We start from the raw sequence: 71,062 nt of genomic DNA on the forward strand, positions 1-71,062 counted from the left end.
ACTGTACCAGTCTTCACAATATCAAAAACGCCTTTGTAAGTGGCATATGAAATTATTGAAATTGACGTAGCTTCAAAAGAGAACCATCGCAATGTGCCTAAGAAAAACTACTTACCAGGCTACGTGTTATTCCTTTAGTTCCAAGCTTTATGTTTTCATTCGTAAAGTTATCAACACTAATACTGCAGGAAAGAACATCATTTGGTGACATGAAAATATATTCGGATATCTAGGAAGTGAAAAGGTGTCTTTCAGAAAAACAGAGTTAAGCACCATGCAAATATTGAAGTTATTATAATATGTCATACAATTCTTAGTCATGAATGAAATATAAATATTACTGAAACTAACGAAATTAAAAATTAGACAACGTGAGCACACAGACATACACACGCATGACGATTGACGGATCTACAATACAAGTTACGGGTTCGACAAAATCCAATAACTTTGGACCAAATCCTATGGTTGTGCTAAGAAATCAAAGGAAAATCGATATAAATAGCCGTTCACTAAAATAATAGCCAGCGAATGTATATCCTTTGTGATTAATGTATAATATACACAATATTATGCCTTATATATATATATATATATATATATAATGTATATTTTTTTTATAGATGTAGTTAGCGAATGTAATTATTTTTAGTTGACCGCCCAAATGTGTAACTTAATTTGCTCCAAAAATAACCTGAATCTGATATCATGTATTAAAATTCAGAACTAATAAACTTAAATTTTAAATTCGCCTCTACATACAAGCACATATATATACACATAATTTTAATTGTACGAAATTGGAATCTTTTTGGTTGTACTGATTACAATATGATAGCCATCAAACACAAGCACAAGAATTTATCTTGTCAAGTGACGCTTCCAAAACAACCTCAAAATAAGAGAGAACTTAAAATTAATTCTTAAAATTTCAAGGGAGGTCTTTGCAATTATCAAAAGCGTCAAGGATTCCTTGTGATCAAGTGATCTTTTTAATGAAAAAGCTTGGCCTCAGTGAGTTATGACCTAACCATATCCTTCCTAATTTATTGCAACACTCAAATTAATTTAAAAAAAAAAAAAAAAACTATGCATAAAGTTCACACTAAAATTGCTGAATCTTAAATAATAATTCAACATTATCGACTCAACTTTTTGCTTCTATAAATACTTATATGATTTACTCTTAACTTTCTCAGCCTAGTCCATCAAATAACAAGTCTCTTGTTTCCTCACCAAAAATGAAAAACTTTTATTCTTCAAGAAAACACTTGATCTTATTATTTATTCGTATTTGTACTATAGCTATAGTTGTAATTCCAAGATTGGTGTTGGGTCAGAAATGTGGGTGTCCAGAAGGATTATGCTGCAGTAGATGGGGTTATTGTGGCTCTGGGAATGCTTATTGTGGGCAAGGCTGTCAAGGAGGGCCTTGTTATACTAGTACTTCAACAAACAACAATAATAGTAATAAGGGAATTTCTGACATTGTTACTGAATCATTCTTCAATGGAATTGCTAATCAGGCAGCTTCATACTGTGAAGGCAAAGGGTTTTACACAAGAGCTGTGTTTCTTGAAGCTATAAATTCTTATCCTTAATTTGAAACTGCTGGTTCTTCTGATGATAATAAGCGTGAAATTGCTGCTTTCTTTGCTCATCGCTCATGAGACTGGACGTGAGTTGTCTTTTTCTTACAACCTGCCTATGGTTTACTATTGTTTGTCATTTTTACTTGGATCCTCCTTTCAACTTTTTAACCTCTAATAATTTCTCCGTTCCAATTTATGTGATGCAGTTCAACTAGGTGCTGAGTTCTAGAAAAAAATAAAGAATTCTAAAATTTATTGTGTGAAGTAAGTCATAAATATTTGTGTGACTATAACTTATTTAACTAAGAATAAAATAAGAAGTTTAAAATTGAATTGTTTTTAAAATGTAGTATAATTTTTCCTGAAACAAACCAAAAAGGAAATTACATCGTGAGAAGCAATAAAGTAAATATTTTGTGCCTGTAACACTCTTAGGGGTCGTTTGGTTTGAACACAAATTATGATGAGATTAATTATGTTGGGATAAGTTATACTGGGATTATTTATGTTGGGATTAGTTATCTTGATATTATTTCTTATTGATTGTTTGGTTTGTTGTATTAAAAGTAACATGCATTGCATAACTTTTAAGAAAAAGTTATTTGTTTACAAAAATATCCTCCACCTTATGTAGTAGAAAAGAGTTTTGAGAACCTCAGGGCTATTTTAGTCAATTTCACTGTTTTATCCTGGGATAAGTTATCCCAGGATAATTATTCCACCTTCTAATGGGTATAAGTTATCCCAGCACTATTTTTAATCCTAGGATAACTTATCACACGATTAATAACCAAACAAAGGATAAGATGGTATTAATTTTTTATCCCATCACTATTTTTGCTTAACCATCGTACTAAACCATCCTTTAGGTGTTAAAACAAGAAACTACACTTTGGAACAAACTAAAAAACGGAGCATAAGTATTTTTTACATGTTTGTGGTATGTCGTCTTGTTATGTGCCATCTTATGCTTACTCCATATCTTGATTTCATATGATGGTATATGACTGGTTAGAAAATTAATTTAAAATAAAATAAAGATGTTTGGCATATGCCAAAATACCCTTAGAATTAAGTTGTGGATCATAATATTTCTATGATTATAAAAATGGATGAAAAATTTAAATTAAAAATATTCAATTATAAAAACATGTCATTAATTAAATAGATGAAAAAGAAAAAGAGTCATTTAAAAGGACACATGTAATAGTAATACTGTATAAGAGTTTAACTAAGAACTTTTTAATCCTTCGTAAAACCAAGATTATTAACTTGGAAAATAAGAAGGGGAATGGAGAGACACACCACGTCTTAGTCAAAATGAAATGACTATTTTCAGATCCGTCACAGCTATATATACCATTATTACATATTTTCACAACTGCAGTCTACACAAATAACTTTCAACATATCACATCATATATATACTTTAAACTCACACTATCATTTCTTTTTCACTTTAATGCAGAAATGTGCTACATAAACGAGATAAATGGTGCATCTAGGGACTATTGTGATCAGACAAACTCAAAGTACCCTTGTGTCTCTGGCAAGCAATACTACGGTCGAGGGCCAATCCAAATATCATGGAACTTCAATGACGGGAAGGTATTTTTTTACCCAAATTTATAAGGGAGGATATTTTTAACCCTTTTCCCAAAATAGAGGGGTATTTTTTTTGACCCTTTTCCCTAATAATATTATGAATACTACTAAAGTCTATTAGTATATAATTTGGTTTGTCTAGGCTAGCTACACCTATACAATCATTTTCTAGACATGATAATACAGAAGTAGGTGGAAAATTATAGATCCTTAAGCTCTCAAAAACTTGCATGTTGCTTCAAGATTTTGCTAAGTCGTTCGAACCTGAATATATTTGCATTCTCTCATAACTTTTGACCGTTAAAAGCTCCATGGAGGTGATGTATTTATGTTCAGGGTAACGTTCAGTAGCTTGTACATTTCATGAATATTTTTGATTTCTAAATGTTTTAGAGGCCAATATGCTCTATGTTATATATTAAAGGCTATGAATAATTTTAATTCATGAGGCATACGTAGTTGATCATGGGATAGAAGGCTAAGCGGTCCGGTCAATGTAAATATAAGATATCGTGTACCGATCACTTCCCCTTGTAGCCCATTAAATTTGTTGGATATTTCATTTATTCACTCGAATTAAACCTTGTTCTAGTTGGACACCTCAACTCCTATTAAAGTGTTCCAATTAGACACTTTCGGTTCAAAGTTTGAATTCTTTTTTAAATTGAGGAGAGATTCTTATCCGTGAAAAAGAAAAGATACCCAAACTTGGTCATTTCACTATGATTTTAAAGCATTGCAAATCCAATAATCTTTTTATTTAGTTTTTTTTGTAAGTTAATATATCAAAGTATTACTTACTACTATATTTCCAGTTAAAGTTGTAACTTGATGAATATGATGCACAGAATTAAGTCTTTTTATGCGAAACCAAAAAAGAAATAGCTAGGCTTCATGCTATTAAAATACACAAATTCTAGACAAATTCCCAATCACTATCGATTTTTTTTTTAATAGTACAACTACTTTTTGTGTAAAATCAAAGACTCCTAATTCTGTTGTAACAATTTTCTAATAGCTCCAGTGTCCTTCTGCACCTCACGAATGCAGTGTCCAGTCCATTATAGCAAGGGGGAATGCGTGACGACATAAGCTAGAACACTCCTCAGATTTTTGCATTGTTCACCTATGAAGGATGAACCTTTCACACTCTTCAAGCCTATAATCAAATAAAAGTAAGATTTCATCGTAAACTACGATAATTTTAGTACTTGGGTAAAGATAAAACAAAAGTACCAAACTCGTATAAGACACAAAGTCACTAGACAATATATAGTATAGGCCATCGTATAAAAAAAGGGATAAGAAGAAATATGGTAAGTTGAAACGCCTCAATCCGAAACTAATTTAGATATGTTTATGAATCGTATATACATGTTTCATTTATTTATGTTCATTTAATTCCAATACTAAGGAAAACTGATAGGTTCTTTAAACCTAGAAATTATATAAACTAGTGAATTTGCTGAGGTTCGCGGTTAAGAGAACGAAAAAAATTAATTCATATATCCTATGAAAATTCTTGTTAATTTATAACTTCTACTAAATAAAAAATACAAAAAATTAACAAATATAAAAGGCAAGACATTCATATGAAAAACACAATTTATTAGATTATTCTTTGAAACTTTACGCTGGTTATATTACTTTATTTCGTAGATATTTGGTTATATGTGTATTTATTTCTTATTTTTTCTAGTATATAAATATGTAAATATGTTTTGACTACATGATTTTTTCCACTTGTTAAATTTTAGAAATATAAGAAAAAAGAAATCAATTAAAGTAGAAAAAAATGAAGAAAACAATGCCAAATTGTTATCTTCGTTGGCAGAATCATGAGAATTCACTTTTTCTCCCTGCCTACATATTTCTTCTTTTTCCTTCTCTTTCCTTAATTATCATCCTTTTACTTTGGGGAATTTTATAGCCTAATGCCATTGAGTGATTTAGTTACAATATTTGACCAAATGTATTTTATTTATATAATTACATATAATATACATAATCAGTGTATAAGTTTTGTATATTTTGGCCATATTGGTAAATAAGTTTGACTTTACTGTACATATTGGCAAGTTTTCTTTTATTTTTCATCCGCCCTTCTGTTCCCGCCCCAATCTTAACTCCGAACAATTTAGAAATTGCAATAATAAATTATTTTTTCTTTGCATAGATCTTACCACTATTTCATTATATTTTATTATTTTTCTAGAGACTAAGAAAAATGGCAAAAGATTAAGTGAGAAACGGTATAATGAATTGCTCAAATCATGCATCATCTCAAACTTTCAGTTTGTAAAATGATTAAACCACATAACATTACATACTAAATTAATTGCCAATCAAAACCACCATATATCTAACACACATTAAACACCACCACAAAAAGATAGTCATCATCAATAGCAAAAGAACTACTAACATTTTACAAACTGAAAACAAATCCAACATGGGATTATTCCATCATGCCAACTCAAGAAGAACCACATAATTTACCATACCAAGCTCAGAAGCACTTTATTACACAAAGCATTGGAGGCTTTCAAAAAAATATATTACCTAATGATATCCAAAGGGAATTGGTGAAGGAATTGAAGCCTAAGGAGCCTTGGGGTTTTGGTTTGTCCTTATCCTTTGGATACTTTCATTTTATACATAAATTCAGTGGAAGACAAAGAGGTTTGTCGTTACTTTTTCTTTTAATGGAGATTATGAGAGGACTGCTTTTAATGTTGTTTAATACTGATTGAAGCAAAATGAATGGTGTCCACTGTTATAACCGTTCGCATCATTTTGTTTTGGAATTCGAAAATAGTTATCGAAGAGGGAAATGGAAATAAAATGCAAAAAATTGAGAAAAAGATAAATAGCTTTCTTGATCATATAGAGATGCCACATCACCTTGTCAATTCCTAACATCAGTGTCTCTCTCTATATATAAATTGTTGTTCCCATGATTTTTTTCTAACCGAGCCTGTCAAACCATTTGAACCATAAGAGGTTACAATGGGTTAAATGGATTATTTGATAATTAAGAGGTTTAGTGGGCTTAAATGAAATGTAAGTTACAATTGAGTTAAGTAAGTAATGAGAGTTATTAATACTAAAAAATGGAAGAAAATGCCTCACCAATCCCTTCATTACTGCCTCAAAATGGAGACGATATGCGTTCCTTTTCCTCCATAATTAAAGAATTGAACATTGAGTATCGAATTGCAATAAGTAATCTTTTAAAGCTTGTATTGAATTAGGAATTTTCCATGATTATATTTCATTTTTAATTAGAAAAATGAGGTAAAATGTTAAAAAATTGACAAAAAAGATAAATGTCAATGGTAGTCATAGAGAGGTGTCACATCACCTTATTTATGCCTACCTTATTTTATAAATAGATGTTTATGCTTATAGCCTGTTTGGCCAAGCTTTTGAAATCAACTTATTTTGAAAAATGATTTTCCCAAAGTGTTTTTTAAAAAAGTATTTTTGTTGAGAAGCAGATTGTGTTTGACCAATTAGTCTAAAAAACACTTTTGAGCAGCAATTATTGTTTGACCCAACTTTAAAAAGTGTTTCTAAGTGTATTTTTTTCAAAAATATTTTAAAAAAAGTGCATTTGGGGAAAAACTATTTTTTTTTTTTGAAAAACAACTTCTGTTGCTCCTTATAAACACTTATTTTCTCCCAAAAACTTGACTAAACATGTTATTTAAAAAAAAAAAAAAAAAACATTTCTTGAAAAAGAAAAATAAAAACACTTTTGATCTCACCCAAACTTGACCAAACAAGCTATTATTGCCATGAGGTTATAAAGTCTTAAACTAGAATAAGTGACTTTCTAGAATTGATATTGACTAAAATCATTAACGCTAACCTGCAGTATGTTACTTTTACTAAATGAGTATTCTAAATTGTGACAAGGGCATCTCCATGGTTAATACTGAAACCTTAAAAACATTGTAGACTAATAGGACAGTCGCATCCCAACTTGATACGATCCCGATGAGCACGCATGAATCAAGGTACATTGTCTGAGGCCAAGTCAATAAACTCTGAGCCTTACAAGCCATGGTGATGCGAAGAGAGGTTGTGGAGACCTTTGAGGAGCTTCATAGGATTGCATGTGATGTGTGGATGATTGCTTGATCGCATGGAAGGAGACGATAGTGGTTAGCCATGCAAATAGGCTATTCTTTAAAGTCAAGTCATCATCCCAAAAGAAGACTACCAAACAAGGCCCTTACTTTATTAAAGGTATTTTTGTAATAGTTAGCCTAGTCTTCTTTAGCATAGTAGTATAAATACTACATTTAGTCATTTCATTACTTAGTTTTTGATGTACTGAGAATTGATATTATTAACATAGTTTGTTTGGCTTACTAGCTCTAGTTTTAGGCTTAGTTGATAGAGTGTCGTTCCATTGTTGTAAATGAACCGTTATCCTTGAAATTCATGAAGAGTTTTTCATTTGTGGATATCAATTGAATTTCTATTGCCTTGATTTGAATTAGTATTGGTTCAAATTGTTAGAGTTAGAAAGGAGGATTTTGAAACCTATTTCCAAGTTTGTCTTTCCATTCCATCTAATTTGGGTCTTGCCTTTATCTTCTCTTCTCATCCTCAATTTCTTCTATATTTAATTCCGCGTTTTCTACCTGTGTTTGTGATTCTTAGAGTTTCACTATCAGATTTCTATCATTTGGTATCAGAGCTTAGGCTAAAGGATTGTGCTTAGAATTCTTAATCTTAGGTTCATCTTATTTGAAAATCCCAAAAAAAAAAAATCTGGAAATTAAAAAAATTCAAAAAAACAAAAAAAAATGGTGTTGTTGAGTGAAATTGAGTCTAGATTTTGAGTTCCTAGAGCTCAAATCTACCTAGATCTACAATTTCAAGTTGTTCGGAGAAGTTTTGGGCAAATCACCATTGTTGACTTGAAGGTTTTTTAACAAGTTGAAGAACAAGCAAATGGGTCTAGTGATTTGAAGGTCAATTGATTTCGATTTGGAGTGGGCTTTCTTCTGTACATTGAGGGAAGCTGGACCTAAAAATTGGAAGCAATTTGAGTTGGAATGAAGGAGTTGAAAATTTGAATGTTTTTGGTGTTCTTGAGGATCTTCATAAGTTCATAAGGAAGAAGATGCAAAAAGGAATGTTTGATCCAAAAAAAAAAACAAATCCAAGTCCAAGTTGAAAAAGTGTTTGTTGGGGCAAAAATAGCAAAATGTCTGAAATAGTGGGCTCGAGGTACTCCAAGTACCAAATTAAAAAAATTGAAAAAAAAAAGGTACCCCTGAACGGAGAGTTTGTGGCAACGAAGTCAGTTTCCCTGACCGACTTGCAAATAATGATAAAGGATAAATGACCGCCTCATATATCAATGGCTAATCAAATTTATTCATCATACACTTAGTTCAAGGTAAAATACAGAGTAAAAGAAAAGATAGATGACAAGGCACATTTACTTTTCCGTAGATTAGTATCCACCCATATAATAAACATTTATTTTTTTTATCAGGAAAAATCATAGCATCCACCCATATAATAAACACCATGGCAGGACTGTATGAGCTTGATCATCTCAGAAAGAGTCCTCTTGTTGATTTAGTAAAAGAGCTTATGGGTGAATTTCATCAAGCAGTATGCTTACAGTCCTAGCATTCTCTAAAGTTCATTTCTCCTTGTTTCAAGTTACTGGCTTCAAGTGCAGACGAGTACAGACTTTACTTGATGACTAGAGCTGGCTTTAAACTACCTGGAAACCAATATCCAACTAGCTCAACCTTGTTAAAGATATTGGGAGGAAGATTGCAAGAAAATGTCAAAGGAACAACAGGACATCAAAACAGAGAATCTGAAAGGGGAGGGAGGGTGGAAGGGCTTGCTAGCGGATCAAAAAAGTGGGCGAAAAGCCCTTGCTCTCATGTTCGAGTGTTTTCTCATCGTTTAGGCCCGTGAGTGAGATTTCTGCTCATTGCAGTCACCTCCGGGATTCTTCGCACCTGGATAGTACCAGGACCCTTAGGTACTTAGTCGAGTGATGGCTCTGCAGTTGCAGGAATTGCAAGTCGGTCTCTCAGAAAAGGTTGGTTTGGGAATAATTCATTAAGCAGAAGCTACCGTTGCACTTCAACATTAACCATGCTTACTGGTTTAGCATCATGTATGATCCTTTGAAGCCTGCTTCTATTCAACTAATTCAGTTGAGATACCTCTACAGAGGCAGGCCAATATAAGCATCTTCTAGTTGGGAAGACTTTGCTTATATTTTGGCATCTTTTAACATTCATCTCCAGTGTTCTTTCATCGTATCCAGGAATTTTTAGTATTGATAGATCCAAGGTATTTCAGTCTCAATATAGCTCCATAATTTATCATAACTAACGAAATTTGCAGATATCCGAAGATTTAACCATTTACTTATGTATAGAATAAGTAAAACTCATGATATTTGACTGGTCTTATATATAGCTAGGCACACGAGGTGATTCTCAAGTTGGCATTCAAATTTTTTTGTCCTACAATTTAAGCTTACGAGGTGGATGAACCACAAGAGAGTACCTTATGAATACCAAAGTACAACTCTAGAGGTGCAAAGAAAAAGATCTTTTAACAATGCCTCAGTTCATATGTTATCAGGTAATAGCAAAAGTTGTAAACAACCAGTATTTTAAAAAGAAATAAGTGCAAAAGAACGATCAGGTCTATGGAGTTTAAGGCAAAAGAGTCTAAAGTGAAACGCATGCTTTTCTTAAGTGAAGTACCAAATTTATGGAAAACTAAAGCACTAAATATGTATGAATTTAGTACTATAATAATCAAACTGTAATTAAAATAACTAATTTCAGCATCCACTATACAGTTATGCCGATATTATCCAATTCCTCTAAAGTTGAGATTCAAAAAACTGACAAACATGTCATTATTGGAAGCAGACACTTTTCTGAAGCAATAGCCCCTCACTTCGCATCGCTTCCTTGCGTTATGTGACAAAGCACATGTCTAATAAGTTAGCTGATATCTTTCTCCACATGCTATTATTGGAATTCTTAGGCATAACTTCACATCTCCTTCTCACCCCTTGATGTGTTATATTTTCTGCAACCCTGTGCTTTTAAATGCATAACCAAAACTCTTATTTCTAGTTATATTTATGAAATAAATATTACTTGAAGACATTCAAAGCTCAAAGCATAGGATACCTAGAACTAGAGGCCTGCAATGCATTAATCGACTTTGCTTATAACACAATTGCAAGTAAAAGGAAGGCATATCCCGTATCCAACAATGTAGTGACATACAAAAAGTGTTTACTATTTACACTCATCCTAAACCAACTGATTGGAACTTCCAATACTTGCATAGACTTTCCTCGCTGATGGAAGTTAATCATTTCTTGAGAAAAACTACCATCACCCAATAGCTACTTCAAGCAGTAAAAATCACAACAACTACTACAACTCAACCTTAACTAGTAAAATGAATCCTGTACATCTATTTTGCTCCATTTGGGCCTATAACATTGTGAGGATTTCCTAGTGGCCGAAGCAGTGGGAGAGTTAACATGAGTTTGCAGGTTCGACAGAACAACAGTTTCGACTCAAACCCTCTATGTGTAGAGAGAGAATGAACAACAAATATCGATAGAGTTAGATGCGTATTTCGAAACCCGTATCTCCAACTCAAAACCTAAAACATCTAATTTTTTGAATTAGCCACTTGGTCTAAGAGTTGAAATAATAACCTTGAGAATCAAACTTAAAATCATAATATCGATGAGAGTGGTTGAATTATTGCCATTTGGGTACACATATTACCTAATCCCTATGTGACGAGAGGTGGCAGGTTCCTGAACTAGTGGATTTGCTTGCAAATTGGCACATCACCTTATAAAATAAGACCTATTGCAAGGATATCATAAGACGACTAGTCCCCGCCATAATTATCCTCTGTACTCCCCACTCAACATGAATCCTTTAGACACTAGCGAACACAAGAAGATAAGCAAGAAACCCACTCATAGGAAACATTTCCTTCATACCGAGCACACCCAAATACTAGTAAATATGGAGAAGATAGGCAGAGGAGACTAGCTATGTGCCTCTCCCACATACAAGACAAAGAATGTAACAACAAATAATTACATACCAAGGTTTTGCGGAACTCTTGTTGGGCAGCTTCTCTTTCCATAGCTTTAGTTTTCTTCTCAGCAGCTTTAGCAACTTTCCTCTCTTCATTAGCAATTCTTTGCGCTTCCTTTTTCGCTGCGTCTTTCCTCATTTTCTCAATCCTCTGCATCTCCATTTCATGTATGTACTCTTTCCTAACTTCCCTCACTTTTTTGGCGTATTCGCGCCGTAAAAACGCGAGCTTAGCTTCAGCTTCTTTAGGATCTTTAGGTTTTGTCCATGAATTAAGGTACTTGTTTGCTGGAAGGAACCCGTGGCTGTTCCTGTCATCGTTGTGATGAGATTTTACGGCGGACCCGCCCGCGGCGGTGGTGGAAATTGATCGGAAAAAGGGCTTTAGGGTTTGGCCACGGAGGAGTTGCATTTTGCTGCTTTTTTCGTTTTCGTATTCGTATGTTGTGAGGTGCTGAGATGCACTTATACACAACTAGTGTATATTGGAGTCAATTCCTCAAATAGTGATTCAACTTGTAGAAAAAAAATATGAGATAAGGCATCATTACCCCTCACCTTGTAGCTTTTTTACTACGACACACTTTATCTAATTTTTTATTCTATTACCCTCCTAAACTATTTAAAACTGTAATATTTTATCCCTAAATGCTGACGTGACAAGGAGAGTGTGTACATAAAAAACAGAAAAACTTAATTTTTTTTCTTAAAAATCTATATCTTCTTAAAATATGAATATAGTTTTCCACATTTTAAAAAAATAATTAATTTTTTCAAAATTTTATAAAAAATCAGTTTTTTTCAAATTTTGACAAGAAAAACACTTTTTCCGAATTTTATTTGAAAAATAAAAGTGTCCTAAGAAAATGAAATTATGAAAATCAAAATCTTTTAAGACATTTTTAAAATAATAATCAGGCTTTTCATATTTTTAACAAATCCATTTTTTCATTTTTTTTTTTTTTTAAAAAAGGGCTTATTTAAAGCTTTATTTTTTTCCCTTCTTGCCATTTGGGCTTGTTTTGTAATAATTCTGATCAGCTTCTAGGCCCAGTTGTCTTTTAGTTGGCCCTGGCCCACTCCCTATTAAACTATTGGACTCTTTGACTTTTGCCCTTTTATCTACTGGATAAAATAGACTGCCAGTTTTTGAATTAAAGCTGTCCAACAGACTGCCCCTTTTTGAATTAAAGTTGTCCCTTTGTACCTTCTCATATGATACAGTGTTCGAGGTACCAACTTCTTCCGACGTCTTCCTTATCTCGGGGGCAGTGCCGTTTCCGGCTAGATTAACGACGGTGTGCAGATCTTCTAAAATTGAGAGTTCGAAACCCCAATCTTCTTTGAGCGATTCTATGGTCCTCGGAATTACCTTCATGTTCTTCTCCACACAGATACGAGCCCATAGCATGTGTGTTCTATGTTTCGTGTCTTCATCTACTCCGACGTAACCTCCACACTTGTTCCCAATAAATTTGAATGTCTCTGTTGACCAGGCATGGAGTGGAATTCCGAAAACCTTTATCCATTTATGTTTTGACTTTTTTGTGGTTAGCTTTGATCCGGCCACTGGCGTCCACCATTCGAGAGTCAGCCTCCTCCCTTTCCAGAACCAAACACCTGCTTTAACCCTACTTGCCTCCAGTCTGGATGGGAGCTCAAAGAGAAATTGGTTATGGTTAATGGGTGTGACTTTAAGTCCTGCAGTGACTTGCCACCTGCCCACAAACCATTTTTGGATGATATCTGCATTTGGGCTTATATTAAATGGATCATTAAATTCTCCCACAAGACACCTCGAGATTTCATAAATATAACTAGAAATAAGAGTTTTGGTTATGCATTTAAAAGCATAGAGTTGCAGAAAATATAACACATCAAGGGATGAGAAGGAGATGTGAAGTTATGCCTAAGAATTCCAATAATAGCATATGCAGAAAGATATCAGATAACTTATTAGACATGTGCTTTGTCGCTTAAAGCAAGGAAGCGATGCGAAGTGAGGGGCTATCGCTTCAGAAAAGTGTCTGCTTCTAATAATGACATGTTTGTCAGTTTTTTGAATCTCAACTTTAGAGGAATTGGATAATATCAGCATAACTGTATAGTGGATGCTGAAATTAGTTATTTTAATTACAATTTGATTATTATAGTACTAAATTCATACATATTTGGTACTTTAGCTTTCCATAAATTTGGTGCTTCACTTAAGAAAAGCATGCGTTTCACTTCAGTTTTTTTTGCCTTAAACTCCATGGACCTGATCGTTCTTTTGCACTTATTTCTTTTTAAAATACTGGTTGTTTACAACTTTTGTTATTAGTTGTAGTCAGTTCATCTCTTCAGTTCACATGTTGGGTTTGTATAGGTTTTTTCTTGATGAGCCAGATTTTAATCTATCCAGAAGGTACTGAGTAGGTTTTCCTTGGGTAAATTTCTTGTGGCACTTCAACTCATCATAGAATATATTTGTAGCGCTGAAAGCATTTGCGAGCGTTTGCCATTTTTTCACACTGTTGTTCTGAATTTTGCTCACTTGCAAATGCAAATAATCTTTGGTTTGTTCTTGAAATTGTTATTCTTCCTCAAACGATTTTGGTCGACCGTTGTTGGTAGGACTGTTTTGAATAAATTCCAGGATGTAACTTAATTATTTTTTTTATCTTTATTTTTGGTACCACCCGCCTCCCCCTGACCCTGCTAACGCTGGATGCTTTGTGGATCGGGATGCCCTTTTACCCTTGTGGACTCTACTCTCAACTCCCGGTAACAATTGAGAAAATTATCTGTTTATTTGATTGCTAAATCTGGCAGGAATTTTACTAACACAATTGGGAGTGTGTATTTAACTCGATCTAGTCACCAAACCTAGAAAAATATCGATCTGGTGAGAATGTGTTATTAGTCCCTTTAATATATGGATCTGGTGTGTCTGCTAAGCTAGCCTTTCCATTTTTACTTCCTAAATGCCTCTCCACATCCTATAATGGAGACAAGTACACCAACTTAAGTTGTTTTTACCTCAGTTGTCTTAAATTTTCTTCATTTTATTTGTATTCCTGCTTTGCCTGTTGCTCTTTTTGATAAGGTAAATAATTTTATTAATGTTGGGAGAATCCCATATACAAGCCGTATACCAAAAAGAAGAGAATCTAAACCAAAACATTGTTCTCTACGAAAGAGAACCAATTACATCTGTAACACAAGCACCTTATGGGTGGTGCCATTTATTTGTATTCATGTTTTGCTTGTTGCTTTTGTAGTTTATATGATTATTATTTATGTTTTGATGTTTTAACTTCTTGTGGCTAATGATGCACTTGGACTAACAGGTTGGAGCAAAAGATCACCAGCGTTTCCAAGCATCTTATGCAATTTTGCTGAAGGCCCGCTTGACTGCATTGAAGAAGAGGGAGAGGAATTCGAAAAAGAAATCTGCTGCTACCAAGGCCTCTACATGAACTTTAGTCCGTAGAGTCAATTCAATGAACCCAATTCGTGCTCCACGAACTCGTTCGTGCTCCTCACGAACATGAAGAAATCCAGGCAGTAGCTACCGTCATTGATTTCTTCATGTTCGTGAGGAGCACGAACGAGTTCGTGGAGCACGAATTGGGTTCATTGAATTGACTCTACGGACTGTGAATTTAAGGTACATCTACCGTAGTCTTGGGTTCGATTTCTTTCACTTCCCTCTCTTTTCTCTGATTCTGCTATCTAATTAACAACTAATGATTAATCCTTACTTGGTTGTTAACTAGTTCTTCAGTCGGAATTTCTTTTATACTAATTTCTTTCAAGCTTTTCTCATTTTAACCTCGTTGAAACTTCTTTGGCTCCGTTCGTTTGTTTTAATCGGGTCGTCCATCTTTCAATTGACAAGAATCTATTTCTTCCACAAAGAATTAGCGACCTTGTGAATTAATTTGGATAAGCGGTTCGTTGACAACTTCGGAAGGACACTAAAGTGTGGTAATGTTTGAGTGCAAATATGAGTGATATGAGGAACTTTACTACTAATTTTGTTTGCTCATTTTGTAGGTACAAGAAGAGAAGTCATAACGAGATGAGATATAAGGAATCATGTCATCCATAGCCTCGGAATCTTGTGGTGACGACATGGAAGGCTATGCCTATGGTAATGGAGTATATGGCTATTATAGTGAAGAAGACTATGGAGACAATGGTGGTCAATATGAACATGACCAATGTGATGGCGGAGAGTACTACTCTGAAGGTGAATATGAGACTAATGGATCTCATGGGTATTATGAAGAGGATGAAGGAGTAGAGGAGCTTTATGAAGAATTCTATGGTGAAGAAGAAAGCTTTGACGGTTCTCATACTACACAGCAATGATATGGAGGCAGCTTGAGGTATATTCCTTCCTCACACCTACGTTATGAATCAATTGCTGAAAACTTGCATGAATTAGGAAGTTGTGACGAACATGACCCTTGTAGGTATGCACTTTCTGGTGAATATGTCTATGAAGATAGTTATTTTGAATATGATATTTGTGAAGAGTCTTTTAGTGGATATTCACGTACATTGCCTTGTGGTACTACTTATCCCAAGCAAGATGGTATAAGTGTGTGGGTTGGACCATTTATGTTTTGATGTTTTAACTTCTTGTGGCTAATGATGCACTTGGACTAACAGGTTGGAGCAAAAGATCACCAGCATTTCCAAGCATCTTATGCAATTTTGCTGAAGGCCCGCTTGATTGCATTGAAGAAGAGGGAGAGGAAGGATAAGAGGAAAGCTGCTGATTCTGACAAAAAGACTGAAAATTCAAAAAAGAAATCTGCAGCTACCAAGGCCTCTACACGAACTTTAGTCCGTAGAGTCAATTCAATAAACCCAATTCGTGCTCCACGAACTCGTTCGTGCTCCTCACGAACATGAAGAAATCCAGGCAGTAGCTACCGTCATTGATTTCTTCATGTTCGTGAGGAGCACGAACGAGTTCGTGGAGCACGAATTGGGTTCATTGAATTGACTCTACGGACTGTGAATTTAAGGTACATCTACCGTAGTTTGGTGGATATGTCTATGAAGATAGTTATTTTGAATATGATATTTGTGAAGAGTCTTTTAGTGGATATTCATGTACATTGCCTTGTGATACTACTTATCCCAAGCAAGGTGGTATAAGTGTGTGGGTTGGACCAAGTAGGAATCGTCCTAGGAGAAAAAAAAAGAGTATACATAGAGAGTATAAATTTCCTGCTTCAAGAAATTCAATGGATCATGCTTCTTATCCTGATACGAATGTTCCATATTCTCAATATGGTTATGATGTTGGAGGTAGGAGGGAAGTATCGATAGGTGATGGAAGTAGAGGAAATGCAAGGTTTCAAGGAAGAAATGACCCGAAGAGGCAAATCCTTGAGACAAAAGTAAGTCTCCTTGGTAGTGCGGGGTACTCCCTTGTGTTTAGTGATAGTATAGCAACTACCTTGCCCTTCAAGCGGTTAAAGAGTTGGGAATACCTTGTGTGATCAGACGAAATCCTTATGATGATCAAAGAGGTACTTGGTGGATAGGAGCGCGAAGATATTCTTTGCCCATGGCAACTACCAAGAGGAAATTCAGTGCGATGTACTTCCCCTAGATAATTGTCACTTTTGTCTGGGAGATCCTTGGTACCAAGAACATTGGGTTTCATATGAGCGAGAATAGTACAAGTATGTAGTGGACAATAAAGTGGGATTTCTCTTTGCACCCATACTCCCTAAAGAAGAAGCAAGTGCAAGTGAACCCCTTCCTATGGTGAGTGACCCAGGTCCTTCATGAGTGGAAAGGATAGCCAACGATATCAAAGTGATGGAAGAGCATCTACACCTAATAATGGAATGCTTAATCAAGGAGCAACAAATGAAGGGAAAGAAATCTAATCCTTGTGAAGCGAAAGAAGAGATTGAAGTGGATGGTTTCCCTAATCCTCCCCAAAGAATGTTTGACACTTGTCCCAACTCCTATGAAAGTGAGAGAGAAAAGATTGAGAGGAGTAAGGGAGAGAAAATTGACAACTCTAGATTGAAAAAAGGAGAGGTTGTGGGGAGTAATGTGAGAGGGTAGTCACAACCCAATTCTAACTCATGTATCTTTTTTTTTCTTTTCTAGCTGTCTTGATAATGGTGTAGGTATTATTGGAAGCAAACCGATTGATGAGCCTCAAACTTTGAAAGTTCATGGTGTAGTTGAACGCTTCCCCAAGGAGCAAATGGACTCCAAAGTTGAAAACCACGGTAAAGAAGATACTTTATATGAACTTCAAGGTAAAATAGATAATCTTAACACTCCAATTAATGTTCATATTCATGTTGTTGACTTGAGTGTGAATGATAGCTTGTCGTTATGTGAGCTTAATGAGTCTTTACCATGTGTTGAGCTTAGTTCTTTAAAGATTATTAACAATGTTGTTGATATGGGTGTTCCAATACTAGTTTATCCTATTGATGACCGAATTGATTCTTCTTGTGAGATCAATTTATGTCCACCTAGTGTTGACACTTGTGATTTGGATGTTAGTGCATTGTCATGTGAAATGATAGCTCACACACTAGATGATCCTAGCGATGACCGAATTGATTCTTCTAGCAGGATCGAGTTGCGTCCAACTAGTATGGATACTTGTGTTGATCAATTTGTTTGTTATGTTAGTCCACTAATTGAGGAACTTTGTGATATGCCTAATGAACCTCAAATTAGTGATAATGTTGATATAATTGATCATATAGATAGTCATGAAAAGGAAATTGCTTTTAAAAATGACGTTTGTCTTTATGAGAGTGAAATTACATGTTTGGAATCCTCAACTCTTATTGATTGTCCTCTCTTTAGAGATAATGTCTTATTTGATGTTGCATGACTAGTGAAAAGACTGTACCTAGTGGAATGCATGGTAATGTTGAGAATGTAGCCACATTTGGAGGCTACAATGTGTTTAGTAGCCCACTATGGGATGATGATACCCTTTCCAAATGAGAAACTTCCCTCTTTAGGGATTGTGAAGTGAAGCTTGGTCATGACAACAAGCATAGGATGGGTGAAGTTGTTGACCCCATCCCCGGAGATGAAAAGTCCTTCTTGAGAGTTTGTGACCCACTTGACGGACCAACATTGTATTTTGGAAAGGCTTTCGAAAATGAAGAGTGCTCTTTCAAGAAGGGGAGAAATGTGCAAGGAAAGGAGCCTACATTTTGGAATGTCTATACTAGATCTTCTAACCTCAAGGGTGAGGAGATGCTACTCGAAGCTTGGCATAGGTTCGATGAGTGTAAAGGTAAAACTCTCTCTCTTGATAAACTTAGTTATTTGACTAACTTATTTGTGAAGGTTCATCAAAGGAGAAGTCTTGAAAAGGAAAACCATGGGAGAAGACCTCATTGGACTACACTTTGGTATGAAGTCACATCTTGTACTTCCTTCAAGGACGGTATGTATTTGTGGCTCATGCTTATTCTTGGGCTTCTGAAACCATGGAGGTAACTTCTTTATGTGATGAGTATAGTAGTAGCACGTCTATCCAATCATGTGATTCTTGCCTAGCGTTATTACTTGACTTCATTTTAAGTTTGCATGGGGAATGTGAGCAAAATAGTGTGGGGAATACCTTCGTATTTGACCCTGGTGTTGACTTAGGAGTGATCCCTTTCTTAAAGAGGGCTAGTGTGATGATTAGACCCTTAACTTGGGTTGGGCTTGTTTGTGAAATTGCAATTAGCCATGAGGGATATTACTTGTTTCTTGACTTAAGGGGAGATATGTACTTCTTGATTGCTAGGACCAATGAGAACTTGCATGTTTGTTTTCTTAAATGCATTGGTTCCTTAATTTACCCTTTTGCCTACATGTCTTGAATAGCCAAGTGTCTGGGGCATTATTTGGATACTTACACTTTCTAGATCCTTATGATGCTTAGTTATATCATAAAAGTGAGTCATTTAGTGTGTTGGTCGTATGCTTTGCTTACTTTAGGTATATCATTTGTCTTATGATAATTACCTTGTGTGTTTTGTGAGGGTGCATGTACTCATTATCTCCTATGTTTTGCAAGGTTCAGATTCGAAGACGAATTCTTTCCAAGAAGGGGAGGATGATGCGATCCCAAGAAGCACGCATGAATCAAGATACTTCGTCCGAGGCAAAGCCAAGGAACTTCGAGCCTTACAAGCCACGGTGATGCGAAGAGAGGCTTTGGAGACCTTTGAGTAGCTTCATAAGAGAGCATATGATGTGTGGATGATTGTTTGGTCGCATGGAAGGAGATGATGGCGGTTAGTCATGCAAAGAGGCTAGTCTTTGAAGTCAAGCCATCATCATAAAGAAGACATTTTTGCAACACTTAGTATGTTTTTTCATACTTTGACCAATGATTAGTCGTGTGTGAAGACTCCGAAACGTCAATATTTTATTTAGAACCTGATATTTTTTCTGCGTATAATAATGTAGGCTCAATACATCAAGGATACGTAGACGTTCGGATCGGCATTTTAGGGGTTGAAAAGGTGTCCGAAGTAAGTTGTGTTTGACTGTAAGGATATTTTAGTCAACTTTATATGTCGAGAAAATTAGTCAGTTTTCTTTTCAAAAATTGAGACCACAGAAGTGAAATTGACATTCACAGCTACATTACCCCAGGATTTTTACGTTGAAATCTATTGCGTACCATCATCTTATAAGTAAATAAAACTGAAAATTTCACGCAATTTGGGGGAAAATTAAAATTGAATGGGATAAAAGGTGTTTTTTTAAAAATCGGCTCGATCAAACCGCCTTGCGGCTGTTTTTCCTCGTAGATCTCAAAAAAATAAGCAAGTTAAAAAAAACGCGTAAAACGGACGTTCGAGCGCAAAGTTATGACCATCTAAAGTTTGACCACTTTACAACTAGTTTTTCTCCCTATATTTTTTTAGAATTATATCTATATTCAAAATAAAGTTATGTCTTGATTAAAAAATAACACGCTTAAATCAAAATCTTAAAAAATAAAACACCCTAAAGTTTTCAAACAAAAGTTACTTCGGGTACCTTTTCAACCCCTAAAATCACTATTCGAACGTCTACGTATCCTTGATGTATTGAGCCTACATTATTGTACACAGAAAAAATATCAGGTTCTATATAAAATATTGACGTTTCGGGGTCTTGACACACGACTAATTGTTGGTCAAAGTATGAAAAAAACACTAAGTTTTTTCAAACAAAACTTACTTCGGGCACCTTTTCAATCCCTAAAATAACTATCCGAACATCTACGTATCCTTAATGTATTAGGCCCACATTATTGTACTCAGAAAAAAATATCAAGTTCTATATAAAATATTGACGTTTCGGAGTCTTGACACACAACTAATCATTGGTCAAAGTATGAAAAAAACACTAAGTTTTTTCAAACAAAACTTACTTCGGACACATTTTCAACCCCTAAAATGACGATCCGAACGTCTACATATTCTTGATGTATTGAGCCTACATTATTGTACGCAGAAAAAAAAATCAGGTTCTATATAAAATATTGACGTTTCGGAGTCTTCACACATGACTAATCATTGGTCAAAGTATGAAAAAACACACTAAGTGTTGCAAAAAAAAAAAAAAAAGTTTACCAATTTTTTTTAGTGCTCGCTATAGCGCAGTATTTTACTGCGCTATGAAAAAAAAATCTTTAGCGCAGTAAAATACTGCGCTAAAGCGTCTCCGTGAACTGCTTTAGCGCAGTATTTTACTGCGCTAAAGGTAGTTTTGTAACTTTTTTTTTTGTTAGGGTATTTTGATTCAAAATGGTTTTTTGGGGGGCATTTTGGTTCCGGACTCGAAAAGAAACTACTGTATGATCGAATTCAACTTGAGAATAAGGGACGACTGTAATACCTTTCTCTTCATGGCTTCCTTAGCCATTGCATCATTGACATATGCACCATTAGAAATCAGAATTACAGTCTGAATCCCAAGTGAAATGCAAGAATTGAGCTCTTCAATTGTTGAAACAAATACAGCCGTGAATTCTCTCAACTTCTGCTTAAGTTCTTTCGGGCTTCATTCTTTCGCGAGCACCTTTTTCTCCAAAGTTTCGATTGCATTTATCATATTCTTCAATTATACCATAATCTAAAAATATTAAGCCATGCTAAAATATATTAATTATATGAGAAAGAAAAAAACTTAAGTTATGTATTTTTACTTTCTAAATCAATTATGCAAAATCAAAAAATAGATATCCAACATTATTTTCGTTTCTAATAGTAAATTGAATTTCTTCTATTAGGATTAGTGTTGAGTTGTTTTTTGTTTGGACTTTATTTGAGTTACTAACATCCATAGAATATAAAACTTATTGACATTCAAAATTCTAAGTTCAAGCTTGAATAATATGATAATAGATAAAAAAATTACGAAAAAATTTAAGAAATATTTATAAATTACTTTACAAATAAATATTTTTATGTATAAAATATTTTAAACATTGAATACATGTAATGTTGGGTTGATTTGGTTCGATTTGACTTTTTTTAGTTAAAATCAAACCAAACCAATTATGGTCGGTGTTTTTTTTCCAACGCCAAATCAAGTCAAACCAAATCACTAGTCGGGTTTTTTTCTCGGTTTGACTCGGTTTATAGTAGGGGTAAAATATAGAAGTTCACTGCATCATACAAAGATTCTTTAAAAGAACCATTAGAGTCCTTTCCCATTTTCTCCCCTTTCCAAAGCAGGTCATTGATGGGACATGAAGTGTTTGGTTCCGACAACTTGCTAATGCACATATGCAGGATTTTTAAAATGTGAGATCAGCCAGTAATCGATCAAAAGTATCCTTCAATCCCAAATTTAACTGCCAACTCCACTCCTAGGATAAATACAGGGCCAACTCTTAAGCTGCTGTAGTATAAATAGTTGTCCGCTAACACTTTTGGCAAGAAAAAATCGAACAGAACTTGGGAGTAGGATGCCTATTGGGTTTTACCAAGTGAACTCAAGGTGAGCTCAGTTGTTATCTTCGGGCTTTTCCAGTCGAGTGTAAATATATCGCTACAGAAACAACACTGCAAAGAAGCATAAAATTGCTATTCAGTTATGTGCCTTGTCAAATTTGTGGAATTTTCCTGTAAATTAAACCTTCACACTTTTTTTTTTTTTTTTGATAAGATAAAAAGAAAAACAAATCTTCACTTACGTGGAACCAAGGAAAAAGGCAAGGGAAAGGTGAAACCCAAATAGAAATACAGAAACAACTGCAGTCAGTAGCATCGCAACTGAAGTTGAATAGACCTGCAAACAATCACAAGCTATATTAAAAATCTTGTAAGCTCTCAGTTCATAGGCTGGGCGAGACACTAAAATTCTGGTCCGTCCTTTGCGCGACTGATTATTCAAGTTTAAAAAGAAAAAAAAGACTGATTATTCTATATCTGCATATGATAAATATCCACCACTCTCGGAAGGTAAATCAGCAGACCCTGGGAGCACGCACAAGCCAAAAGGATGGCGCTATACCTCCGCAGAAGCGCGCCAACTTAAAGCAAAAGAAAAGGAAGAGCAAATCTCATTTTCAACCGCACCATAATCCTTTCCTATACTCTAAAGACGTGTGGACATGAGTGCAGCCTAGAACTTCATAAAAGGAATCTAAGAGGCTCTTTAAATGTTAGCTAGACTTCATGCCTGATCCAACCAATGTTTTAGCACTCCAAAATTAGTTGCCTAACCATTGTCCTGATTTTCTATCGATGGTCACTACCCAGTGTAATCCCACAATAGTGGGGTCTGGGGAGGGTAAGATGTACGCAGCCTTACCCCTACCTGGGTAGGGAGGCTGTTTCCGATTGACCCTCGGCAACCCTCCTCCTTTATCCGGGCTTGGGACCGGCAATGTGAGCGAGCTCACACAGGCGGAGTTTTTGGAATGTTAAATATTTTGGAATGTCTGTTTTCTTTGTAATTACATTTCAAGCAATAAGTAAGCAGCTTAGTATACATAATTTCTAGAGTGGAATCTCTAGCACAGTTATACTCTTCAATTAGAAAATCAGCATAGTCTAGGAAAAGATAAAGCGAGTCAGACATTGTGCTCACAACAGAGATATTCTAGGGTGATCTTCAAGCGTTCGATACTTGGCAACAGATTGATGAACCCATTTAACACAAAATAATGCAGATGCACAACCAGATAAAATGTTTAATGTCATCCCTACCTTCACAATATTGTCAGCATACTTCATCACCATTGATACGGCAATACCACTGCAGAGACAAGTCTTGGTCAGTAACAATAGAAAGGCCGCTGATCCATGATGCAATCAATCCAATTTAAAACAATTGAATGACAGAATGTCAAATGAAAAAACCACAGGCAAAAGAAAAAAGGGAATAATGCAGCAGATAGAAACTTACACCCAACGTTACTCTATCCAAATAACCCAGTGAAACAGCTTAAATAGGAGGGAATGTTGAATGGTTTCAGTACATAGGCAACTTATGTTGAATGGTTAACTAGGATGGCAAAGGAACATAATAAGGGGTGAATGTGCACAATATAACCAATTAAAAGGACGGCACATTGAGCAAATATGGCAAACAAACAATTTAGGGGGAAAATGCAACATGGGCAGCTTGTACCAAGTGGAACTGTCTCTTACCTAGAGTATCTTTTATGTCAATAAACTTAACCAAGACACAATAGTTCCTTTAAATTTAATGCTTATCAAGAGAACAACTTAAATGACTCAACTAAGCAGCTGCAAACACAGAATTTTCTGAATGAGTTTTATGCCTCAGGAACATGAAATAGCTAGTACAAGAAAAGCAGTACTACCGAAATATCTTGTATTATTAGACAACGTATCAGTGGCGGAGCTTGGATTTTCGCTAAGGGGTTTCAAAAATATAAAAGAGTAAGAAACGAGGAAGCCAAGGGGGTTCAACATCTACTATTTATACATAAAAAATATTTTAACCTTGTCTATAAATGGTAATTTTTTGCCAAAGGGGGTTCGAGTGAACACCCTAGCCACCACTTGGCTCCGCCCCTGCAACGTATGCATAATCTTGAAATGTATAAACTACTACTAAGAATATTTAGAGGAAATCAAACCTTAGTGCGTGGTTGAGAATCATGAGAACCGTAATCAGTGAATATCCATGGAAGAACCCACTACAGAAGATAAGGCGAAATTGTTAAACTTCACATAGATCACAAAATATGAATCCCAATCTGATGAGATACTTGTCCTTTCAAGAAGAGCTATTGTTTGTGGTCACTGAAACTGTGATGTGCTAAACCTACTATTGAAAAGGGTCTTTTTAAATCCATTTGTGAATGAAGGCATCACATAATAATGATTGGAACTGAAAATCATGATAAAATATAACTGACAGATGGAAAAAGCTCCAAAAGAAAACTTTTGAAATGGCAATAGCACTGAGGAAAAACAAGGTATTCCTGTGATGATATTCCCAGAAGTTAAACTATAAATGAACTCCAATCACAAGGTACTGGAATGATCTCTAGTCCAATGTACAATCAATTCACTAAGCTAGCTCAAAATACCTGCAGTCATAGCATATTACCGGTGTTCTATTAGAGAAAAAGAGGCATCCAATATTGGTTCTTTTAATATTTACTCCAGAAACGGTTACTGAACCACTAGATCGAGAACAATCAGTTGTTACAAGCGGCACAATATGCAAATATGGACATTGTAAAATGAAAGAAAGGAGTGATACCAACTTACTCATTCATGACTGCGTCAAAATCTTGAGTCATTATTGCAAAAGCATTGAAGATCATCCCAAAGACATACAACCAGAAGTTCTGAACATTAATATTTCTTGAAGGTCTCTTCTTAATTATAGCCTGCAAAGTTAAAAGAAAACTTATTCACAAGGTGTCTGAGTCTAGTTTACTTTAACATTAGGATGAGCATTTTTACATTGGTGACGAAGCCTGAGACGGTAATTTAAACACTTAAGTCAGCAGGCACAACTCTAATAAAGCAAAATTTAGTTAGAATCAGTTCTGAGGTCATTTAAAGTGCATATCTTTAAACTACTATTCTAATAGAATGTATCTGACAAGACGCACCTCTGTGTAAACTCCTGCAAACCCACTCAAAAGGGCCATTACCTGAAATCAGACAAAGAGGTATTTCAACCACTAGAAGAAATAGTTTTAACCTTTATGTTATATAGCCCCCGGAATCTCTGCAACTTACAATAGCCATAACCCAACCTTGTAAAGGAGTCTGAAGAACATGATCAGAACTGCACAGAAAGCATCATTTCATTAGAGAAATACATTGAAATAGTTTCATTCCTCTACTCATACAAAATCAACAGAATATAAGGCGTAAATCATGAATCTCATCTGGAACTGTTTATATTGATGGAAGCTGTTATATATTTTTTCTGTGTTTCAACCTGGATGATAAGATGAGAATCATGATTTTTTTTATGGCTAAAACACAATAATATATATAAAACAGCTATCCATCTATATAAACTGTTCCAGAGATAAGATGCGGAAATTACTATTATTAATCTCACCTAGGATTAAGCTGTGCAGTGGTGCACCCAGCACAAAGTAGAATGAAAGCAGCCCACTGAATTTCAGTTAACCTGAAAGTGAACGTTGCTTTGAGTAGGACCAAAGGTAGAAGATCAAAATAGGTAAACAAGTAGGAGCACATTCTTTTTGTTGATAAGGTAAAACACATGGGCGTTTAAGACAAGTAGGAGCACATTCTTATATTATTATCCAGAAAGATGAGCAAATAAATGTAGGAAACCTAGACTATACCAAAACCGAACTGTTTAAGCATTTGTACACAAATAACGCCTTCTTTTGTAAGTATCTGAAATATTTAGTGAAAGGACTTACTTCCTTTTAAGAATAAGTTGATACAATATGCCGGTGCTGATAATATTCAAGTTCTTCAGTATCTGATATCCAGGAGCATCTACATACGCAAAAATGTAATACTGCAAAGACCCATGTGATTTCAATCAGCAACATGTGAGATCGAAGACCTAATCAAGTCTGGGAACAAAGAAAATGATAACCAAGACAAAATCTAAACCTGCCTGAAGTAGATTCTTGACAAGGTAAAGTGCAGCGGGAATTGGGTACACACTAACTTCATCCCACGTAGTGCTCAACCTAGAAACAGCAACATGTTAATTGGACAGGAGATAGAAACCAGCCTACTTATAACTGAAACTAAACCTCATTATGCAAATTCTTATTCAACAAACAAATTTAATATAACTGTTTGACGATCTGCAGTGCTAATCCACCTAGGAAATTCCAAATTTAACTCATTCCTTCGTTCATTAATCGTTATTTGATAGACAGAGTAAAGTGATGAAAATTTGAAAAGTTAATAGTAAATGGATTAATAAAACACCAAAGTTTTGGGTCTAAACTCTCTGCCTAAGTTAACCATAAGAATTGTGCAAATACCCCTAAGATCTTACAAGGTAGGGTATCCAACTGAATTTGCTAATATGTAAAAATACATTTTCTCACCGTAGCCAAGGGTGTAGCGTTTCAGTGAAGTGGGTATAAACCTTGGAAACCAGGGTTCAAATCTCAGCAGAAACAAAAAATACAAGGTATTTCTTCTCATCAACCTAAGTCATGGTTTGCAGAGTTACTTGGTACTTCTTCTAGTGGTAGGGAGCAGGTACCTGTGAATAGTGGAGGAGTGCAAAAGCTGGACCATAAAACAACAACATCATACCCAGTGTAATCCCACAAGTGGGGTCTAGGGAGGGTAGGATGTACGCAGACCTTACCCCTAGTCCCCTACCTTTGTGGGGTAGAGAAGTTGTTTCCGATACACCACCGCTATGACAAAAATACTATGCATCGGTCCCAAACAATTAGGTCAGCTATGTAAACTGACCATTTTCTGCATTTAAGTGCATTTCAAGCAGACAATATACAAAATAAAAGTAAAAATAAATAGTACAAAAATTTCTCTAATAGGGCTAAGAAACTCCTAGAAAAAGCACAGGAGTTTATACATGCAGTGCTCACATAGGGATTCATAATACAATTAGAAAAGGCAAAGATTAGCAATTCCAGCTCCTTAACCCGAGGAAGAGGATATTTAATGATAAAAATAGTGTCAGAAACCTGTTGTCATCAGTAACGCCGTCCTTTCTCCAGATTCTTACCAATGCCGCAAGCGACAATGCGCATTTCAATGCCTCTACCTAATTACACAGAAGTTTGAAGTCAACACACAACAAAAGTAACAATTGAGCCATTGTTTATGACTATGAGCTCAAAACAACATAGAAAGGCAGCAAAAGAACCATAGTGTCATTTCACTAACCAGAAAATTTGCAGTGGTTACACTGTACTCATACTTCCCAGCTCTCTTCGACCACACAATGAGAATCGATTGTGAACTCGTAAGAACTGTCAGAATAAGTGTTACAAATGACCTATTCCAACCAGTAGAAAACCAAAACAACAAACAAAACATGAGCAATTCTTCTCATTACAACAACAACAACATACCCAGTGGGATCTGGGGAGGGTAAGATGTAGCAGACCTTACCTCTACCTTTATGGGGTAGAGAGGCTATTTCCGATAGACCCTCGTCTAGAAAGGAAAGACAGTGATGTGACAACAAATATCAAAGTAAAAAGCACGGTATCAAGAGAAATATGGCAACAAAAATAGCACGATAAAAAGCAAATGAGGTAACAGATACTATTTCACATTGAAGAAACGAAACTACACGACTACTACCTAATACTACTGGTACGGAGACCACTAGGCTACCTTCTAACCCTCTAGCCTAATCCTCGACTTCCACGCCTTTCTATCTACGGTTATGTCCTTAATAAGCTGAAGCTGATTATCTATTAGCAATTCTTCTCATTATCTCAGACATAACTGTCTACAAAGTAGACTCTAATTAGCTAATAATGCGGCGCAGATGTAGTTCATAGTGACTGTAGTCTACTAAATATACATTTTGAAAAATAAAATCATATGGACACGTGATCAAGAAAAAGCAATGGTTCAATTAAGCTCTCTAGACGATAAGGCAGTATAACCTAAATATATGGTGGCGGAACCAGTTTAACACGGACAATTCGCAAAATTTTCAGCTAAAATGAGTATGAAAGAGAGCAAAAAAACTCATAAAGACTCTAGCTTACAGAGTAGACTCTAATTAGCTAATAATGAGAGTGAATGTAGTTCATAGTGAGTGCAGTTATATATACATTTTTCAAAAAAAAAAAATCATACAAACACACGATCGAGCAAAAACAACGGTTCAATTAAGCTCTCTAGATCAATAATGGCACTATAAGCCTAAATTTCTGGTAGCGGAAACAGTTTAACACGGATAATTCACAAATTTAAGATGAAATGAGGGTAAAAGAGAATCGATTGTGAATTTGTAAGAACTGTCAAAATAAGTGTTACAGATGATCTATTCCAACCAATAGAAAACCAAAATAACAAACAAAACATGAGCAATTATTCTCCTTATCTTAGATTCTAGCTACTCAATAACTCTAATTAGCTAATAATGCAGCGCGGATGTAGTTCATGGTAAGTGCAGTCTATAATATAAACATTTTTCAAAAAAAAAAAAAATCATAAAGACATGTGATCAGGCAAAAGCAACGGTTCAATTAAGCTCTCTAGATCGATAATGGCAATATAAACCAAAATAACAAACAAAACATGAGCAATTATCTCAGAATTTAGCTACACAGTTTACTCTAAGTAGCTAATAATGCAGAGCGGATGTATAGTTCAGAGTAAGTGCAGTCATTTATATATACATTTAAAAAAAAAAAAAAAACTCATACAATTAATCTCTCTAGATCGTTAATGGCAATATAGCCTAAATTTCTACAAGTTTAACACGGATAAAAGAGAGCAAAAAAGCAAAACCTTCGGCTTTTCTGTTTGAGGCCATTAATATCCGGTATTGCTCCGATAGCCGCCATGAATTACACTTTCTAACACTTTTTCGGTCTCTAGTTTTTCATCAGGTAATGAATCACAGTTTGCTTGGAGATTTGCAGGTTCACTGATCGAAGTATGAACAAATGGAAGGGATGATGGGCTTGGACGGTTCTCTTTTTTTCTGTGGATTGGGCTTTGAAAACTCACCCGGTGTATTTCTGGCCCATCTCCAAGTTTTTTCGGGTCATTTGCACTTTCTGTTCAAAAACTAGTCCGTGCTTCCCGTGCTAAGCCCGGGCCCAAAAAATAATATAAAAATAGAAATTCTTATTAAATATGTATAATGTGACACATTTTCTATCGCATAATTAATTTAATGTATTTGCAAGTTAATGATATCTTATTGATAAGTTTTATAATTATTAAAGTTTCTTCATCACACAATTAGATGATTTTTAATGAAAATTTTATTTATGAGGAAGAAAGTTAAGTAGAAAAATTAGCAAATCTCAAAAGGACACAGTGACTCGATATCCTATGCTAACATTGATTATGATAAAGTATGATAATTACAACTTGCAAAACTCATAAATCAAAAAATATTTTTGTCTTTTTGTGAATTTGTGAGCGTGTGATTTTATTCATAGATAAAAATCGATTTGCTTTGACATTTATTAAATTTTCATTCATTATCTTGCATCAAGGGTTTATGCTAGTTAAATGTGATTTTTCACCTTAGTTTTAGATGAAATTCAAGAAATAACCTATATTTATTAAATTGAACCTCAAGATTCAATAAAATTTAATTCTTCATGTATTCCCTATACTCAAAAAAAAAAAATTTAGTTAACCAAGCAAGGGATTTTAAAGATAACCCGATCTCAATGGATGACATTGTCTTCATTTTCAACACTATATGACATCATTTAAAAAAATATATTTTTTGTATTTATAATAAATCATAGATATGTCAAAGGCGACATATAAAATTGTCCATAATTTTTTTATTAGGCTAAAATTACATTCTTGAAAAAATTATCTTGTAAAATAAAAAAGGACCAAAAGTAATTAATTGAAAAGTTTAACATTAATTTGGAAACTTTTGTGAGGACTACAAAAGTCCTTTGATTCTCCCTTATATATAGTGGTAAATTGTGCGGATCGTACTTCATATGGACTTGTCTTTAATTTTATCCCTCAAATTGGTGGTCTTCAATTTTTATCTCTATTTCTCATATAATGAAAATTTGTAAGTCAAAGTAACCTTATTCGTTAGTCTATGAAACCAGAGATTCAAGTTCGAACCCAGCAATAATAATTTCGCAAGGCAGAATTTCGTAGAAAATTATGCTTATTCGGGCAAAAGTTATGCATTAAGGCATAACTTCAGTAGAATCCTGTGAAACTACGCCAGACAAGAGGTAAAGTTATGCTTTGAGGCATAACTTTTATATAGAAACTATGTCTTAAGGCACGACATTATATGATAATTTAATTTCTACTGAACTATGCTTTAAGCCATAACTTTATCCTGAATAGGCATAGTTTGCTATGAAACCTTGTCTTACGATATATTTTTTTTACTGTACTGGTTTCTACATAAGTGAGACCTAACTTTTGCCCAAATAGGCATAATTTTCTATGAAATTTTGTCTTGCAATCTTTTTTTTTTATATTATGTTGGGGTTCAAACCCAGAATCTCAAGAATTTTCGGCCACTTAAAATGTCGAAGGGCAAAAATTAAAGACCACCCCCGAAATAGGGCATTTGTGTGAATGTGGGCTGGTCTTTAATATTTTTCATTCAAAATTGAACTTATGCCTACAGGCATATGCTACGCATCAATATCCACAACTTATGCCAGCTCCCCTGAAGAACTTAATGCCCCGCTGAGCATAAGTTCGATTTTAACGGAAAAAAAATAAAGACCAGTCCATTTGAAGTTAAAGGACAAACCATTGAAGAGGTGACTACAAATTAGAGCCGTCAAAATGGGCTTGGCCCTTGAGGCCAGACCAGCCCAGCCCTCTATAAGGGTAGGTTGGGCTAAGATTATTTAAGCCCATTTAAACTGAGGTTTCCCATTTAAACTGAGGCTTATAAGCCCAGCCCAAGTTAGCCCGCTGGCCCTTGAGGTTTGACCGAGGTTGGGCCGAGGCCGGCCCGTGGGCCAAATATCTATTTAGATTAAATTAAAAATTTAAGAGAATATTGTGAAAAAAGAAGCAAAAAATAGGAAAAGTAATTACAAATAAGTTTTAATATTTACACAATACTTTACTCACTGGCGTTAAATCCTAATCACCAAGCATAAAAGTTGTATTCATGATTGCAAATTTAATTTTAACTTAAAATTTAAAAGAAAATCAAAAAAGAAGTAAAAAGTAGGAATAGCGATTATCGAATTAGTCTTAGTATAGTACAATACTTTTCTTAGTTAGCGTTAAATCCCTATTACTAAATTCTTAATCACCAAATGTACCCTAATACTAAAATTTCTAATCACCACGTATAAAAATTGCATCCATCATGAACTTGTCAAATTTGTTACTCAAATTAGTAGCCGAGCTTTATCAAATTCAAAGTGGTAATATTATTAAGCGAATTTAAATAATACTGATTAGTTTCTGAAACGTGGTTATTTGATAATTATAAACTAATTAAATTTGCATATGGCTGTAGATGAAGATGGAGATGTTAATTAAGACAATTTTATCACAAATGGATTCAAATGTGCTTGACAATGTATAGGTGTTGAATATGTTGTAAGTTGTCGTAGAATTATGTACTTCCACATAATCATATATTTGAAATGTTAACAAATTGGTGTATACTTAAATGTTAGAATTTAAATTGAAAAAAAAAACTTATAAAAAATATTGAAAAAAATGAAGTATTGGCCCGCCCCAGCCCGCAGCCCTTATAAGGCTGGGTTGGGCTAGCCATTTTAAGGCCCATTCGAATGAAGGGCCGGCCCGCCCCAGCCCATCAAATTCCTTGGCCCATGTGGGTTGGGCTGGGCTGACCCTTTTTGACAGCTCTGCTACAAATTGGGGTAAGTAAAGATGGTTGACACGAATATCCCGACCTCAATGACCATTCTATCAAGAAGCATGGCGTTGACTGCTTGGTGCATGAATCTATATCTATACTTCTATACTATATTAAAAACATGAAGCCCCTAACTTAAAAGTTAAATTACGCAAATATCCTTTTTATTTAAAAACTTAATTAAGTGCTTGTTATAAAAGAAAAAACAGACCCGCGCAGAAACACCCCAACAAACACTTCGTACGAACCGACTTCCTCCTTCAGTGAGAGTCACGCCTACTCATTCACAAACAATTTATTAATAGGAACATCATTTCCAATTTCCGTTCAATCCTCATTCTAAATTGTCATGGAATCCTCCTAAAGTTTTTACTCCATTTTTGTCATCTTTTTGCCAACTATTATTATATGTATAAACTGGAGTTTGTTTCTACATGGTCAATTAAAATGATCAGCGGGCCCATGAGTCACGCCTTATAATTACACACCTTTTCAGGTTTCACGACATTTTTGTAAAATAATTTTTGATGTATTATTTATTATTCATTAATTAAGATAATGTGTTTAATGACTGAAATTCTCATGGAATCGAAACTTTTGCATCACTTTTATTATCGATTGTTTTTTTTTCATATTCTGACTTTAATTTAGTTATTTAACCCCATAGTTAAAAATTTGAATTACTTAAATGCTCCTCTAAAAAATTAAATTAATATGCATGGTCAATTAGAATGATCATCAGGCTCATGAGTTACGTCTTGTTATTACACATCTTTCCAGGTTTCACGACATTTTTGTAAAACCATTTTTGATGTATCATTTATTACTAATTGATTAGGATAATGTGCTTAATGAAATTCTCACGGAATTGAAACTTTTGCATCATTTTTATATCGATTGTTTTTTTCATATTCTGACTTTAATTTATCTATTCAACCCCATAACTAAACAGTTGAATTACTTAAACGCCCTTCTAAATAATTTAATATAATAGTTTTTATATAATCAAAAAAATCTAATATGATTTGTTGTGTCTTTTCTTAAAAGGTTGTGTCCTTCTGTAAATGAGTAATGTTCTCCTTCAATTAGTTGCAACCGCTGGCATTGAGAAAATCATCATCTCTCGCTGTAACCAAGTGAGTTCCAACTTCCAAGCCACAGGTCATTTGCATAAAAATCGCCATATTTGTTTTGTCTAGCTACCTACTTTCATAGTTATTCTATAGTGGGTTATGGGCATCTCCAAAATTTCTCCTCTTACACTTTGCTATGGAAGAAATTTTGACGTGGCTAATTAGGTTTGCTCGAGTATTGTCTGGTCATTTCCTTTATTTTTATTGTTGAACTCTTTAAATTCTTTGTAGTGCAATTTTTTAAATAGTCATCGCTCATCAGGCTTCTAAAGTTTAAACATATGACACTTTTATGTTCATGCTATATTAATTAATAATTATTTATGGCTAAGAAAATAATTCAGCATACATATCTCTTCTATATAGCTAGCTATAACATGGTTGTAGATTCTATATTATATTAAAAGCAGGATCTCCTAAATTCAAAAGTTAAATAATCTAAATATCTTTTTTATTAATTTAAATAATTTATTTATACAAAAAATTTAACTAAAACACCAAATTTATTTGAAATGATGTAATCTTTCAGATTAGTTTTTACTAGATACCAACTGTTCGTGTTTCTTCTAATCTTTACTGCCCTTTCAGCATGTCTTACTGTTGCCTGCCTTATGCCTCTTTGTTTTTCATTTTTGATGGGGTTATTTCAAAAGGCCTTCTTATTAATGCGCCAATAAAAGGAGATAAAGAGAAATGTATCTTTCAAATGTGAAACCATTTGATGGACTACAAAGTCGAGATATTTTCATTCTTCATATCGAAAGAGGTATGAATTAATCAAAATCATATTTAACATATTTTCTTTTCCGATTAATTTTGGTATGCTTTTGGATTAGACTAAAATTAAAATATTGACCCAAGAAAATAAAAGAAATATATTTTAGAGGATGTGATCTAGCCATATGATTTTTGGCAAAACATTGATTAATTACACTAAACAACCCTATAAAATGACTTAGTTTCGGACACACTTCTTGTATTTTAAGATCAACTTGCTCCCTCATACTATGAAAAACCTACACTTACACCTCCCCTATGAGGTATATCCGTAACTAAATATATAAAAAATTATTGAAATGCACATTAAAATTATGAGAATAATTTTTTTCTGAAAAGTGTATCTTTTGAAAGTCTCAAATAGAAACTGAACGCAAATTATACTACATGACTTGACATACACGCGCAACGCACGTGTGGAGAAACTAGTGTGATAAAAAATACTTCACGCACACAAATTTGTTTTATGCGATTGCTTGACTTTTATATACATTCAGACCTCTCTATAATGCCATACTCATATAACAACACTTTTTTTTTTTATAACAATCAAGTTTTTTCGGAACCGATATATTATTTTATATCTTACCTTTCTATAACAATTTTTTACCTATAAAAAACAACAACTATGTTTATAACTATAAGCTATTTATAAAATTACCCTAGTTTAACAATTGTTTTTTTGGTAATATAATGATTAATCATCTTAGAATCTCTAAAATTATCAATAATAGGTCTAGAGATTTTGATCAAATGTTTTAATACTTTAATACGCTATTTATGACAAAGAATTTTATATGAATATATATTTTCATTATTAAGAGATTTTTTTCGTTTATACAAAGTGTGATTAAGTTTAGAATTTGACAATTAAAAATGAAAAATTCGATTTAATAAAACTTTTTTTGCTTGTAATAAAGAAATATATTTTAAATGTCAATGTTGTTATAGGTGTATAATAGAAAAAAAAATTAGAACTCAATAATATTATTATAGAGATGTTTGACTGCAAATACAGTATTCACTTCTAGAAATTGGATTTCCTTTATACGAGACATAGTGTTGATATTAGAAGTACACATTGTGTACTATTAGGGTCTAGTATTATTACATTGTGCTTATAGTAAGTTACTCTAATTTTAAAGGGAAAAAAAGAGGAGTGAGTACATACAATCAAACCTTTCTATAGCATCACCGTTGGGTTTGAAACTTTTTGGCCATTATAGTGAATTGTTGTTATACACCTATAACAACATTGATATTTGATACGCTCAAATTACACCTATTAATGGTGTAAAGCGGATGTTGTCAAATATAGTAACCCAAACAAGGTTAGGGTCGAATCCCACAGGGAATATGGAGAGAAAAGGATACTAATTGTATGTGATACTAGTCTTTAAAGGCTTTAATCTTATTCCGAATATTTTGAAAAGAGATTTGGTTTGTATTTGCTATTTTGAAATGTTTGGAATTTGTTTGGATTTGGAGAACCAAAGTTGTGTCCCCGCGATGATTAGATGTTATGCTATGGGTGTCAATATGATATATTTCTAATGGGTCGAGGTTATGTATGCACTTAATCTCTAATACACTTTCTAATATTTTCCAATAGTTATAAAGTATTTCTTTTCATGATTTTCCCAAATGCAGAAAAATTATAAATAAGGTTGATTAAATATGCCAAGTAGAACTCATCTTATCCATAAGCGAGTTCATTAAACGAGGGTTAGCGCCCCGAGTCCTTGTTATATTATTTCAAATCACACCCTAGTTCATCTTTCCAAATAAACTAGGGTTTGTGCATGAACAAGTGTTTGCAACCACTTAAAGAACAATGAATACGAGAATAATAAAACACATCACAATCCATTATATATATATGCAATGTTAGACACCCATTACATAGCACCCATCATTTGGGTCCACAACTTTGATTAAAGAAACTACTCACACATTATGGTCTCAAAAGTAGTAAGCAATAAATGAGACATAAAAGCTTACAAAGTATAATAAAGATGATGAAAAATGGAATCTTGGTGTCTTCACTAAGCTCCAAAACGGGAGTATTCAATGCTCACCGACCAATGGAACTTTTCACGTGGTTACAATAAAATCTGCTGCAAAAAAAAACCTAAAATGTTCTTTAAATAGGCTCCAAAAACGCACAACAGCAACTGACAAAATTGCCCCCGATAGCAAGATCGACGGACCGTCGATCATTCGACGATCCGTTGATCTCTCCGTCCTTTGTACCTTCAGCCATGTGTTCCATTTGACGGTGTCGTCGACCAGTTCGACGCTCCGTCGAGGATTCCGTCTTTCTCTCCTCTTGTTGAGAGATCCTGCTTGACGACACAAACTACGAATTGTCGATCAGTTCGACACTTCGTCGATGCCTCCGTCCTTTGTCGTCTTCAACTTTGTCATCACTGGAAAATCGAGCTTATCGACGCTTCAAAGGACGGTTCGTCGGCTGATTGACAGAACGTCGATTCTTCATTTCTGGCCAATTTTTCTTTTGTTCTTTGCTTTTTGCTTTTGGGCCATTGTTTTCATAAAACACAACAAAACATATCAACGAGAACCAGACTTACTTGAAAACAACCAAAATTCACAGTAAAAAGGCGTCGAATGTGCCACAAATCCGCGGCACATCAATATTTAAATAATTTTTGTTGTTATAGGCAAAAAAGATGTATACAATCTAATTCTTCATTTTTAATTGTCATATCCTAAGCTTAATTATACTTTTATAACAAAGGGAAATCTTTTAATGATGGAAATATATAGTCATATAATATTTTTTGTCATAAATAGTGTATTAAAGTTCCAAAATATTTGGTCAAAATCTCTACATCTGTAATTGTTAATCATACATATTCTATTTTTATAAATATAATTAATTATTATATTACAAAAAAAAAGATAGCTGTTATATGGGGGGTAATTTTATAAAGAGTGTACAGTTATAAAATTGATTGTTGCTTTTATAGGTAAAATATTGTTATACAGAAGTAAAATATAACATAAAAATACGATTTCGAAAAGGGTTAGCTGTTATATATAAGTATTGTTATATGCGAATGCTATTACATAGAGATCTGACTGTACCTTCTTTTTAAAAATTTAAGTATATGAAGGTGGAATAAATTTTGAACTAGACAGAGAAGAAAGGTATATTCAATGAATTTGAGATTTGGCGAGAACAATGTGCATGTGCCACTAACAAGGACAATTGCCTTTCATCAATTAGCGTAGACATTTTCTTTTGCCAAATCATTAATTTTCCTTAGCCCATACCACGACCCAAAGGGAAAAAAAAAAAGTATATTTTTGATGTAACGTCAACCTAAGGGAAAAGAAAGGTTTCTTATTCTCTTTTTGGAAGTTTTAATAATATACAATTCAGTATAAAAAATTACATTTACATAATCATATTTTTTATTTACATTCGCATTGTCACATTTTTACGGTATACAATTTTATACATCTACTGTAGATAATGTATTAACTTTATATAAAAGTGTATAACAATGTATAAGAGGTGTTATACACACACTTTTATACTAGTATACAACATTATACAAACTTCTATTTTAGTTTTAGTCCCTGAAGCATGACTCTACCAGCACGTATCCACCGCTCCAACACCGGCCCAGGAGCGGACCCACGTGTATTCGAGGGGTGTCACCCGACAAAGCTTGATCTGATTTTTTTTTAAATTTATATATGTATAATGCTATTTAGATAAAAATATTTAAATAAATACAAAAGAGATGCTATTGCTTAGCACTACAGTGTTGGATTGTTGGTGGCTCACTGGGAGGTCGTGCGTTCAATCCCTGAGTAGCATATTTTAAATGTTTTTTTAGGCTTATTCTTTTCTAATTCCAAATACAAAAACAAAGAAGCCACAGAGATTTTATTCAACTGGGCAAACATCATTTATTGCCAATATGACATTTATCCATTAACTTTAATGTTTTACCTAAGCAGTACTCCCTCCTACTAAAAAAAGAGTGTCCATTTAGCCATTTACACTTTAAGAAAAAATTAATTCCAATGCAAAAAGAAATGATTTAACTAAATTATTCCTAATTAAATAGGTATAGGATTTGGTCACTTAAAACTTGATAATGACAAATCTTAAAAAATAAGATTAATCATTTCTTAATTTGGTAAGTAAATGTCACGACCCAACCCCGTAGGCCGTGACTAGTGTCCGTACTGGACACCCAAACGTACCCAATAACCCAAACGAGCATATTTGCAGAATATATCAATATAAAAGTTAATTGGCGTTACTAGATATCGCAGATGAACGGATATAGCACGTGGAAGCCGATAAGGCCATCACAGATCATAACAACCCAGAACGTACACGGAACCCACACAAGTATGTCTACAGACCTCTACAGAACATAACAGAATCATAAGACGGGACAGGGCCCCGTCGTACCCCTGAATAGCGTACATATATACAATAGCAGAAGACTGTACCAAAATATAGACTCCGGATAAATGAGCGCCCCAAAATAGCAGAGTAAGGTCCTAAGCGGGCGGATCAGCAAACCTGTCGTCAGTACCTGCGCGGCATGAAAACGCAGCCCCCGAAGAATGGGGGTCAGTACGGAATATGTACTGAATATGTAAAGCCTGAAGTACAGAAACAAAATAATGACCGGAAACAGAACATACAGAAAGGGAATGTAACATCCAGAATATCAAATGCATATTTTCAAAACACAAAAAGTGTGTAGAGAAACATATGCCATATCATATCCGGGCCCCGCCAAGGGACTCGGTAGACAGATCGTGGTCACCCTCCCGACATTGGTGCCACAGCACATAGTGCTCAGAATGGGGGATAACCCCATAGCATAGCATATCATATCAGATGGCCATATCAGATCATATCATACCATATTAGAGTAGTGTACATGGCACAGCATACTCCACAACCCATGTACATGTGTACCTGCCCTCTCACATCGAGGCACGGCGAACAATGCAGTGGATGTCGCTTGAGAACATATCCTGGCCCGGGCTCAGTGGGGGAAAACATTGAGGCATCCACGAACAGAGTAGTGAGAAACTAAATGCAATAAAAATACCATCTAATTCCAGAGACTCAATGAGACATATCGAATGGCAAGTCGAAATGATAAAACCGGACAGAATTATAGTAAGCGTATTTCGGATGTCATAATGGATTACGGAGGCATAATTTTTCTAAAATCATTTCCAAGTTCCAAAACAATTTACAAGGCTTAACGGAATATTTAAAACAATTTTTAATTAATAGCTAGAGGAGTAGTTAAAACATTTCCTTTAAAGCAGCTCGTAGACAAGTCATAAACACAAAAGGGTAAAATCGGAAATAGTGGGCCCACCTCGGGACAAACGAAGCGATGGGCTCAAATTACGTATTTTAAGCTTATAAAGTCATCTACGGGGGTTCTGGGGACATTCCATAATTTTCTAGACAATTTGCGGAAGTTTGCACAATTCTTTCAATAAAGCATACTTATAGGGTTCAATTCCATTGAATGAAAAAGGGGTATTTTCAAATGCGGATTCCGATGAGCAGAACACTTTCCGAGGCTCAAATCCGATCCTAATACATCTAGGGCATGCCAAAAGAAGAATCGGGATAGCTTTACATACCTTATAAGCTCTTAACGCCTTTCCAAATTCAATTCCCGTTTCGCCCGAAAACTACAAATGGTCACATTTACCAATTGTTAGTCATAAGACTTAGGACCTAAATCTTGAATCAACATTTTTCTACAAAAATTTGGGCAGCATTTCCCCTATACATATAGCGCCCCCCAGAATTCAACTCGGCCAAAACAATCAACAACAACCCAACAACAACACCAACAACAACAACAATCACTATAAAACACAATATAACCTAACTAGTCATCTTTCCAACATAATGTCATAACCTTCATTCCAACTTCGTATATTCAAATCAATATCGCCATTCTCGTATTCATTTCTATTCAAGATCATTACAACACAATTCGGAAGTATTTCATATCATTTCTACGAAATATTCACAAGATATACAAAATATACAAACTTTCCACCAAAACATAATTCACCCAAAACTTCAAATCTTCAACCTACATATTCATAATATATTTCCATCTTCCAATTTCATCAACCATAATCATAATTTACATCTTAACAACTTCATTTCCATAATATCACAAAATTATTCTAAAGTGACATAATCTTCTACATTCCAACTTCAACCAAAATTCATTCAACTTTCATTCCCAATATAATTTCCATCATAACCACAACTAGAATACAACATAAAATTCAACTCATGTCATATATACAACAATATACACACACGGCTACATACATATATACATACCCACTTTGTAAACTTCCATATTTCCATAATTTCTACTCATTTCCACATACCACAACATAAACAAACCTTCATAACATAAGAAAAAGGAATTGATTCTTACCTTTTTCTACAAACTTCTTCACTTGAACAAGTTGTCAACTTGAAGAAATAAGTGCTCCTTCTTCCAAAACAACTACACCAAGTTGTAAAGGACCCTTGAATTAGTGGAAATACCACAAGAAAATAATTATTGGAGGAAGATTTCAAAGGGGCAAAAAATTGGAGACTTGGCCGAATGGCCTTGTTTCTTAAGCTCTTGTTCTTGCTCTCTCTATGTTATTTTTCTTGAAACTTCTTAAGTGTTTATGACTCATATTTGCCCCTTTATAATAATCATCACATGGAAATTAATTAGATCCATGGGCTTGGGCCACTATGTGGCCGGCCACCCCTCTCAAAGTTGGGCCTAAATTTTTCTTTTCATTTTTTTTGGGCCAACTCGGTTGGTCCCGAGTTGGGCCTAGCCCACTGACCTTTCGACCTTAAAACGTCCATATCTCCTCGTACCGACTTCACCTGGGAACCCACGACCTATGGATGGAAAGCTAATTCAATTATCTACAACTTATGTTTCTTGGTAATTTTCCAAATTCCAAACTTATAATACCTTTTTTTCCCCTCAAAGTCAGGTCACCCGAAAACGTTTTCTTAAAAATATTCGTTTGGAGGGCTTCCACTTTGATTTGGCCCAAGGGCCCTTCACGAGTTGTGTTTAACTTTACATATGCGATTCATATAACTTGTCACATGTTCCAAAAAAAAATCTTGACGTGTGGGCCCCACCTCAGCTTACAAATAATCCGACGTTCGAAAATATGGGATACAACAGTAAACACTCTTTTTTAACAGGAGGGAGTAATATCTAAACCGAGCTAGAGCCTGCAACTTTAAAAGCAATTGTTGGTGTTTTGTGTTGCTCTTTCAAGTGTAAGTTCTTTTAATATATTTTTTTTTCATTTTTTTCTTTCAAGTTGGAATTTCTTGAAAACATTCATCGTTTTCTTTTGGTGGATTTTATAATTTAATTTATAATTCAGCTTGAATTTGTTTTTTTTTTTGAATATGACATCACTATAATAATTTATTTATATTTTATTTCTTTAAATGTCGACACTGCTAATAAAAAATTCTGCGCATGCCACTAGTTACACCACTCTTATCTCCCACGACACTCCACCACATCGTGAAACACGAAGAGCTAGACCTGAAAAATCGAGTAAAAAAAAAACATGAGCTAAAACGGATAATTATTTTGCTCCAATTGGCATGGAGTGTAAGCATCCTTTTTTTCTCTTATAATTTTAATTTATTTATCTCATTCTGATTTGACAAATAATTTAAGAAAATAAAGAAACCTTTTGAATTTTGAAGTGTTATAAGTATTAATGACAAATAGAATGTATCAACCGAACTAAAAAAGGAAAGTAAAGAAAAAGGAAATTGAAACGGGTAAATCCAAATTTGGTGTCTTTTGCTGCCAATACAAGGCCAATATTAGAAAGTCACCATTTTTCACTTTCCCCTTTTCCATTTCCATTTTCTTTCACCAAACAAAATTGTCTTCAATATAACCACACACAATACATAATATACATATATCCGTATAGAGATTTGGAAGGGGGTGTGTGTGAAAGAAATGGGAGCATCGGAGGATGAATTGATGATGCACGACGCCGCCACAGACGACGACGATTTCTACAGCGGCGGTGACGCACATGATGACGACAACTCCGATGATGATGACGTCATGGATTACGATTTCATTGATAATGACTCCGATGATTCCGATACTGCCCTTGCACATCATCGCTCTCAGGTAACATTTTTTGAATTAGAGTTGTTATTGTTTTTATTTATTTATTGATTACTCGACATTTAATGGATGATTGTTTTAGCAGCCTAATTATTTTTTTCATCAAAATGATCTATTGTTTAGGTATAGTTGGAGATTTTTTTTTCCAGCTTTTTCGTTTCGTTAAATTTAGGATTTTTTTTTTTTAATTTGGAGGTGTTATTTATTTATTTATTATTGATTTACTGGAAATAGTTTAGAGCTAGTAAAGGAGTTTAATGGATGCTTGTTTTACCTGCTAATTATTGTTTTCATCAAAATGATCTATTGTTTAGGTATAGTTGAAGATTTTTTTTTTGAGCTTTTTCGTTTTTTCATTTTGTTTCGTTAAATTTAGGATTTTTTTTTTTAATTTGGAGGTGTTATTTTTTATTTATTATTGATTTACTGGAAATAGTTTAGAGCTAGTAAAGGAGTTTAATGGATGCTTGTTTTACCTGCTAATTATTGTTTTCATCAAAATGATCTACTATTTAGGTACAGTTGAAGATTTTTTTCGAGCCTTTTTTTTTTTTTTTTTTTTCATTTTGTTTCCTTTATATTTGTGAATTTGGAGCTGTTATTGTTTTTTGTATCGATTACCGGAAATTCTTATCCTTTATTTTATGCATACTTGATTAAAAAAAATGATTATTGGAAATAGTTGAGTGCTAGTAAAGGAATTTAATGGATGATTATTTATTTAGCTGCTAATTACTGTTTTCATCAAAATGATTTGTCTATTAGATTTCCTGTGATTAACCGACATATTTATTGTTGCAAAATTTTCTTTTGGCTTTTAAAACTTAGGTTTGTAACAATAGGGGGTAATATAGAGCTATGAGTCAAAATCGAAGATTCTTTAGCTTTTTCGTTTTTCATTTTGTCTGAAGTTTTAATTTTAGGAACTTTTTTGAATTTGGAGCTGTTATTGTCTTTTTTTATTGATTACTGGAAATAGTTCAGTGCTAGTAAACAAATTTAGTGGATGATTGTTTTAGCTTGATAATTATTTGTTTCATCAAAATGATTTGTCTATTAGATTTCCCGAGTCTCAACTGACATATTTATTGTTTCTAAAACTTTTTTGGCTTTTGAAACTTTAGATTTGTAACCATAGGGGGGAAATATCTAGTATAACGAGTTAGATTCTCCCAAATGGGGGGTCTTAGGTTCGAAAACCCTTGCATGCTTTCTCAGTCAAGCTCATCGTACGGGGCTTGCCTAGTGCGGTTCATCTCTCATTTGTGGTTTGCGGGCTATTTACACTGGAGCAGGTTTACCTTGTGCGCACCAGATGGGGCCGCTGCGGGTTCCTTGTCAGCCAAAAAAAAAGGGGTGGGGGGGGTGGGGGTGGGGGTTGTTGGGGATACGTTTTAGTTTATTCAAGACAGACAGCAGTAACTATTTCCTTTCTTGGTTCTCCTACTGCTTGCTTTCTGTTCTGGGTTTTTGCTTTTAGGTTGCGGAGTTTTGTGTCCGCATTATGCCTTTTCTAAAAGAAGGGATTTATGAGTACTTATTCGAGTAGAAAATCGGGTGCAGATGTTTTCTCTAATCATAGCTTTTGAATTTCTTGCATTGAGAAACTAAGATATCTCATCTCCTGCTTTGACAACGAAGAGTATGTTCCTAAAGGGATACAATAAGTCCGATATGGGATAATGACAATGGACAAGAGAGGGTTATTAATTCAGATACTATTAAAACTGATGAGGCATAATGATGGGGCTGCTCAAGGAATTTATGAAGCTACTCTGAGTATCATATTTGTGGCAGTTCAAATGAAATTAGAGGTCCATCATGCTGTGAAACCTAAATTTATTATGGATTATGGAAGGAAAAGTTTTTCTTCATAAAAAAATATATTTTTGGGCTGTATATGGGTGCTCCAAGGAATGTTTTGAGTAATGTTGTGGAACTGCTTGCTAGCGGTGCTAGGTAAGAAATACCACTCACTAAACCAAATTGCAACATGTATCTCTTTGATGCCAAAATTGTAGAAGAACAGGTATCGATGGAGAAGAAGCATCTCTTCGACCGCCTTCTAGTTGGAGATATTATAAATTTGATTAGGCAGGAAAATGATAGTAGCTGTTGTTTCCGGTTCTCAATGTTGATGTTTTTACCTCTTGAAGTGCTGAATTCTCAGGTTCTTGATATGTTCTGAAGATTGAAGATTAATACCTTGACAAGGGATCTGAAATCACCTCTTACCCTAAGGTATTGTAGATCCACATAAGAAATAATAGAAAGGATAGAGCAGAATATCTTGTGGAGTAAGTTCAAATAGAAAGGATGAATTCTGTTTAAGGAACCAACAAAGGAGAATTGAATGGAAAACATCCTCTGCACAGAAGTTTGGTTGGCACCTTCAATGATCCATTTCATCATAGTCCCAATCCCGAAACTATTCAGAAATGGTTCATTAGTAGATGGAGAGTTACTGCTGGCATCAAAGTCATACCTTTAGACCACAATCAGTTCCTCTTTGAGCTTCCTTCCAGGCAAGAGGCAATAAGGGTAAAGGCAGGGAATTGGTTCTGGAACGGAAGACATCTTTCTTTATCTTGGTGGTCGCATGACATTTTCTCATTGCAATCTGGTAACTGCTCGGAAAACATATGGTTGAAAGTTTTTGGAATCCCCCTAAATGCTTGGTTAATGGATACTTTTGAACATATAGGGGCTCGTTGCAGGGGTTATGTCGGTGTTGATGAAGATACGAAGAACAGAACCCACCTGATCTGGGCTCGCATCTGCGTCAAAAAATCAGCTATGAAGTTTCCGACAAGTTTGAATTTTGAATTTGATGATAGGATCTTCGAATTGCCAATAACTAAGGAAATCCGGTCTTTTTCTTTACATGCTGGTCCTTCAACTGGTTTGCCCGAGGTTGGTAATAAGATGGGATCAAATTCTCTCTCAGCTCCACGTGCTAATACCATTAATGATTCACGTGACACATGTGTGGAAGAACCTGTGGAGAAAAGAAGGAATTCGAAGGATTTAAACACAAATGGGCCGGCCTTATTCTCTTCTAATAGTCAGGGTAGTAAGAAACACTACAAAGGGAGAACTTCATTAGCTTTGAACAACGGTTACTACACTAAAGGCCCACTTACAAGCAAACACTTCAAGCAACACAAAAAGAAGCAAGTGTGGAGATCATCTGTACCAAAGCTGGACCCATGCTGCTTCAAAGCTTCATCTTCCTTGAATGCTTCATTCTCTTTTGATCCTTTTGAACTAGAAATTCAAGCTTCTAGTCTCAGGGATTTAGAACTCAGGGAGGGGACACTGTCCGAGCCTGAAGCAGATGATGAAGTGGTTCACGCAGGACACTCGATGGACCCACATATACCCAAACCGATATTCTCAGCACTGTCAGTTTCAAATGAATCTGACTCTGGTATCTCATCTCAGTCCTACAACAGTTTTCTTCCTTTGCCTTGGCATGATCCACAAATTCAAACTGTTGATATCCCTGATGTGGTGGAAACCTCAAAATGGACGAAGTTGACAATGATGAAGGCTTGCAAAGTGTTGGGGGTAAATGTTGCTGGGTTTGTCTGGGAATTATTCTGAGAATGGAGGAAAAAAGGAAAGTGCAGATTCTTGAGCAAAAAAATAAAACAGGAGAATTAAAGAAAGGGAAAAGCAAAGCAGTTACTGAACTTAAAAGATTGGATTGGGGTCTCTAGGACGGGAGTGGAAAGAAAGAGAGGGGCAGGTCTCACAAGGCTCATTCCAGATGAGTGCAGGTCTCACAAGGCTCATTCCAGATGAGAGTTAAAACACTCAGCTGGAATGTGCAGGGTCTCAACAATAAAGATAAGAGAAGCACTTTGAAATCTCTTATTCACAAGTGGGGAGTTGATATTATATGCCTGCAGGAAACCAAAATAGAGACATGAAATTCATCTCTAATCAGGCAAATTTGGGGAAACAGATGGATCTCTTGGGCAGAGGTCAAAGCAATTGGTACCAAAGGAGGGATATTAATAATGTGGGACAAAAGAGCTTGGAAATGTGTTGATTTTGAAGCAGGAGCCTTTTCTTTATCATGTAGATTTGAAAGTCTTGCTGAGGATTTCAAATGGGTTTTTACTAGTGCTTATGGCCCTCATACCAATCCAGAAAGGGAGGATCTTTGGCTCGAGTTAGCATCTATCAGGGGATTGTGGTCTGACCTATGGGTCATAGGAGGGGATTTCAATGTGTGCAGATTTGTGGGGGAAAGATTGAACTGCGTTAGAAGATCAAGGGCGATGCTAGGCTTCTCCAACAATATTCTAGACCTGGATTTGATTGACCCTCCACTTCAGGGAGCACAATTTACCTGGTCAAAAGGGGAGGAGTCTCTCCAAGCCTCTAGAATTGACAGGTTCCTTATCTCAACAGAATGGAGTGAGATGTTCAATACTATCAAACAGTATCCCTTGCCTAGAGTTTTTTCTGATCATAAACCAATTATCCTGGAAAGTGGAGATTGGGAGACCACACCTTCTTATTTCAAATTTGAAAACATGTGGCTTCAAGCTGAGGGTTTCATGGACATGATAGAAGGATGGTGGATTTCTTACACTGTATTAGGCACCCCAGACTTTGTGCTAATGCAGAAACTAAGGAATCTCAAGAAAGACATTACTAAATGGAATAGAGAGGTCTATGGAACAATCGAGACTCAAAGGAACAAGGCACTCAAAGAACTTTGGAAGCTGGACCAGTTAGCTGAGCTCAGAGCTCTCTCTACAGAAGAGAAAGGTCAGACATTGAATCTCAGACTTGAACTTCAGCAAATAGCAACCGCTGAAGAGATCTCATGGAGACAAAAATCAAGATGTTTATGGTTGAAAGAGGGGGATAAGAATACAAAGTTTTTCCAAAGAATGGCCAACTCTCATAGAAAGGGCAATACCATTGACAGACTCAAAATAGGGAATGAAGTAATTGAAGACAAAGGAAGGATCAAGGATGGTATTCTGGAGTACTATCAACAAATTTACAAAGAAACTGAATCTTGGAGACCCTCAGCTGTCTTTGAAGGTCTGTCAAGTCTCAACACAGTGGATAAAGAGGACCTTGAACTTCCTTTCACCGAAATGGAGATTTTAGAAGCTCTCATGACTTGTGCCCCTGACAAAGCACCAGGCCCTGATGGTTTCACTATGGTTTTCTTTCAAAAATCATGGAACTTCATCAAAGTAGACCTGCTAGCAGCTTTTAATTTCTTTCATCAGAACTGCCAAATGGTGAGATCATGCAATGCCTCTTTCATTGCTCTTATCCCAAAGAAGAAAGGGGCCGCAGAGCTTAGAGATTATAGGCCTATAAGTCTTATAGGCAGTGTCTACAAATTGCTGGCCAAAATTTTAGCTAAGAGGCTCGGAAAAGTGGTGGATTCCTTAGTTTCTGGACAGCAGAGTGCTTTTCTGAAGAATAGACAGATCACTGATACATCTATGATTGCCAATGAAGTGCTAGACTGGAAAATTAAAAGTGGTGAGACTGGGATCCTATGCAAATTAGATATTGAGAAAGCTTTTGATCAGCTTAACTGGGCTTATTTAGTCAACATTTTGAAGCAAATGGGTTTCGGGGAAAGGTGGATAAGGTGGATTTATTTCTGTATTTCGACAGTGAAGTTTTCAATTCTGGTGAACAGAAGTCCAGTTGGGTTTTTCTCTTCTCAAAAGGGACTCAGGCAGGGGGATCCATTGTCCCCTTTCCTCTTTATCATTGCGATGGAAGGATTATCTCAGCTGTTAGCAAAGGCCAAAGAACTTCAGTGGATTCAAGGGTTCCAAGTGGGCAGAAATCCTTCCACCTCAGTCTCAGTCTCTCATCTACTCTATGCAGATGACACCCTTATATTTTGTGGAGCTGATTGTCAGCAGGTCTCTAATCTCAACACCACCCTCATGATCTTTGAGGCCATCTCTGGACTTCATATCAACATGCTTAAGAGCACTATATATCCAGTGAATGAAGTGACCAACCTAGAAGCTCTTGCTGATATTCTTAGCTGCAAAACAGGCTCCTTTCCCACTATCTATTTGGGACTTCCTTTGGGTGCTAAATTCAAATCATCTGGGATATGGAGTGGGGTCATTGAAAGAATGGAGAAAAGACTAGCCACTTGGAAGATGCAATATCTCTCATTGGGTGGCAGGCTCACCCTCATCAAAAGTGTCCTAGACAGCATTCCCACTTACTTTATGTCACTCTTCCCTATGCCAAGCTCAGTTCTAAAGCAAATTGACAGGCTTAGAAGGAAATTCCTATGGGAAGGTAACAGTGTTACTCATAAATTCTCTTTGGTCAAATGGCAATCAGTTATTCAACCCAAAGGCCAAGGGGGGCCGGGGATTAGAAATCTTAAGTTTCATAACAACAGCCTACTCATGAAGTGGCTTTGGAGATATGGTCAAAATGAGGCAGGGTACTGGAAGGAAATCATCAAAGCTAAATATGGTATTCAAGACCACTGGACTGCAAAGAAAAGCAATGAATCACATGGTGTTGGAGTATGGAAACACATCAGTAGTCTCCAAGAGGAATTCTTCCAGGCTGTCTCATTCAAGGCTGGAAATGGGCTCAAGATCAGATTTTGGCAGGACAAATGGCTTGGGGACACTTTAGTAAAAGATTTATTTCCCTCACTATTTCTGATAGCTTCTAACAAAGAAGCAACATTAGCTCAATATAGAGTTAACAACTGTTGGACACCAATTTTAAGGAGAAACTTACAGGATTGGGAAGTTGATGATTTTCTTTCTCTATTAGAAAGTTTGGGACAAAGTACTTTGGTGGCAGATTTTCAGGACAGAATACTCTGGGGCAATTCTAAGGAAAAGATTTTCACTGTGAAGGAATGTTACAACAACTGGTGCTCTCAAAATAGCCTTTTAGAGGTTTGGCCTTGGAAGCTTGTATGGAGAACCAGACAGCCTCTCAGAGTTACTTGCTTCACTTGGACTGCACTGAAGGAAGCATGCCTAACACAAGACAATCTTAGAAGGAGAGGTGTAATAGTCGTTAACATGTGTACCATGTGCAAGCAGACCAATGAAAGTGTCAACCATCTATTTTTGCACTGCCCTGCAGCAGCTAGCCTCTGGTTTTTCTTCTACTCTATGCTTGGTCTACAATGGGTAATGCCCTTCAACATCAAAGATGCATATGCTAGCTGGATACTCTGGAGAGTTGACAAATCCATTAAAAGAATTTGGAGAATGATCCCAGCAGTAATTTTTTGGACCCTATGGAAGGAGAAAAACAACAGATGCTTTGAAGGAATCTCAACTCCTATTTGCTCTCTAAAGTCTAGGTGTTTAGTTAGTCTTTTTAGTTGGCATTTTTTTGCCCCTTTAAACAATGTGGGTAACTTTCTAGATTTTATCAGCTCCTTTTCTCTAGTTCAGTAGAGATAGGATATCTTTAGATTGTTCTACAGGTTTTGCCAAGCCTGCCAGCTTTTCCCATTTGTAACCTTGCATCTTCTTGATGTTTTACTAATGAATTTTATTACTTTACCAAAAAAAAAGGATGAATTCTGTTTATAGAACAGAATTTCTTGATGCTGCTCATCCCCTTTGGTTCACTTTTGAAAGCATGCTATGTGGATAAGAAAACAATTTTCAGAATTTGTGTGGTTCTCTGCCTCCTTTGGGGGCCTCTTGTTGTGAAATTTATTTTTTAGAAGGGACTTATTTTGTGTCTTGTGAACACCTGTAAGATATTGCTAGTGTTTAAGTGGATATAGAAGAAAAGAGGAAGGGATTGGGTGGGTGGGGAATTTTTAACAGAGAGGGAAGAGCTTGTTTCTCTCACATTTGATAATGTTAATGTAATTGTTGAGCAACTGTTACAAATTATAAGCTTCGATAGGATATCTCTTTAAGGCAACAGTTTGGTACGATTACAAATACTTTGTAATGGAGGTTCAACCTAGAGGAACAAGCTTGTGGAGTAGGGAGATCTCTATTAAATATGGGCTCGAAGGATACTGGTGTACTAAACGTGTCGAAAAACTTGGAAGGTCTCAATGGGGAGAAGCATAAGAAATCTATGCTCTGAGTTCAAGCAACTTACAAGTATTCGGGAAATGGCAGCAAAACTGTTTTCTGGCAGGATGAATGGATTGTTCATGTCCTTTGAAGGACCAGTTCCTGAATTTGTATGATGTTTGTCGTCTTCTAATGCTACTGTGTCTGAATCTAGAGTTAGTGGGACGTGGATAGTCCACTTCAGGAGAAAATATAAAGAATGGGAATGCCAAAGAGTATGTGAATTCGATTAGCTTTGGAAAGTTCTCAAGGTTTGCACACCTGTTTTTGACAGGTTGCAATGGCAAGGCTACAGCAAAGGATATTTTTCAGTGAAGTCTTCTTACAGGATTTTGAACAAAGAAGAACAACATCTCAAGCCTTGGCCTTGGAAACAAATCCGGAAATCAAGAACTCCCCATAGAGTGATGTGTTTCTCTTGGATTGTGGCGAATGAGGCTTGCCTCACCGTTGATAATCTCCAAAGAAGAGGCTGCATTTATGGAGCAGATGTTACTAATGCGGCGGCCAAACATAAACCATTAATCATCTTTCTTTGTATTGTCCTATCACCAACCCGCTAAGACAGCTATTTAGTAAACTTTGTTGGCATCAAATGGTCCTGGGAGTACACAGGATCTTTTGTGTTGTTGGTATAAGTAGGGGCTGGAGAATGCAACAAATAGCTGGCGGTACACGATTTCAGCTTGTATTTGGTGGGTGATCCGGAAAGAAAGTAATTCAAGACGTTTCGAAGAGAAGAAAAAATTAGTTTAGAGGATTAACTTAGATTGTATCGTGTTATTTCATTTTTGTATAAAGGAATATGCTATTGAGGTAGAAACTTTATTAATTTATCGAGTCCCTTTAAGATTAAAAGAGGATTATACTTTTGGCTCTTCTTGATCACTTGTGGAGAAACTCCAACACTATCTTTGTTCTGTTTATGAATTAATTATTACCTTTTCAAAAGAAAATGTTGTAATGTGGTAATAATACTGGAATGCTAGGTATTAATACATTAGTTACCACCAAATTTTGCATATTATGCTAGTGTTTGATAAAGTGAATTAACTATGGAATTCCTACATTTTAGCCATGGTTCTCCATTTGTTGTGATCTTTATCGTACTATTTTCTCCCATAAATGCTCGCTTACAGAAAGTACTCATGTTTTTACTTTGATTTACCTTTTCTGTAGTCAAATTATAGCATCTTGAATGAAGCTGATATTCACAAATGCCAAGAGGATAGTATTACAAAAATATCTACAGTGCTCTCCATTCCAAGGGTAGCTGCTGGCATCCTGCTTCGCCATTATAACTGGTAAATTCTTTTCATAAGCATTATTTTGTAGTTATGATTACAGATGTTAGACGTTGATGGACAATGGGTACTGAACTAGAAGTTCTTTCAGTCAGTTGATTTTTGTGGGCATCAATTAATTTGTAGCCTATGCAGGTCCTTGTAATCAAATAGTATGCTTGTATTTGTTCTTATAAAAAGAAAAGTATGCTTGCAGTTATGGTAATTAACATTGGCTCTGGGATGTTGAGTCTGATACACATTGCTCTCATTTGCGACATATGTACAAGCTTTTTAAGGTTTTTAGGGCTTATATGCTAAATATCCTAGCCTTTTTGGACTGACAGGAGTGTCAGCAAAGTGAATGATGAATGGTTTGCAGATGAAGGAAAGGTCCGCAGGATTGTTGGTTTGTTAGAGAATCCCGTGCCGCTCCCTAATGAGGAAGAGGTAATTAAATTTCGTAGATTTGGGTTGGATTGAAGCTAGAGGTTTAGGGCTGATCGCTACTATTTCCTTGAACTCAAGATGTGCATTTACTTTTTTGCAGCTTACATGTGGGATCTGCTTTGACATTTATCCTCGTAATGAGATCAGTGCCGCTGCTTGTGGTCATCCTTTTTGTCTCACATGTTGGCAAGGTTGGTATCTTTAGAAAATTGCTACTTCTTTAATGGAAGTTTGGAAGGCATTTGGGTCAAACATTCCCTCTCCTTGAGAAACCTGGCATTCTAGATGAATGAAACTAGCCTTTTTTCAGTAGACAGAATTACTTGAGAAAATCTTTAAGTTACGTTATACTGTCTTACGCATGCTTTGGTAGTTTATCTTGCTGTAATGGGTTGAGGCTTGCTTTAGAGCTCATCCAGCTCGTTGACAAAAAAAGATGTTGGAAAGAAGAAGATAACAATATACTAATGGGAGGATAATACATTTTCTACTCCTTTCAGGGTTCTTCTTGATTTCTAAATTTTATTTTAGGTTCCTAGAAATGTGGGTCCTTTCATTCTTATTTTTGGTACTCGGGGGAATCAGTAGAGCTTTTTAGGAGGTGGAAATGTTTTGCATATCTAAGGTCTACTCTGCTGTTGTTGGTTAATTTTTGAGCACCCACAAAGTTTCTGTTACCACTGTTTATTCACTGTCTTCCTGGAGGGCGATACTTTTGTCTAGATTCTCTAATACTGCTTTGTACGGGGACTTTTCTCGCTTAAATAAGTTGTTATTTGATTTAGAAAATACAGGTGCGAAAAGTGCTAAAGAGAAAAGATAACAGTTAATTCTCTGAGACGTTTACTGGTTAATCTTGTTATCATAGAACAATTTAGTGGTAAGAGCGCAACACGTGATGTCTGGGTTAGGTGCACGTAACGCGTCGAACATTGTTGCAGAAAAAAACCTGGTATTTAAGTGGAGAAGGGTAGAGGGGCTGGTCCAATGTCTATCAATTGGTTGTGGTGGCTAGTTTTGTGTCATTTGTCGTATGGGCATCCCATAGAGCTTCTCATCCTCTCTCTATTTGGTGCAGGGTATATTAGCACAGCCATCACTGATGGTCCTGGATGCTTAACGTTGCGCTGTCCTGATCCATCTTGTAGTGCTGCTATCGGACTAGATATGATAAACAAATTGGCAAATGACGATGACAAAAAGAAGTATAACCGCTACTTTATTAGGTCATTTGTGGAGGACAATAGAAAGGTAATTGATCGCATAAACCTTTTGTTATTTGCCTTGTGAATCTTCTCTCCCCCTCTAGTGATACTTTTTGTTATTTGTCTTTTGGAAGAATATTTACTATATTTCTGTTAAGTTCCTAAAGGTTGTTCTGGTCTTCTTTAGACAAAGTGGTGTCCTGCTCCAGGATGTGATTATGCAGTTGACTATATTGTTGGTAGCGGAAGCTATGACGTTACTTGCGGGTGCTCTTATTGTTTCTGCTGGAATGTGAGTTGCAATGTTTAAACTTACTGTTACCATTCTAAAAAAAAAAAAAAAGTTTAAACTTAACTACTTTATCTAATGATGGTTGTTTATCTAATGATGGTTGTTCTTTTCCCACATTTCTGTAATCACCACGATTTATACATTTGTAGTGTACCGAGGAAACTCACCGCCCAGTTGATTGTGGAACTGTGTCCAAGTGGATTTTGAAGAACAGTGCGGAGTCTGAAAACATGAACTGGTATGCAGTATCAGATTCTATTATCCTGCCCTTTTCTTTTTCTTTTGTATCACTTGGTTTAGCTGGATTTGGTAAATTAATCTTGGAAGAGAGATGAAATAACTTGAGGAAGGAGCTATTCTAGTTAGTAAGTTCTCTGGTCAAATTGTTGCATCATAGATGGGTTTAAACCATCTTAGAGACATAGGTGGAATTGGCGCATAATTTTAAATGGTAACTTATTGTAATCTTGACTGTCTTCCTTTTGTTGGGAAAAAATAGTGACTGTGGGAACAAAATTACAAAGGTAAAGTTGGAGCATAAAAACTTTGAAATTCCTAAAAGGGCTATAATGCAGCCATTTTCCTGCTTGGAACTTATTAGAAAAGGTTCCCATTGTTCTTTCGTGTAAGTCTTGATTCAAAGTTTGCTTTCTCCATGTTGGTAGTTTCTGTGTCATAGTGAAGTTTGAATAGACCTCAGAGAGGTTTTTATGTTTTCGTAAGAATCAACTTCCTGTGACTGTCTGAGGACACATGGAAGTAGAATTTTAACCAGGCTTATTTGTTGGAGAGAACATATGGTTAATGTTGATGTATGCTTTTGATTGGGATATGTGAACTTTTGGTGATTGATATCATTACTTGATTTGAATAAGTGAGCCTTTGGCGATGGATATCGTTACTAGTTGCTACTTGGAAGTCCCTGGTAACATTGATCAAGTAGCTACCCAGGAAAAGTAATGTAGTATCACATGTCACGGCTCTGAACCTTGCCGCAGACAAAAGCTTGATATTTAAGTGGAGAAGGGTAGAGGGCGGGCCCATTATCCATCGAGTTTCGAACTTGCACCACTGACCCCGGGAATCTCTGTTAGTAAAAAATGATAATTATTATAGTAACGCTCATCAAGGGAAGGTCAGAGTATGACACTAGTTTTGTTGAGCTATTGCCAAAAGTTCAGTAGCCTTTTTTTTGGGGATAAAGTATTAAATTTTATTTAAAGGAGGGCAAAATGTGCAATTTAATACCTATAGAAAATCACGAATAACACCAATCATTCACACACACACACACACACACACACACACACACACACACACACACACACATATATATATATATATATATATATATATATATATATATATATATATATATATCGAGAGAGAGAGAGAGAGAGATAAATAAAGGTGTACGAAATCTTTCTCTGCTCCATCAGAAGCTCTCCCTTTCGTCTCTGCCCCTATGGTTTTCATAAGTGCTAGAGGAGCAACATCTCACATCCTGTGTCTTCTAAAGGCCCTGCCAAACATTGTTTCTTTTGCAGTGCCCGGCATCACCCACTCTAGTCCTAACCACCTTAGAATTTACCACCATAAAGAAGCTGCGATCCAGCAATTTAAAAGGATGGTCCATTGTCTACTCTATGTTTTGTGTCTCTGTTAGGCTCATATTTCAGTTGTTACTGTTTCCTATTTTTGTTAACTCCAGTTTTTACCCTCCTTGATGTTGTTGAATCAGTAACATTTTGAGGTTCTTGAGATTTAGTTTTTTTGCAATTTTAATTGCTGTATAGTGCCAACATATAGCTGTTTTTTTCGTATAACAGTTCTTGATTCAAAGCAGAGATGCATTTGGTGTTATATAGCCTGCTATTTCAATCATTATTCAACTATGTATCTGTGTTAGCTTGGTCCCCTGACAACCTAGCTAACCTCTATACAATTATACTTGTGTATTTCATCTAAGCCTGAATTCCATGTCCGAGTTAAAGCTGCATTTTCTGGATATGCATTCTGTAAATGCTTTTCACTTTCAGTGAGTGACACTAAACGTCATTATCTTGGTGACATTGCAGGATATTAGCTAATTCTAAGCCTTGTCCGAAATGCAAGCGGCCAATTGAGAAAAATCAAGGGTGCATGCATATCACATGCACACCACCCTGCAAATTTGAGTTTTGCTGGTAAGTGTGTTAGCTATTTCCGTGAAATATTAATAGTTCCTGTTCCTAGCATATGCTGTAGAGAGCAAGTTTTTTTTCAGCCAGTATTCTGTTTATTATGCACACACCAAGCGGCAGGAAAAGAACAACCTCAAATCTTGTTTCTTTGTGATTGTCAACTAAAACAGACATCTTTGCAGGCTCTGCCTTGGCCCTTGGACGGATCACGGCGAGAGAACTGGGGGCTTTTATGCATGCAACCGTTATGAGGCAGCAAAGCAAGAGGGGGTGGTAAGATCGTTGCTTTTTCAGTATTTTCAAGATCTATCTGCTAATTCAGTTCTTTTAATCATAAGTTAACTAATGTTTATTTGCTGTTTTTGTTCCAGTTTGATGAATCTGAAAAGAGGAGAGAGATGGCAAAAAATTCTTTAGAAAGATATACACATTACTATGAACGATGGGCCACCAACCAGTCGGTAAGTAGAGGTTTAGGACATGTTTATTTTTGGTTGTTTCTCATTATCACTATCTCAACTTTACAGCTGTTAGAAGAAGGATAATAAAACAAAAGATTGGTTTTTGCTTATGTTCTTTGTAGGTACTATTGTAATTTTTCTTTCAGATGTAAATTTGTATTCTAAATATGTGGTGATGGCTTCTTGCATGGATGATTGATTAAATTAGCATGTGACATGACACATGAAATTTCTATACATGATCTGTCAGCAGGCTTTCAGACACTGTGGTTCCGGTTCTCATGACCATTTTGCTTTTGATGTCATCAACTTAAATGTAATAGCAAAAAAGTCTAATGTCCATGGAAATGTCTCAAATTGTGGTAGATGTTGCATAACTTCTGTTCCTAATGGGAGTCTATTATTACCTATCTAAAGGTCTACTTATACTATATGAGGTTGGATGATGTAATAACACTGTTAAGTTATATTCTTAAGCAATTGTCAGCATGATGTTGACCTGTACGACATCTCGATAGTTCCAACATTGATTTTGAATGGAACATGTTCATTCGAGATTGATTTTTACGTAATCTAATGGGACGAAAAGAGAGTGTGGTATGGTGAATATAACTAGGGAGAATAATTTATGTAACTAATCCTCCATTAGTTGAAATGCTTTCTATTTTACCTTTTCCCTAAAAATGACCTCTTTCCTTCATAGCAAAGTCAGCCCCATGTCCCCATCCAAAAAGATGTTTATCCTTTTTATGCTTCATATATGATATCTTAGATACCTTAGGAACTGGAAGTCTGGGACTTGGGTATTCTTCATGACAGTTATTATTCTTTTACTGTAATCATCTTTCCTGCTGTCTTCTCAAATCATCTTGTGCAGTGTGAAGGCACTAGAAACTTTTGCCCATTTGTGGGTCTGAAAAGTATTAGAAGTAAATGATCCAGAAAAATCGATCTCTTTTATGTCAAAGTCATGAACACATTTGGAGATGGGGTCGTTACTATCTTCTCTGTTCCAGTAGTTAAAATTCTGTATGTTTCATGTTGTAACTAGGCGAAGACTGCATCCTGGGGATAGAGACCAAGTAGTGTATAATTATGCTATTTTGCCTCAAAATGCCATTGCTTTTGTTTCTGATTCTTTTATTTATTGTGAGAAGTTTTACTCTAGATGCTGCAGGATCCTTGCTTAACTGCTTATCTGATGTCAGTAATGTCTTTTTTATGTCTTATTTCAGTCTCGGCAAAAGGCACTTGCAGATCTTCAGCAAATGCAAACAGTACATGTAAGAAAATTTCCTTTACATAATTTTTTTTTTTTTTAAAACATACAACAGTCTTTTGCTATTTTGCTTATACACTTTAAATTTGACTAACAAACAGCTTGAAGTGTTTGTTTCTCTTTCCTGAAGAATTTGAAAATATTCATAAGTAGAAGATCCCAGATTTCGGATGAACAAATTCAAACTTGAAAAGATTTTCATGTGCAGAATGTTTTCTCCGGGAATTCTTGTCCTCATCTCTATAGGACTGAGCTGCTGAGTTTAATTTCGTTGTTGAGTTTTTTTAGTCTGTGCTCCTCTGAATGTTTTTTAACTGTCTCTGTTTGTTATCTACCAACTTGCATTCATGTACGAATGGTGTGTTCTATCCTGATATCTTTTTTTTTTTGTGAATAGAAACAAAACAAAAAGCTTTTCCTTCCTCCAACAAAAATCTTTTTGTTATCTTTCATGCTTCCTACATTGCATATTCATGCATCCAGCAACCATACAAAAGTGGTCAGATACAAGGCTGGGTATCAAAAGAGGACACTCTTTCTCGTTCAAGTTGTCATTATCTGATTGTATTTCTGAATTTCTGGAAAGCATTTATAGTGATTGCACTTTGCAGCTTGAGAAGCTGAGTGACAAACAGTGTCAACCTGAATCACAGCTCAAATTTATTATAGATGCCTGGTTGCAGGTAATGTAAATCTTCTATCTCAATATGGAGTGTTCTTTCTCTTGATTCATGTATATATGCTGATTATGATAACGGCTAAATGCAGATAGTTGAATGTAGACGTGTGCTAAAATGGACATATGCATATGGTTATTACTTACCCGAGCATGAACATGCCAAGAGGCAGTTCTTTGAGTATTTACAAGGTTTTGCCTTTGCTTCCCTTTTTGAGAATCACATTAGATGGTTTCCTTGATTTATTGAGGCGCTTATCCTTAATGCCGTAGGTGAGGCTGAGTCTGGACTTGAACGGCTTCATCAATGCGCGGAGAAGGAACTCCAGGGATACCTTGATGCGGAAGGTCCATCAAAAGAATTTAATGAGTTCCGAACAAAGCTTGCAGGGCTCACAAGGTAATATAGATTCTAATAAGGATGTTGTAATGCATCATTAGCTTTAGGGTCTGTACATGTATCTTGCTTAAGTTCAATTTTAGTGCCAATTCGGTGGAGGTTATTCCTCATTTTATTGAGCATCTCGCTGAAATACAGTAATATCCTGTCTGTTATAATTTTCTTGTAGAGATGAGTAATGAGAGTACTAATGTAATTTATTCTGTTCAAATGATGACAGTGTAACTAGAAACTACTTTGAGAACCTGGTCCGGGCTTTAGAGAATGGTCTCTCGGATGTCGATGCTCATGGTGCTTACAGCAGGGCAGCTAGCTCGAAAAGCCTGGGCGGTGGGAGCATCAAAGGGAAGGGCGGTAGAGGAAAGGGAACCACATCGAGATCAAGCAGTTCTAGAAACATAGATGATTCAGGACATTGGTCTTGTGAGTATTGTACATATGCTAATGTTAGGTCTGCTACCGCATGCCAGATGTGCCAGCAGCGCCGTTGAAGCCCATTTTTGAGTTTACTACTTCGGATTGGGAAAATCCTCGTTATCTGCTGATTGCTATGACTGAGTTTCAGATCCAGATGAAGATACTGTTTTCTAACTCGCGGACATGCTGGAATAAATTGGAACCTAGCAGTCGAGAAGTATGATGGAGAAGGATGAAAAGATGGCCATAAGTTGGAAAGCCAATCATACCGCTGGAGATGAATATGTATATAATGTTTGTTGTCATCTTTGTAATCTGTACCTGACTTGTGCCAGAAACATGTTCTTTTAAAATATTGAACTCCCTGATTATACAACGCTGTTGTGTTAGTAAAGTGTTACTTTAGGGGACTGCTCCATTGGCTCCTAAACTACGTATAAATATAAAAATGCTCACGGGTGTAGTGACAAACTCAGTAATAACCACGGGCTAATCTTTATAAAACCCAAGTGCGGAAGTTTTAAGCATATCACATCATATGAAGTAGAAAGTCGAACTAAGAAAACAATGGGAGGCATTGAATGGATAGCTAAATCTTGCACAAAGCGAGCATCTGTTTCACTAGCTAAAGTGCACTCTCAAGTGTTTGAATTGTTTAGAGGATCCAACAGAAGTACCAAATTTTGTTTTGAACCGGATGGGGGAGTAGCTTTCATCAGACCATCTTTCTTGCAATTTTACTCTTCTTGTGAACCCAATCCAAGTTAGTTAAGCTAAATAGGCTTCAAATACAACGATGTCAAACCCAGTGTAATCTCACTAGTGGGGTTTGGAAAAGGAAGGATGTACGGCGACCATACCTCCATCTTTGCAAGGTGGAAATTATTTCCAATAGACCCTTTGCTCAAAAGAGATGTAATCGACACAAGAAAGTAGGAAAGAGAAAAGAGACAACAAACTAGTAATGTACAAAACAAGTGCAACAACAAATATCGATGCACATAGGCGATTAAATAGGCTTCGAATTCCGGATCGTTATACCAAAAACAAAAAAGAACTAGATGATCAGACAACAAAGCTTACACTCATACCAATTGGTTCACCACCCTTATTTTGTTCTAATGTAAAAAAGAGCTGATCATCAGTCAAGGCCCAAGAATTTGCTGGATATAACATTAGACCCAGATTGTGATTCCAATAAACTCAAACTGTACCTTTTAATAAGGGAAAAGGATACTGTGTGTCCACTCAGCCAAAATAATCCCACATTTAACCACTGTTTGGGCTTAATTTCACTAGGTATCCGTTCGACCCAAAATAATGCCAAAAAATGGCCGGTCAGCCCAAAATAATGTCAAGGCTGACCGGCCCAACAGCCCAGACACTTAAAAAAAAGAAAAGACTTTTTGTGGCGATTAAGTCGCCACTAAAGGGATGCTACAGCATATATACATATGTTGGAATTATATATACACTTTATATACAAGAATTATACAGTTTATATACATATGCTGGAATTAATCATACATTTATTTTACATAAATTACACGTTAATTATACATTTATTATACAATAATGATATGATATTTTTTTTTACATATACAATAGTGATACATATTATATACCACAATGATACGGTTTCTATTATACATTTTTTTATACGTATGGTATACTTTCTATACAAGACTGATACAGTTTATATACACATGATGGAATTATATATACACTTTATATACAAAAAATGATACAATTTTCTATTCAATACAGGGCAGTTGCACTGTGCTGATACACATTATACACACAAATGATACATATTATATACAAAAATGATACATAACTTAGTGATTCATATTTTATACAGTTTCTATACATTACAGATAGGTACTGATACATATTTTATACACAAATGACACATTATATATAAAAATCGCCTCAAACATTTTTGTGTTTGGGTTTTTATTTGAAAATTGTCTTATTTAAGTTTTGACTAATGGATGAGATTAGTTTAGTGGGTATAATTTGGGTTTGGGAAAAATTGGGTTAGAGGGTGGGATTAGTTTCACCCCACCGGCCATTTGTGTCATTTTCCCCTAATGGGAAACTTACGCAAATGAAGCCTTTGGCCATCTAGTTTACCACACATGGCCAAGCATGTTACTACCTATACACTTAGGTTGTATATGTTGTATAGGTATGTATATGTTGTGTATTGGTATGTATAGTATATGCATATTTAGTATATTTCATACACTACCTATACATTGTGTACATAATTTGTAAACTAGGTGGCCGGATGGTATTTGACTGTGTTTTTACATTTAATAATATCAAAGAGAATGTAATCGACTTGAATCCTGTTCATTTTTTTCTCTTTCTATTGATGCATTTCCAATTTTGCTTATGTGAAGTGATTGTCATCAGAAACTCAGTCAGCAATCTATTTGACAATCACTAACCTTCTCTTTCACTGCCTGATAACTTCCTCAATTGGTTCATAGTGTAAATACATTTACATGCATCTGAAGTTCTACATTGCTGCAACAAGATGCTAAATTTTCACTGTAAAAGTAAAACTACATAAAGATCGAGTCTTGTACCAGCATTCCAATGTCTAAAACAAAGAACATTCGTCTACTAGTCTATCAACTGGAATTTGAAGGCTTTTTTCTTTATGACCGAGAAATTAATCTGGAGCCAACACTTTGGGCTAACTGCAGGCCTTTGAAGCCTTCGTGTTGCCCCTCATGATATGCTAAATGTAATCTACAACTGTCGGTGAAGCAGCAGCATTGGTTCCTTCTTACTAATAAGCCGGTGTATGTTTCAGTCTGACGTATTGAACTTATAGCTCTACATGTAGTTCAGCTCCGAAAAGTCTACTCAGCTTTGCTGGTTTTGTAGATAGTATAAGCCAACAAGAGAGGAATTGACATGCTATAGACAGGAAAATGGATTAACGGGTTCATTGCATAAGCTTTGATAAGAGCTCGGCAGTTCTGCATTATAAAGGAACAAAATTAGCAAAAAGCAGATTGTTCAAAAGTGAACAAAAAGATGGTATTATTGTCTGCATATGCTGATCAAGGAAAGCTTAGAATTGAAACGCCATCTTGCAATGCTCTAAAAGTATTAAAACACTAAATCAGAAGAAAGATAGACATCAAACAGATCACAGTTGAACTTACCAAAACATGCTTCCCACAAATTGCCAAAGACATTAACAGGAGCATTTTCCTAATCCACCGCCTATGGAGGAGTGTCAGAGTCTTATTTCTTGCATTAGTAGATGCAGATACATTACTCGTCACCAAATAATCATCTTCCTTTTTAGCAGAAAGAGCTCGAAGATGATCTTGGAATACCGCCCTCTCAGCCACCAATGCTCCAATAACAATTATAGTAGGCAACACCACAAAGTAAAGATGGGGAAAAACAACCACCAAAATATCTGGAAATCCATGAAAAGACAGCTTTGCCCTCTCGTTTAATCTCAGCACCCAACCCCGGTAAGTCATATATCCCCTTTCACCTCCTTCGGCGAAAACTTGGCCAGAAAGCCAAGGACATAATATGAGGTAAAACAAGTAAACAATTATCGAGAACCATACTAGTGGAATATTATACAACTCCGATAGAATCCATGACACACAAGTTACCAGTCCTTTATTACCGACGAAATTCTTGTAAGTATACTGCTTCTTAAAAAATACGAAGATAGCTTTTGGAAAGACGAGAATAGGAAGAGTTAACAAATAAAAGAACCATAATATTGGGTAATATAATGCCTCCCACTGACAACCCATTACTATAAACTCTTTCCAATTCCATGAAAGCTTAGCGCGAAAACTGTCAACAGAGAATGGCCTTAGTTCAGTCAAAGTTGATTTGCCTCCAATATCAACTGCTTCTATTTGCAACAAAAATCTATCAGGAGATGGATCTTCAAATGCTTTAAAGTTCCAGGGACATGTATAAAGGTTCCCCTCACTTTTTGTCATAGGAGTCTCCAACACCGTAACGAGTTTTCCAGGCCTTGAATCGTATATCCTAGCCACAACTGATACAACTTGAGAAGAAGAAAATACGAGAGCTCTGATACTGTTTAAGTACAAGGAATCCATCTTGCACTTGTGAAACGATCTCTCCAAAGTAAAACGAGAGTCCAAAGGAAACGTTGGCAATATAATAACATTCTTAGCTCCCAACTTAAAGTCAAAGTCAACAAAAGACATCGACCCTCTATCAATGGCCAATATCCGCATTGCTCTACTTTTCCTCCAGTCACCCATTTCCCACTCCCAGAACTCTTTAAATTCAGTAGCCTCATCTGAACAAGTTCTCGAATTATTCGGCAGTGATCCATGTCCATTTAACTGGACAAGTTTTTGATTTGACTCGTGATGCCTCTTTAAATTCTTACCAAACCTTGTATGCAGATGCCCACATAAGTAAGCTGACAAGTTATGCGTCAGAAATGTATCTTTTAGGGTTCTTCCGGAAAGTGATGCTGCAGAAAATGAAAGTGGGAAATGCCCATAAGCAATCTTGATAACAGGTTTGGCTGGTCGAGAATCTAGTACTGAGAGCTCAGAGCTTATTTCATCTAATAGTTGATCAGTGGGATGACCAAATAGATTTGTTGGGCCCCGCAGACCTAAAGACGTAACACTGTCAAACCCAACGAACCGGATACTGCGCTCACCAGTCTGTATTCATACAGCACGTGCTTTAAAGAATGATAAAAATGCAGATAGTATAAAGAATTTCATAAACACACGCTAGCATCTATCCAGAAACTCAAAATTCAATATTGCTAGTGCTCAAAGAAAAGCATACATGATTATATGTTACAGTGTTGTCAAAGGCGCGCTTAAGCCCTAAAGCGAGGCTCAAAATATGTTGAGCGCTTTGCCTCGCTTTATGTGCGCTTCAGTATCATCATCAAGGCTCTAAGACATACTTTTCCTTGCCAATTAGCCTCTTGAAGAGATGACACTAGATAATTGATATTTCACTCCATTGTTATGTTTTTACCATTTGTTTGTGATATATTTGTTATCCATGCTTATTATTATTAGTCTTGGGCTAAACATATATATATATATATATATATTATTATTTTGCACCATTGCGCCTTTTTTCATTAAAGCCCACGCTTTATTTGCGCTTTGCGCTTGAAGCCCCAGCTGACTTTAGAGCTTTTTTTGCGCTTTCGTTTTTGATAACACTGATATGTTATCAGAAGGTTTTAAAACCAAACAATTTATTGGAAAGAACTTCGAAGGAAGCAAGCAACAGAACAATGAATAGCCATCATAAGAGGTCAAGGCTGATAGCAAAGTTTTATACATTAAATGGATAAACTCAAGTCACATAAAGTTTCTGATGTTTGCGATTGAGTCTTAGCTGATTAATTTATAATAAAGTTCAGTGATAATTCACCCTTCATTCTGAAGGCTATGGGTGTCTAAATAATGACGGTGATAACGTTAGCAATAATTAACTCGATAGTGTTTTTTCTTTTATTTTGGAATATTACATTTACTAATGGTTACAATAAGAAAAGGAGAAAATTCCAACACGCAGAATAAAAAAGATTAGAAATAAAATTGGCTCAAACTTTCAAAAATAGAATTCGTAAATATTTTTTTTTTGATTGTTAAGATTTTCCTTTATATAATTGTGATAAATACCAAATAGAATTCATAAATATTGTATACACAGAAAAAAGAGCGAGTATAGTCAAACTGTCAAAGAAGCTAACACATAAGATCTATAACAGACCTGAATAGTGGCACTATTAACCAGTCCACTTCTATTTAGCTGCCCATTAATGCTATACTTTGAGTAAAAATCAAATGAACCTCCAATGGCTGGTACACCAAAAGTATCATGATTTCCTCGGAGATCATAAAACACGTTCTTCTTCAGTCCGCTTCGTTTAATGACATCTTCCAGGACTTTCTGATATTCCAGCCACTCTTCTTCATCTTCCTTCATTGTTAGTAAATCCTTGCTCTTTCCATCTGGTGACAGTTGAACTTATCAGTCGTATACGAGCAAAGAGCATTGAAAATCCTTATACTTTCACAATTACTTTATTCAAACATGATTAGCAATCAACTAGACGGAAACCACTTTACGGTGGAAATGCATCACATCTAACGAGCATCTGAACAATTAACAGGTCACTTGGGGTCGTTTGGTTGCTAGCTAAGAAGTAAATTATTCACGTATTAGAATTAGTATAACTAATACCATATTTGGTAGCATTTTAGTTGTTATGTATAAAATTCAGCACATCAAGTACGGTGTTCTGTTACCAGTTTGCAATCCTGAATAACTAATGCTGCATGTATAAATTATGAGGAAATCTATGTATTATTTTATGCAGGTAGAAGATGGAATAACTAAAACCTGCATAACTAATCCTTACATTACTAATACCTGCATAACTCCAACCAGCAACAAAACGACCCCTCAGTGGTCAACAACATGAAGTATGACATGCGAACATCATACCTTAAACAGCAGTTCAGAAACTCTAACCAGTGGTCAATGATCTCATTTATGATTTACAAATCAAACTGAACCAACAATAATCAAAATATAGCTTTTGGTTGCCAAACTTCATCTTAAGTTCTAGAATTACCTTGTGTGTAATAATTCGCATAGAACTAGATATAGAGGAGATATAACAAAAATAAGCTACTTTTGCAACTACACCATAATCATGTATAATCACAACTTAAAAAAGCAACATTTTGAAAACACTACTGCCTTGTAAAGCCGAGCATTACATAGACGCTATAGCCTGCGCTAATGCTATAGTGTGAGGTCCCCTTCAACGACAAAAGAAACGTAACTATGTTTTCTACTTTATATATATATATATATATATATATATATATATATATATATATATATATATATATATATATATATATTTTATTCAATCTTGTTTCTTGTCTAGTTTCCTCGGTTTTTAAATAAGGTAGCTTTACTTCACATTGATAACAATTCATCTTTTTCTCCCGGAAATTAATATTAAACATCCGCTCGAATCCCTTAACACCCTCACCAACATCATTTCACCCAACACTGCATGGGGGGGCTAATGTACCACAAGGTGGTTTATCCAAACGCCCTTTGTTGTACAATACTATCTATACATGCCCCTTTTTTTTTTTTTTTTTTTATGTATTTATAGTAAATGTTGAATCCTATTGGCTTCTTCGTGCATTTACATCATTATATTTGAATCCTTTTAGTTTTAGTAACAATTCTAGTTCAGCCACTGCAGCCAACAGTTTCAAGAAACAAAAAAGAACATTTTTTTGGGTTCCCTTTTTCCTTAATTTTCCACTAAAATGCCTCTCTAATCATTTTCCAACCCAAAAATTTCAAGAAATTAAAAAAAAGAACACATTTTTGGTTACCCTTTTACACTAAAATGCCTCCATAATCATTATCCAGCATCAAACAACAGAACCCCACAAATCCATTATAATGTAAGACCAAAAAAGAAGGGATTAAATTACCAGTAAGATCACCAGTGATGAAGACCAATGAAGGATTAATGATGGAAAGAGTAGGACCCACAATTTTGGAGAAACTGTGGGCCCGCTCAGGATGATGAACACTGAAATGGAGATCAGATAACTGAACAACCCATGCCACATCATCTTCCTTCATTTCTACTATCACTTCATCTCTTTCTTTCTTCAAAGATTCACCTGAACTATATTGCAACAAAAATATCAAGAAAATTAAAAGATTCTGAATACCCATATTTCTCCTTTGCTTCCTGTCTTCTTTGCTGTTGCTCTTAAGGCAATGGACAGAGAAACGGGTCGGATCACAGTATTATATATAGGCCCAAATAAAACCAAGTTTTTGCACGGGTAATTGGGGGCGGAGTTTAAATTCACAAAGCAGAATTTGTTTGCAAAACTATCCCTTAAGGCAGAGTTTGCTAACTTATAACGCAAAGTTTAACTTAAGGTAGCAAACTCTACCTTGCGAATTTTTTGACTGAATGAGGGTTCAAATTCGGAACTCATAGGTTTATAGGCGAAGGACAAAAACTAAAGACCGACAATTTGAGGGCAAAAATTAAAGACTAGTGCCTTTGAAAGTCAATCCGCGCAAAAAGATTGTTTATAATTTATGCACTATGCTGCTTATTGCTTCGGTAATGTAACATTTTTATCTTCGAAAACTAAACTTTTATCTTACTCGGTATAAATTCTGTAAGAATTAAATTATGCGGCATAAGTTAAGTACTCCTCCCGTCCCAATTTATGTGGCACCATTTGACTTGAGCCGAAGTGTAGGAAAGAATGGAAGATTTTTTAAAATTAAGGTCCAACATAAGTCTTAGATATTTGTGTGACTAAATCATATCATAAAGTTAAATTGTTTCTAAATATAAAAAATTGACATTCTTATAAGGACACTAAAAATGAAAGTGTGACATATGAATTGGGACAGTCATTGAGGAAGTAGTATTTTTCAGATTATGTTGATGGTTAAAAATTTTCCCTTTACAGGCATAACTTGTATGGATGTTGTGATATACATGCCGAAGCTAAATGTAAACTTTACCGAGCGAAGTATAAACTTATGCCCTTTTTCATATTGTGTTGAGAGTTTTGCCGTGTCCGGCATAACTCGTGGGATATTATGAAAAATATGTTGAAGCTAAATGTAAACTTTGCCTAGGGGAATCTAAACTTATGCCGTACCAAAAGTGTTGAAGGGAAAAAAATTAAAGACCACCTCGAAATAGGGCCATTTGTGTCGAATCACCCTTCAGGAAATGACTTATGGTGTCCGGCCTTAAATATTTATCTCCGCTTAACAAAATATTTAAAAAATAATCTTAACTTGAAAAAAATCGTTGGGAAGAACTTTTGTTTTTCATCAGGTATAAGTTCTTGCTTTTACATATAAGGCAGAACTTGTGGTCAATCGAGCAGATTCACTGTCTTGAAATATTCTCAACTGTTGTCTTATAGCTAAAAATTATATCTAATGGGCAACAAAAGCTTTGTCTCTATTGCCCATCAGGCATACATCTTAAGTTTTACTTACAAGGCAGAACTTGTGGTCAATTGAGTAGGTTCACTGTCTTGAAATAGTCTGAACTTCTGCCTTATAGCTAGAAATTGTGCCTAATGGACAATAAAAGCTTTGCCTAAATTTTTTTCTGAAGTGAAAACTATTTTTTATAGAATTTGTTAAATGGGGCTGAAAAATCAAGACCATTCTTTGTGGAGAGGCCCTTTGTAAACTTAACCTGTTATTGGCCAATTCCATAGTGGTGGGTAATGGGTGGGGGAAGCGACAAAATGGTACAAGTTCTACATAAAATTGTCATCTTTTTTATTCACAATATTTTTAGCAAAAGTAGTCCTAAAAATAATGGCATTATGTAGCTAAATTTGTATTCAGCCCCTAAAATCATGAACAAAATATTCTTTTCTCCAAAATCAGTAGAATACTTCCCCCTAATTAATAGTAACATAATTTTCCATAATATAATCCTTCTATCAAGGGTGTCTACTTGGACTAAAATCCATTCAAAAATAGTATTTCAAAATGACTTCTTCCTACCTTTTCCTATTTTTTAGCCAAATTGGCTCCTATAACGCTCAAGACTTTCTTCATCTTCCATATATTATATCCAATATAACATTTATATTCTACGGTCAAAATACATCAAAAAAAAAATTGATTTTTTCTTTAAAACTTAAAAGGTTATAATTTCGCACAGTTAATGCCTAGTTTGGTATCATATTTGTATCCTTTTTTATACATAACAAATATACATTGTTTAATAGTATAATAATTTTTTGTGTGTGTGTATATATATGCGTTTGTGTTTATTTATACATTTGGCAAATATTCCCAGTATATTTTTGCAGAATAGGCAAAAAAAACATAAGATATATAGCAACATACATTAAATATTTATAAAGTAATTCTGGTATATTAGAATTTTAATCATGAATATTTTGGATTACTCTATGTATGTGCTACATTGCATACATTCTTATCATTTGTATACATAACTGAAGATGTCTTCACAATATGTATATTCGAAAGTTTGTCTATATCCTATTCTCAAAATGTGTACATGGTGCTTCACAATTCCCAGAATGTATACATGGTACTCTTCTTGTCCGTCGAATTCCCAGATGTATACATGGTACTTCACATTACATATCAGAATGTATACATGGTACTTCACAACATATGTCAGAATGTATACATGATACTTCATAGTATATATCAGTGGGTATTATACATAGTACTTCACAATATACATATCAGAATGTATACATAGTACTTCACAATATATACCATAATGTATAAACGGTACTCTTCTTCTCCATCGAATTCTCAAAATATATACATGGTACTTCATAATATATCATGATAGATTTTCGATTTTGATCGGAGAAATTTAAGCAGATGGAAGGAAAGAGAGTGAAAAAATGGAAGAGATATACACAGTAATGGAGGGCTGGAAGAAATAAGAGAGAGAAATAGTGGAGAGATTTTAAATGGATGAATAAGAGAATGGAGGAAATTGTGGAAGAGAAAATGAAAACAAATATGTGGGGGTTTATTTATGAGTCATGTGGTACAATTAATGGCCATCTGTGTCAACTTATTAAAGTTTAGCTAATATATGCTAATTAAGTCTAACACTTAGAACACCATGCCAAATCATTTTTTTTCGCGGATTGCCCTTCTTTTGGGGTGATCTTTAAATTTTGCCCCTCATATTTGTGGTCTTTAAATTATGCCCCTCATATGGCTGGTCTTTAATTTTTGCCCTTCGTATTGCAACTTTGAGCGTTCACGCAGAAATCATGAGGTTCTGAGTTCGAACCCCCGCTCAAGCATAAATTAAAAAAAAAATTGCAAGGCAAGGTTTGGATCGCGTGTATGCCGGACCCGGCATACTCTTGTTAAGGAATTACCGAATTTATGTCGGACCCGACATACTCATGCCTTATGGGCAGACTTGGCATAAGTATGTCGGGTCCGGCATAACTTTGATAATTCCTTCACAAGTTTATGCCGGTGGGGGCATACTTTTAATGGACAAACTTTTATGCCGGACCCGACATAAACTTGTGAAGGAATTATCAAAGTTATGCCGGACCCGGCATACTTATGCCAAGTCTGCCCATAAGGCATAAGTATGCTAGGTCCGGCATAACTTTGGTAATTCCTTCACAAGTGTATGCCGGTGGGGGCATAGCGAAATTTAAACTCTGCCTTGCGATTTTTTTTTAAAATTTTGACTGTGTGTGGGTTCGAACCTGGAACCCATGAATTTTAGCCAAAGGGCAAAATTTAAAAATTTCAAATATGAGGGGCAAAATTAAAAGACCACCCCAAAAGAAGGGCAATTCTGCCCATGCCAAATTCCCTAATGCGTGTATGGAGAAGAAATCGCTCCAAACCAAAAGCCCAGTGTTGGTGTTAGGAAGCCCAAGTTAAAGTTATGAGCCCATTTATTGGAGTTAGAGAGCATTTAGGATAGCAATGAACTTGCTTTTTCTTGTCAATATATAAATTGTTTTTTTTTTCACATGGTCAATCACACTAAATAGTTAATCTTTTATCAGCTTTTGGAACTATCAAGGGTTCCATGCAATATACTCCTATTAGGCTGTTACAAAAAGAATATACAAATCAACTTTTTCTTTTCATTTCCTTTTATCAGTCTTTTAGATGGGCCAAGGTGCATATGCTCCAATTGCCATATTTACCTGCCATATCTAACAAAAGATTTTGGTGAAGATTAAAGCT

At 35.4% G+C, this 71,062-nt stretch overlaps 4 protein-coding genes and 1 pseudogene across 5 annotated transcripts; 2 read left to right on the forward strand and 3 right to left on the reverse strand.

The window, feature by feature from the left end:
• The first annotated feature begins 816 nt into the window (after positions 1–816).
• On the forward strand, positions 817–7,680 carry LOC132615953 (endochitinase PR4-like; annotated as a pseudogene).
• A 2,703-nt stretch (positions 7,681–10,383) lies between these two features.
• On the reverse strand, positions 10,384–11,750 carry LOC132612671 (uncharacterized). Its single transcript, XM_060326786.1, has 2 exons — positions 11,346–11,750; positions 10,384–10,413 (listed from the first exon to the last, which is right to left on the reverse strand). The coding sequence occupies exons 1-2, from the start codon at positions 11,748–11,750 to the stop codon at positions 10,384–10,386; spliced, it is 435 nt and encodes a 144-aa protein (XP_060182769.1).
• A 10,225-nt stretch (positions 11,751–21,975) lies between these two features.
• On the reverse strand, positions 21,976–29,452 carry LOC132614613 (CMP-sialic acid transporter 2-like). 2 transcript variants are annotated; one of them, XM_060329107.1, is made up of 13 exons: positions 29,275–29,448; positions 27,688–27,799; positions 27,486–27,565; positions 26,429–26,504; positions 26,226–26,326; positions 25,892–25,963; positions 25,561–25,609; positions 25,431–25,472; positions 25,081–25,202; positions 24,441–24,500; positions 23,542–23,590; positions 22,524–22,618; positions 21,976–22,392 (listed from the first exon to the last, which is right to left on the reverse strand). In XM_060329107.1, exons 1-13 carry the CDS (start codon positions 29,328–29,330, stop codon positions 22,341–22,343), a joined length of 966 nt encoding a protein of 321 aa, XP_060185090.1. In that variant the 5' UTR covers positions 29,331–29,448; the 3' UTR covers positions 21,976–22,340. The 2 variants fall into 2 exon arrangements, with proteins under 2 accessions (XP_060185090.1, XP_060185091.1); XM_060329108.1 differs by lacking the exon at positions 24,441–24,500 and having other exon boundaries at positions 29,275–29,452.
• Positions 29,453–42,149: 12,697 nt separating this feature from the next.
• LOC132615598 (probable E3 ubiquitin-protein ligase ARI8) lies at positions 42,150–59,642 on the forward strand. Its single transcript, XM_060330210.1, has 15 exons — positions 42,150–42,497; positions 51,764–51,888; positions 52,215–52,317; positions 52,418–52,508; positions 53,396–53,568; positions 53,710–53,814; positions 53,964–54,052; positions 55,893–56,000; positions 56,180–56,270; positions 56,369–56,458; positions 57,694–57,741; positions 58,349–58,420; positions 58,506–58,605; positions 58,687–58,813; positions 59,034–59,642. Exons 1-15 carry the CDS (start codon positions 42,318–42,320, stop codon positions 59,302–59,304), a joined length of 1,773 nt encoding a protein of 590 aa, XP_060186193.1. The 5' UTR covers positions 42,150–42,317; the 3' UTR covers positions 59,305–59,642.
• Positions 59,643–61,668: 2,026 nt separating this feature from the next.
• On the reverse strand, positions 61,669–67,119 carry LOC132613945 (putative metallophosphoesterase At3g03305). The gene is made up of 4 exons (XM_060328252.1): positions 66,772–67,119; positions 65,015–65,256; positions 62,416–63,936; positions 61,669–62,226 (listed from the first exon to the last, which is right to left on the reverse strand). The coding sequence occupies exons 1-4, from the start codon at positions 67,019–67,021 to the stop codon at positions 62,107–62,109; spliced, it is 2,133 nt and encodes a 710-aa protein (XP_060184235.1). The 5' UTR covers positions 67,022–67,119; the 3' UTR covers positions 61,669–62,106.
• Between the last annotated feature and the right edge of the window lie 3,943 nt (positions 67,120–71,062).

This window comes from Lycium barbarum, chromosome 10, assembly GCF_019175385.1.
Source record: "Lycium barbarum isolate Lr01 chromosome 10, ASM1917538v2, whole genome shotgun sequence".
Lineage (NCBI taxonomy): Eukaryota > Viridiplantae > Streptophyta > Magnoliopsida > Solanales > Solanaceae > Lycium > Lycium barbarum.

Bases quoted from the DNA above. Each gene is read 5' to 3' on its own strand.
- LOC132612671 (XM_060326786.1), bottom strand. From the start codon at position 11,750: ATGCAACTCCTCCGTGGCCAAACCCTAAAGCCCTTTTTCCGATCAATT. The intron at 10,414-11,345 runs GTATGTAATTAT...AATGCATTGCAG, and splicing joins AAGAGTTCCGCAAAACCTTG to GCCTCTAGTTCTAGGTATCC.
- LOC132614613 (XM_060329107.1), bottom strand. From the start codon at position 29,330: ATGGCGGCTATCGGAGCAATACCGGATATTAATGGCCTCAAACAGAAA. The intron at 27,800-29,274 runs GTTTTGCTTTTT...TGGTTGGAATAG, and splicing joins CTCAAACAGAAAAGCCGAAG to GTCATTTGTAACACTTATTC. The intron at 25,610-25,891 runs GTGAGATTAATA...CTTTCTGTGCAG, and splicing joins ACTGCACAGCTTAATCCTAG to TTCTGATCATGTTCTTCAGA.
- LOC132615598 (XM_060330210.1), top strand. From the start codon at position 42,318: ATGGGAGCATCGGAGGATGAATTGATGATGCACGACGCCGCCACAGAC. The intron at 52,318-52,417 runs GTAATTAAATTT...ACTTTTTTGCAG, and splicing joins CGCTCCCTAATGAGGAAGAG to CTTACATGTGGGATCTGCTT. The intron at 58,421-58,505 runs GTAATGTAAATC...GGCTAAATGCAG, and splicing joins TTATAGATGCCTGGTTGCAG to ATAGTTGAATGTAGACGTGT.
- LOC132613945 (XM_060328252.1), bottom strand. From the start codon at position 67,021: ATGGGTATTCAGAATCTTTTAATTTTCTTGATATTTTTGTTGCAATAT. The intron at 63,937-65,014 runs GTCTGTTATAGA...GTATGAATACAG, and splicing joins TTAATAGTGCCACTATTCAG to ACTGGTGAGCGCAGTATCCG. The intron at 62,227-62,415 runs GTAAGTTCAACT...TTTATAATGCAG, and splicing joins TTTGTGGGAAGCATGTTTTG to AACTGCCGAGCTCTTATCAA.